Genomic DNA, 60,948 nt, shown 5'->3' on the forward strand with positions numbered 1-60,948 from the left:
TTGGGGCCAGGAGTTCAAGACCAGCTTGAGCAACAGAGGTAGACTTCTATCTCTAAAATAAAATTTTAAAAATTATTTTAAATACAGTACTGAGTGAAAAAGATAAATGAGATTTATTTATTTTTCAGAGACAAGGTCCCATTCTGTTGCCCAGGCTGGAGTGCAGTGGCTCAATCCTAGCTCACCTTAACCTCCAACTCCTGGGCTCAAGCCGTCCTTCAGCCTTAGCCTCCTGAGTAGCTGGGACTACAGGCGTGCCACTATGCCTGGCTAGTTTGTAAAATATTTTGTAGAGATGAAGTCTTGCTATGTTGCCAAGGTTTGCCTTGAACTTCTGGCCTCAAGTGATCTGCCTGCCTCCGCTTCCCAAAGTGTTGGGATTACAGCATAAGCCACTGCAACCAACATACTTAATATTTAAGAAAACTGTAGCGTCCTGTTGTGTACGTGTCCTTTTCTTCTTGTCTTCTTACTCTACTTTCCATGCTCTTCATACATAAGTAGAAAATTTTGGCCGGGTGCAGCGGCTCACACCTGTAATCCCAGCACTTTGGGAGGCCGAGGCAGGCATATTGCCTGAGGTCAGGAGTTTGAGACCAGCCTGGCCAACATGGTGAAACACCGTTTCTACTAAAAATACAAACATTAGCCAGGTGTGGTGGTGGGCGCCTGTAACCCCAGCTACTTGGGAGACTGAGGCAGAAGAATTGCTTGAACTCAGGAGGCAGAGGTTGCAGTGAGCAGAGATCTCGCCATTGCACTCCAGCCTGGGCAACAAGAGCAAAACTCTGTCTCAAAAAAAAAAAAAATTTATGTATTGTTATTTATTTTTTGAGACAGGATCTTGCGAGGTTGCCCAGGCTGGAGTGCAGTGGTGTGATTATAGCTCAGTGCAGCCTCAATGTCCTGGGCTCAGGCAATGCCTTCGCCTTGGCCTCCTGAGTAGCTGGGACTACAGATATGTACCAACACTCCTGGGCTCAAGTGATCCTCCTGCCTCTCCTCCCTATGTGCTGGGATTACAGGCATGAGCCACCTTGCCCAGTCAGAAAATTTATTTAATTAAAAAAGCCACACTATTTAAGCTATCTTGTAAATATAGCTAAGTTAAAATGTCTATGCCACAATCCAAACTGGCAGAACTCACTGAAACTGGAATAAGAGTATGGCTAAGCAGATGCTAGTATATTGATACCACACAGTGAAATCCAACAGTACCCACCCTCTAGAATTTAAACTCATGAGGGGAGGGATTTTTGTTTTTGTTTTTGTTTTTTGTTCACTGATGATCCCAAGCATCTTAGAACAGTATCTGGCACATATTAGGTGTGCAAGAAAAAAAAAGTCTGCTTAGATCTGCAAAGTCACCTTGATTTAAAAAAAAAAAAAAAAAGAAAGAAAGAAAAATACACAGGCCAGGTGCAGTGGCTCACGCCTGTAATCACAGGACTTTGGGAGGCCGAGGCGGGCGGATCACGAGGTCAGGAGTTCGAGACCAGCCTGGCCAAGAGACTAGCCTGGCCAATATGGTGAAACCCTGTCTCTACTAAAAATACAAAAATTAGCCAGGTGTGGTGGTGGGCACCTGTAATCCCAGCTACTCAGGAGGCTGAGGCAGGAGAATTGCTTGAACCTGGGAGGCAGAGGTTGCAGTGAGTCGAGATTGTGCCATTGCACTCCAGCCTGGGCGACAAAGCGAGACTCCAACTAAAAAAAACACAAAAATAAAGACATACGTTAAACCATTTTGTAAATGCTTCCAAGAAAAAAGGATACTGAACAGGTTTCCACTAATCTATACATTCATCTAATAGTGTATAAAGCTGCTACAGTTTGTCAATTGAATACTGAAATGGTACAAAGATACGGATTCTTTCCACACAAAGAAATGAGATGTAAGTTATGGGGGAAAAGATTACAAGGTAGTGTGTATACACAAAGGACAAGTATGTAAGATGTGTAGGTGTCAGTCCATGGGGATGATGGTGAAGGGCACTCAGGACCCTGAGAGTGGCAGGAGAGGTAAGATTAATCACCAGCAGCACCCATTCAGCTCCAGCTATCTCTAATGGTGTAGAGGAGAACTTGACATGATTAGGGCATTGTCTTTGATGTAATTTGGAAGGCTGCAATGTAGATAATGTTATCGGAACATATGTCCAAATACAATATTAACAGGCTATGACACAGCTTCCTGACTCCAGTTACTAGGATCAATCAATGCCCCTTTTTTGAATTCTGTGATAGTTAGATTTTCCATATCCTTTCTCATAGGAAAAAGATGTGTGATCAACTTGCAGAATAGTCTTATATACTTGCCAGATACATTTCTCATCGAAAATTGGCATGCTGGTTAATAACAACAGCTTGGAAGTTACATAAATGTCCAACAATAGGGAATCAGTTAAGAACAAAATTCATCACAGTACATATATATATAATATAAGACTTTGCAACCATTTAAAAACGATATAAAAGAAGCTGGGTGGAGTGCTGCATGTCTGTAGTCACAGCTACTCGGGAGGCTGAGATGGCAGGATCACTTGAACCCAGGAGTTCAAGACCAGCCTGGGCAGAAACATAGCAAGACCATGTCTCTAATTTTAAAAATAATAACAGTAATGTAAAAGAGCAGAACATGCCATGGGAAAATAGACATTTTAAAAATCACGATGCAAAACAGATGTGTCGAATGATCCCAGCTGTGTTTAGAAATACATATACTCAGGAAGAAAAAAAGGCCTGGAAGAACCCTTACTAAATATGGGATTATATTTCAGGGTGGAAATAGAACGTGTTTTATTTTGTAATTTTGCAAATGTATGTCTTTATTTTTCTGTACTTTCCAATTTTTCTGTAATGAACAATTACTTCTATAATCAGAAAATAAGGCCGGGCGCAGTGGCTCACGCCTGTAATCCCAGCACTTTGGGAGGCCGAGGCGGGCAGATCACGAGGTCAGGAGATCGAGACCATCCTGCCTAACACGGTGAAACCCCGTCTCTACTAAAAATACAAAAAATTAGCCAGGTGCGGTGGCGGGCGCCTGTAGTCCCAGCTACTTAGGAGGCTGATGCAGGAGAATGGCATGAACCTGGGAGGCAGAGTTTGTGGTGAGCCGAGATCGCGCCACTGCACTCCAGCCTGGGCGACAGAGCCAGACTCCATCTCAAAAAAAAAAAAAAAATCAGAAAATAAAGAGCAATTTTTTTTTTTTTGAGATGGAGTCTCGTTCTGTCACCCAGGCTGGAGTGCAGTGGCATGATCTTGGCTCACTGCAACCTTTGCCTCCTGGGTTCAAGCAATTCTCCTGCCTCAGCCTCCGGAGTAGCTAGGACTACAGGCGTGTGCCACCATGCCAAGCTAATTTTTGTATTTTTAGTAGACGGGGTTTCATCATGTTGGCGAAGATAGTCTAGATCTCTTGACCTCGTGATCTGCCTGCCTCAGCCTCCCAAAGTGTTGGGAATATAGGCGTGAGCCACCGCACCCAGCCAGCCACTTTCTTCACCTATAAAATGAGGATAATAAAAGCACATTCCCCTTAAGTTTGTCAGCAGGAAAATGCCTAGAATAGTGACTGGCAAGTAGGAGTTACTTAGTAAAGGTTAGCTAATATCACTGACATCTTTGCGAATAGGGTGGTTTGAGTCTTAGGGTCAGGCCTGTCTTACCTGTGGTGATCCCCTTGCAAAGTCAACCTGAGCGGCTGGCAGCCTTTCCTTCAAGCCTTTTCCATTCATTCCAGCGTGAACGATAGGTAACAAAGATAGGAAGGGAAATTTAGAGCTGAGTTCACAAACTCAGACTTTTTAGGCACTAGGCGGGAATGGTAAACTGAGTGAAGTAGCTGGGAAAGAAACGACGGGAGCTGTGGCTCCTGGAGAGGGAGGCCTCTCTGGAAGCACTGTCATCGCCCCATTATGACAGGGACATGTTCTGAGAAATACATTGTTGTGCAAACACCACAGGGTGTCTTTACTCACACCTAGCTGGTACAGCCTACAGCACACCTAGGCTAGATTGTCTAGCCTGTTGCTCCTAGGCTACAAACCTGTGCAGCACTGTACTGAATACTGTAGACAGTTGTAACACAATGGTATTTGTGTATCTAAACATAGAAAAGGTACAGTAAAAATATGGCATAAAGGGTTAAAAAATGGTACACCTATATAGGGCACTTAACATGAATGGAGCTTGCAGGACTGGAATTCGCTGTGGGTGAGTCATTCAGTGAGTAGTGAGGCCTGGGACATTACCGTACACTACTACAGACTTTATGAACACTGTACACTTAGGCTACACTAAATTTATAAAGAAATTAAGTGGCCGGGCACGGTGGCTCATGCCTGTAATCCCAGCACTTTGGGAGGCCGAGGTGGGTGGATCACGAGGTGAGGAGTTCGAGACCAGTCTAGCCAACATAGTCAAACCCTGTCTCTACTAAAAATACAAAAAATTAGCCGGGTGTGGTGGTGTGCACCTGTAATCCCAGCTACTCGGGAGGCTGAGGCAGGAGAATTGCGTGAACCCAGGAGGTGGAGGTTGCAGTGAGCCGAAATCAAGCCATTGCACTCCAGCCCAGGTGACAGTGTGAGACTCCATCTCAAAAAGAAAGAAAGAAAGAAATTAAGCAGTCAGGCGCCATGGCATGCACCTTGAGTCCCAGCTACTCCAGAGGCTGAGGGAGGCTGAGGCAGGAGGATTGCTTGAGCAAAGGATTTCTGGGCTGTAGTGAGCTATCCTGATCTGGTGTCAGCACTAAATTCAACATTAATATAGTGACTTCCCTGGAGCTGGGGACCATTAGGTTGCCTAAGAAGGGGTGAACTGGCCCAGGTAGGAAACAGAGCTAGTCAGGACTCCCATGCTAATCAGTAGTGGGATAGCATTTGTGAACCACTGCACTCCAGCCTGGGCAACATAGCGAGACCCCCATCTCTTAAAAAAGAATAGGCTGGGCAAAGTGGTTCACTCTTGCCATCCCAGTGCTTTGGAAGGCTGAGGTGGGAGAATTACTTGAGGCCAGGACTTCAAGATCAGCCTGGGCAACATAGGGAGACCCCCATCTCTACAAAAAAATTAAAAATAAACTGGGCACGGTGGCTCAAGCCTGTAATCGCAGAAATTTGGGTGGCCAAGGTGGGTGGATCACTTGAGGTCTGGAGTTTGAGACCAGCCTGGCCAACATGGTGAAACCCTGTCTCTACTAAAAATACAAAAATTAGGCCAGGCCTGGTGGCTTGCCTGTAATCTCAGCACTTTGGGAGGCCAAGGCAGGTGGATCACTTGAGGTCAGGAGTTTGAGACCAGCCTGGCCAACATGGTGAAACCCTGTCTCTACTAAAAATAAAAAATGTAGGCCAGTGCAGTGGCTCATGCCTATAATCTCAGCACTTTGGGAGGCCGAGGTGGGCAGAATGCCTGAGGTCAGGAGTTTGAGACCAACGTGGCCAACATGGCAAAATCCCCTCTACTTAAAATATAAAAACTAGCTGGGTGTGGTGGTGCGTGCCTGTAATCCCAGCTACTCAGGGGGCTGAGGCAGGAGAATTACTTGAACCCAGGAGGCGGAGGTTGCAGTGAGCTGAGATGGTGCCTCTGTACTCCAGCCTGGGTGATAGAGTGAGACTCTCTCCCAAAAACAACAACAAAACGGCCAGGAGCGGTGGCTCACGCCTGTAATCCCAACACTGTGAGAGGCCAAAGTGGGCAGATCACCTGAGGTCAAGAGTTCAAGACCAGCCTGGCCAACATGGCGAAATCCTGTCTCTATAAAAATACAAAAAATTAGCCAGGCATGGTGTTGGGCACCTGTAAATATCATCTACTTGGGAGGCTAAGGCAGGAGAATTGCTTGAACCTGGGAAGTGGAGGCTGCAGTGAGCCGAGATCACACCATTGCACTCCAGCTTGGGTGACAGAGCAAGACTCCATCTCAAATATAAAAAAAAAAAAAATTAGCCAGGCACAGTGGCACGTGCCTGTAGTCCTAGCTACCTCTGAGGCTGATGTGCGAGGATCACTTGAGCCCAGGAGTTCAAGGCTGCAGTGAGCTGTGATAATGCCACTGAACTCCAGCCTGGGCGACAGAGCAAGACCCCATCTCTAAAAAAAAAAATAATAAAGGACCAGGCACAGTGGCTCACGCCTGTAATCCCAAGACTTTGGGAGGCCAAGGCAGGTCGATCACTGAGGCCAGGAGTTCAAGACCAGCCTAACCAACATGGTGAAACCCCATCTGTACAAAAAAAAAAAAAAATAGCCAGGCATGGTGGTGTGCACCTATAATCCCAGCCAGTCAGGAGCCTGAGGCATGAGAATCCCTTGAACCCGGGAAGCAGAGGTTGCAGTGAGCCGAGATCATACCACTATACTCCAGCCTGGGTAACAGAGTGAGACTCTGTCTCAAAAAATAATAACAATACTAAAATAATAAAATGGGCCGGGCATGGTGGCTCACCCCTGTAATCCCAGCACTTTGGGAGGCTGAGGCGGGTGGATCACCTGAGGTCAGGAGTTTGAGGCCAGCCTGGCCAACATGGTGAAACCCCATCTCTACTAAAAATACAAAAAAGAATTAACCAGACGTGGTGGTGCGTGCCTGTAACCTCAGCTACTCTGGAGGCTGAGGCAGGAGAATCACTTGAACCCAGGAGGCAGAGGTTGCAGTGAGCCGAGATCGCGCCACTGCACTCCAGCCTGGGTGACAGAGTGAGACTGTCTCAAAATAAAACAGAAATAATTAAGTCATCATTCCATGGCATTACCACAGCCAAGACACCACTAGGCAACAGCAATTTTTTCACTCCACTATAAGCTTATGAGGCCACCATCGTATATGTGGTCTGTCATTGACCGAAACGCTGTTATTCAGCGCGTGACTGTACCTCAGTTGAACTTACTTCAAGACCCTGGGCTGGCCTAACAACCCACATTGGCCCTGAAGCTGCCCTGAGTTTTGTCTTAACGTAGTCAGAAATAAACAAGCTAAAGTGATGACAACTCTTCAGGAAGTTGCACAGGACAGCCACTCAGTGCTCCATCTTCCTTCAGGGTGTTTACAACTGGGATTCATCTATTTTTCATCATTCCTTTAGGCAGGAGGTAATTAAAGTATATGGTTTTCATCCTCACATAGCATCACAGGCCACAGTAATGACAGAAGCCAATTACACAACCAACCTGTGGTGAAAAGGGCTTCCTGGGCTGCACAGTTGAGGGGCCCTGGAGGTAAATTAGCGGGACTGGTTAAGTCAGAGAGAGAATGACTGGGGAAGGGGTTCAGGGAGTAGGAACCGAGACCAGGGCAAATGAAATCTGTCTTAGAATTCCAGTGACCACATGGCTTACGGTTCCAATGGGCTACTTCTAAGAATGAAAGGGAGTAGTATTAATAATTACACTTGGGTATGCATAGGCACAGAGAAAATAAAAATAATTATACTGGTACATCGGGTCTTAACCGGCATTGTCTCCAGACAAATTGGGACATATGGCCACCCTACTAAAATGAAAGTGTTCCCAAAGGCTAGTGTAAATTCCAGCGCTTCACCTGAAAACTATCTACTTACGTGGCAGAAATAAATCTTCAAACCACCATATGCTACTAAGTAATCCAGAAGACCTACACACAGAAGGGCTTACTACACACAGGCGCTTAGAATTTTCCTCTCCGGAATCCTGAACAGAAAGCAGGAGAGCCTCTACGGCCAGGGCAAGGGTACTGGTTCCCAGAGACAGGGAAAAGCGTTTGAGAAGGAAATGGAGTAGAAATTAGTTCATCTTTGACACACAGCACCTGGTCCCTCCCTACAGGAGTGATACCACGCCAGCCCCGAGCTCGGGGAGCTGTTGTCTGAGCAGCTCCACTTGGAATGAACTGGGCCTGGGGCTGTCCCACCAGCCAGCTTCTGCTCTCCCTTCTTCATGGGACCCCAGGGGTTACTGTTTGGCCTTTGGCCCAGGAGCCACCTGTGTGGCAGTGACAGGAGAGGCTGTGATTACAGGCCTAAGGGCCACATGAACGGCTGGGACCAGCTGAGACTCAACTTGTATTTGATGTGTGTTCTACCTAACACGCATCCTGCAGATTCTACAGGCAGAAAACATGACTCCACTGTATTCCCGTGGTCTTGGGAATTGAGAATTTGTTTGAAGTAGGATAGGTAAACCTCAACATATTATATAAAATGCACTCAGCTCAACTGCTGTGTTTAAAATACACATTTTAAATCCGTCTTTATAGACACTAATGTAAAAGTATACCTTTCTGGGTTGTAAGCATGTGGTAGTATCAGAGTATTACATAGTCAATGTTAAATAAAAGCCAAAACTGGAGTGTACAGAAAAAATAAATCTATAAATATTCCTGTGTTCTGTTTGATAATTATCCCATCCAAGGCCAGGCGTGGTGGCTCAAGCCTGTAACCCAGCACTTTGGGAGGCTGAGGCAGGCGGATCGCTTGAGGTCAGGAGTTCGAGAGCAGCCTGGACAACGTGGTGAAACCCTGTCCCTACTAAAATACAAAAAATCAGCCTGGTGTGGTGGCGTGTGCCTGGGAGGCTGAGGAAGGAGAATTGCTTGAACCCGGGTGGCAGAGGTTGCGGTGAGCCAAGATCATGCTACTGCACTCTAGCCTGGGTGACAGAGCAAGACTATGTCTCAAAAAAAAAAATAATTATCTCATCCAGACCTTTTCTCAAGTTTTGAGACTTGAGCTTGTCAGATTTGCCTCTCTTTTCCCTTTTCTGGTACTAATTAATGGAATTCCAAGCCAGGTTTTGGTAAATGCTAGTGAAAAATCTCATCAAGATTACAAGGGGAAAAATTCTCTCCTCTCCTACAATTGCAGAAAGCAAATATTCAATGTCATAAAACTGCTCTTGCTGAGGTTATTTTTAAAGAGTCTTTCAAGACTCTTAGACTTCAGAGATTGCTACTATGTCCAGGGAAAGTAACCTCTGACTTCTAAAAAGTCGGCAATGCTGATAGGTTTCTTAATGATTTGTAGTCCTGGAAATGCTATTTAAATAGATATGCTGCTTTCTGGAAGGTGTGGTTTTTCATTTAAACCAGGAGAGGCTCATTATTAGCAACCAACCTCTCTCCTCATAAGAGTATGGAGGTGAAAATGAATGGAAATAAGGATGGACTCTACTGGATTTGTTTTTTTCTTTGAGACAGGGTCTCGCTCTGTAGCCCAGGCTGGAGTGCAGTAGCGCCGTCTTGGCTCACTGCAACCTCCGTCTCCGGGGTTCAAGCGATTCTCCTGCCTCAGCCTGCTGAATAGCTGGGATTACAGGTGCCCGCCACCATGACTGGCTAATTTTTGTATTTTAGTAGAGCTGGGGTTTCACCATGTTGGCCAGGCTGGACTCCTGACCTCAAGTGATCCACCCACCTCAGCCTCCCACAGTGCTGGGATTACAGGCATGAGCCACCGCACCCAGCCTGGATTTAGTTTTTAAACAGAATTTGACTGTCTAATGTTTAAGTTAACTTCATAAGCAATAAAGCCTTAACTGTTTACACATCTGGTGGCTGAGGTTATTATGTTGCCTTTTGCAAACCCATGGAGAGAACTGACCCAAGAGGCCTGGATGGTAGGGTTCACATCAATACTGTACCGTATCAGGCCCCAACCTCGGCAACCAGGAAAGTGTAGAAGAGTCCTGGGCTCCTGGCCCCCCAAACACAGGAGCCAGGGAAGGTCTTCATCTTCAAGAGGGCAAAACAGCCCAGGCGCGGTGGCTCATGCCTGTAATCCCAGCACTTTGGGAGACCGAGGCAGGCAGATCAATTGAAGCCAGGAGTTCAAGACCAGCTTGGCCAACATGGCGAAACCCCATCTCTACTAAAAATACAAAAATTAGCCGGGTGTGGTGTTGCACGCCTGTAATCCCAGCCTCTTAGCCTCTTGGGAGGCTGAGGCATGAGAATCGCTTGAACCCAGGAGACAGAGGTTGCAGTGAGCCGAGACCATGCCACTGCATTCCAGCCTGGGCGACAAAGCAAGGCTCTGTCTCAAAAAGAAAAAGAAAAAAGAAAAAAGGGCAAAACAGCTTTTTCTGTTAGGACGACTGCCTGGATTGTCTTCCCAGTCCCTAGGAATTCACTAAAGCACAGATGAGGAAGGAGGTTTGGAGGTCCTATTGCCATCACTCTGACACCCTTTTCTTAGTCTCAATGCCAGAAGAGGGGCCACTGGATTCAGAGCAGTGCTTACTGAACATGAGAGTTTTTGAGAATTTGGAGGTTCCAGATCCAAAGTCCCATTCTCTACGCTTCTTCCATTTCCAAAAAAACAAAGACACAGATACTAAACAACAAGAACCCTGAGAACGACCCTCTGCTCACTTCAAAACCCCAAGTCCACTGAGAACTGGGATTCCACCTGATGAAGGTGGAAAGAAACTCATCCTAAACATTTTTTTTTTTTTTGAGACGGAGTCTCGCTCTGTCGCCCAGGCTGGAGTGCAATGGCGTGATCTCGGCTCACTGCAAGCTCCGCCCCCTGGGTTCACGCCATTCTCCTGCCTGTATCTGGGACTACAGGCGCCTGCCACAACGCCCGGCTAATTTTTTGTATATTTAGTAGAGACAGGTTTTCACCGTGTTAGCCAGGACATCCTAAACATTTTAATTTAATTTTATTTTTTTAGAGACAGGGTCTTGCTCTGTCGCCCAAGGCAGAGGTGCAGTGGTGCAATCATAGCTTACTGCAGCCTCAAAATCCTGGACTCAAACAATCCTCCTGCCTCCTCAGCTTCAGGAGTTGCTGGGACTACAGGCATGCACCACCACACCCAGCTAATTTTTAAAATTTTTTCTAGAAAAGGAGTTTCACCATGTTGTACAGACTAGCCTCGAGCTTTTGGTCTCAAGTGATCCTCCCACCTCAGCCTCCTAAAGTGCTGAGATTACAGGCGTAAGCTACCCTACCTGACCAAGAAACCCACGTTTTTTCTTTTTTGTTTTTTGTTTTTTTGTGTGTGATGGTGTCTCACACTGTCACCCAGGCTGGAGTGCAATGGCAAGATCTTGGCTCACTGCAAGCTCCACCTCCTGGGTTCACCCAATTCTTCTGCCTCAGCCTCCCGAGTAGCTGGGATTACTGGCACACACCACCATGCCTGGCTAACTTCTTGTATTTTTAGTAGAGATAGCGTTTCACTATTTTGGCCAGACTGGTCTCGAACTCCTGACCTCGTGATCCACCCACCTCGGCCTCCTAAAGTGCTGAGATTACAGGTGTGAGCCACTGCGCTCGGCCCAAGTAACCCATCTTAACCTTCCTTCATCGTAACCCTGAATCAGAGCACGGCCTGAAAGGATAATCACTGGTAATTGTAAAATCAATCAGGAAGATAAAACTAATTAAAATGAGCTTATACTCTTAGCAATAACTCAGAAGCCTTTACAACTATTTGTCTTGATTAGTACAAGTCGAGAGCAGAACAGACAGGGCCCCAGAGGCCTTCCTGCATTTTCCTGTCTGGCTATCTCTTGGCATCTGGTGTGGCTTTGTCAAGCCTGGATACACAAGACCTCTCCTTTCCAACTGGTTTATCACCTCAGGTTTATCAACTGAAAATCCTATTTGTGGACAAGGAAAAGGGTCTGAGTGTTAAGAACAGGCATCTCAGGCCAAATCTCTGCTGGTTAGCCCCTTCACTCCTGGCCCCACAAGAACTAGCTGTGATCTTTTCTGCTCCCACCCCTTAGCCCCTTCCCCCTGGTTCTAGATACTCCATTCGCTTCCTTAGGGGTGGAGCTACCCCAGCCAATTATTTCAGGATTCCTTCTCCCCATGATGAGCCAAAGACTCCCTACCTCTCCACTTTCTTCCAGTCTAAACTAGCCTAAAAGGACTTCTTGGATCAATGTTTTTCTAGCCTGGGCGCGGTGGCTCACGCCTGTAATCCCAGCACTTTGTGAGGCCGAGGTGGGAGAATCACTTGAGGTCAGGAGCTCCAGACCAGCCTGGCCACCATGGTGAAACCCTGTCTCTACTAAAAATACAAAACTGGGCATGGGGGCTTGTGCCTGTAACCCAGCTACTTGGGAGTCTGAGGCAGGAGAACTGTTTGAACCCAGGAGGCGGAGGTTGCAGTGAGCCGAGATTGCACCACTGCACTCCAGCCTGGGGGACAAGTGAGTGAGACTCCGTCTCAAAAAAAAAAAAAAGTTTTTCTCCTAGTGACCACAAAAATACTGACAATGGGTAGTTAAAGCTGAATCTGTTTCCTGCTTTCATTTTTAGATGATATCCTGAGAATCTCTTTTCTATCACATTCATATCAGGGGTGGAGTTAACCCCCACCCCGTCCTTTCATCCTTTCTCCAACAATAGGGAGACTTCTCTTTGAACTACAAAGTGTGAGGGGCTGGCAAACTGTAGGTAGGAGTCTTCTACCTTAATGTCCCCCCAATTTTAATCTAATTAAATCATTTCAATACAAGAGTAGAGTGACAAAAAAGAGCTAAAAAATCATTTCATCTATTTGAGGAAGTTGGAGAAATAAGCTCTCTCAGGGGTCAGGCTATACTCTGAGGTGTGGAAAACAATATAGTCCTGCTGGGCACGTCCTTCTTGTGTGTCTAGGATGACCTGAAGGACAGTGGTGGTGAGCGGCCACCCTGGAAGCCTACAGTCAGTCCCAGGGCTGGGCTCCTGCTGTGCAGACAACCCACAGAGACTCCAGGTGTGAGAAAAGCAAGCAACATAGTCATGCACCCCATTACCGTTTTGGTCAATGACAGAAGGTGGTCTCATAAGATTATAATGTGGTATTTTTACTGTACCTTTTCCATGTTTAGATACACAAATACCTACCATGGTATTATATTCAGTATTTATTTTTATTTATTTATTTTCGAGACGGAATCTCCCTCTGTCACCCAGGCTGGAGTGCAGTGGCGCGATCTCAGCTCACTGCAGCCTCTGCCTCCCGGGTGCAAGGGATTCTCCTGCCTCAAGCCTCCCAAATAGTTGGGACTAAAGATGTGCGCCACCATGCCTGGTTAATTTATGAGCCTCTATAGAGACACCTCTTCCTATGTTGTAAGTCCTTCCTGTGGTCTTGAACTCCAGGGCTCAAGCAATCCTCCCGCCTTGGCCTCCCAAAGTCTTGGGATTAGATGCGTGAGCCACTGCACCTAGTGAGAATTATGGAGTAAGGACTTTCCTGTGACTCACAGCCTCTGACTGGAGGACTTACCTGCAGTTTCTTACCAGCTGTGGGCTCTTCCCCATTCTTCCTCCCGCACGTTGTAGGATGTGTCAAACTAGACCTCTTAGCTTGTTATCTTAGTAAGCAGTCTTATTTTTGTGTCAGACAAAAGGCTTAGAATTTGCCTGTGCCAGGTCGGGCGTGATAGCTCAAGCCTGTAATCCCAGCACTTTGGGAGTCCAAGGCAGGTAGATCACTTGAGGTCAGGCATTCGAGACAAGCCTGGCCAACATGGCAAAACCTTGACTCTACTAAAAATACAAAAATTAGTTGGGTGTCATGGTACATGCCAGCTACTCAGGAGGCTGGGGCAGGAGAATTCCTGGAGCCTGGAAGGCAGAGGTTGCAGTGAGCTGAGAGTGCGCCATTGCACTCCAGCCTGGAGGCTGGAGTGACAGAGCAAGACTCCGTCTCAAAAAAAAAAAAAAAAAAAGAGAGAGAAAGAGAATTTGCCTGTGCCTCTGTGCCCCTTATTGGTATGGCAAGCCCTCTGTTGGCCAGAGCACTGGTGGTTAGAGCTGTTCCTGAACCCCCTATTACCTGGGAGAGCCTTGAGGTCCTAGTGGTAAGATATTATTTCTACTTCTATATTCATGTCTGATTCTTTTTTTTTTTTTTTCAGACAGATCTTGCTGTGTTGCCCCAGCTGGAATGCAGTGGCTCTTCTCAGGTATCCCAGGTATGATCACAGTACATTACAGCCTTGAACTCCTAGGCCCGAGCAGAGTCCTCCTGGCTCAGCCTCCTGAGCAGCTGGGACAACCTCATGACTGATTCTTATCTGTTAAAAGAGGGCAGTTCTGAGGGATCTCAGCTACAGTTGTGTGTTGCTTAATGATGGGGATACATTCTCAGAAACGCATTGTTTTATTTTATTTATTTATTTATTTTTAGACGGACTCTTGCTCTGTTGCCCAGGCTGGAGTGCAGTGTCTTGATCTTGGCTCACTGTGACCTCCGCCTCCTGGCTTCAAGCGATTCTCCTGCATCAGCCTCCCAAGTAGCTGGGATTACAGGCGTGCGCCACCACGCCTGGCTAATTTTTGTATTTTTAGTAGAAACGGGATTTTGTCATGTTGGCCAGGCTGGTCTCGAACTCCTGACCTCAGTTGATCCACCCACCTCTGCCTCCCAAAGTGCTGGGATTACAGGCGTGAGCCACTGCTCCCAGCCCCAAGAAATGCAGTGTTAAGCAAATCAGTTGTCCTACCAACATTATGGAGTACACTTATACAAACCTAGCTAGTATAGTCCACTACACACCTAGACTATTATGGTAAACCTGTTGCTCCAAGGCTACAAACCTGTATAGCATGTGACTACTAAATACTGAATATAGGCGGGGCACGGTGGCTCACGCTTGTAATCCCAGCACTTTGGGAAGCCAAGGCAGGTGGATCATCTGAGATCAGGAGTTTGAGACCAGCCTGGCCAATATGGTGAAACCCGTCTCTACTAAAAATACAAATAATAATAATAATACAAAAAATTAGCTGGGTGTGGTGGCACACACCTGGAATCCCAGCTACTGGGGAGGTTGAGGCACGATAGTCGCTTGAACTCAGCAGGTGGAGGTTGCAGTGAGTTGAGATCAAGCGACTTCCTCTAGCCTGGGCAACAGAGGGAGACTCTGTCTCAAAAAAAAAAAAAAAAAAAAGGCTGGGCGTGGTGGCTCATGCCTGTAATCCCAACACTTTGGGAGGCCGAGGCAGGTGAATCACGAGGTCGGGAGTTTGAGACCAGCCTGGCCAACATGGTGAAACCCTGTCTCTGCTAAAAATACAAACATTAGCTGGGCGTGGTGGCGGGCGCCTGTAATCCCAGCTGCTCGGAAGGCTGAGACAGGAGAATGGCTTGAACCCGGGAGGCGGAGGCAGAGGTTGCAGTGAGCCGAGATCGTGCCGCTGTACTCCAGACTCCAGCCGGGGCGACAGTGAGAAACTCTGTCTTAAAAAACAAAACAAAACAAAAAAAAAACAGAAAGAAAGAAAGCTTAGAGCTAATTTTATAGGGCAAGGAAGGATACATGATGTTAGAATGTGCATTTTTTTTTCCATTCTGTTCATCTGCCCCGTCCCACTTTGCTATCTTTGTTTTCCCCTTGCCTTATCTTTCTTGTTTTGTTTTAAAGGTATTGTAAACAGCCTAAATCCTTTTAGAGACAAATTTGCACAACCATTTCCCTAGTGTTTTTCCTTACTATCCTAATCTTTGGTTAATTGAGATTTTGCCAGGAATTAACATCTTTTAGCATAAAATACTTTTGTTTGTGTGTGTGTGGTTTTTTCTTTTTGTTTTGAGAAGAGTCTCTCTCTGCTGCCCAGGCAGGAGTGCAGTGGTGCAATCACAGCTCTCTGCAGCCTCGACTGCCAGGCTGAAACAATCCTCCTACCTCAGCCTCCCAAGTAACTGGGACCACGGGTTCATGCCACCAGCCTGGCTAATTTTTAAAAAATTCTGATAGAGACTGGGTCTCACTATATTGCTCAGGCTGATCCTGAATTCCTGGGCTCAAACAATCCACCAGCCCTTGGCCTTCCAAAGTGCTGGAATTGGCCGAATGTGGTGGCTCATGCCTGTAATACTAGCACTTTGGGAGACGGAGGTGGGAGGATTGAGTCCAGGGGTTCAAGACCAGCATGGGCAACCTGGCGAAAACCCTTCTCTACAACAACAAATTAGCCGGGCGTGGTGGTGCACACGTATAGTCCCAGCTACTCGGGAGGCTAAGATTGAGAGGTCAAGGCTGCAGTGAGCCAAGATCGCACCACTACACTGCAGCCTGGGTGACAGAGTGAGACCCTGTCTCAAAAAAAAAAAAAAGTGCTGGGATTGCAGGTGTGAGCTACTGCATCTGGCCTAAAGTATTTTTTTTATTTCGATTTTACTATTATATAAGCCAAATTTCTAAATACTGGACCAAGAGAAAGACCATTGAAAGAGTAAGCATTGAAGCTTGTGGGTGCTATGGAATATAGAGGTGATAACCAAAAAGAGCAAGACCAAAACTCCATCTCAAAAAAAAAAAAGAAGATGCATGAGCAAGCACAGTCAGCAAATTTATTTACTTTATTTCATGCCAGGTACTTGCTAAGCCCTTCATTGGATCCTACCCTCAAACTACTCTGACAAAATGTGTATGTATGTATTTGTTTATTTTAGACAGAGTCTCGCTTTGTCGCCCAGGCTGGAGTGCAGTGGCTCGATCTCAGCTCACTGCAACCTCCGCCTCCCGGGTTCAAGCGATTCTCCTGCCTCAGCCTCCTGAGTAGCTGGGACTACAGGCGTGTGCCACTATTCCTGGCTAATTTTTGTATTTTTAATAGAGATGTGGTTTCACCATGTTGCCCAGGCTGGTCTCGAACTCCTGACCTCAAGTGATCCACCCACCTTGAGCTCCCAAAGTGCTGGGATTACAGGCCTGAGCCACTGCGCCCGGCCAAAATGTGTATTCTTACAAAAGTTAAGGCCTGGAAGGTGGCTCAGCCCTATAATCTCAGCACTTTGGGGGGCGGAGGTGGGAGAATCTTTTGAGCCCAGGAGTTCAAGATCAGCCCTGGCAACAGAGTGAGACCTCATCTCCAAAAAAATTGAAAAAAATTAGCTGGGCATGATGGCGCTCGCCTGTAATCCCAGCTACCTGGAAGGCTGAGGCAGGAGAATTGCTTAAATCCGGGAGGCAGAGATGGCAGTGAGCCAAAATTGCAGCATTGCACTCCAGCCTGGGTGACACAGCCAGACTCTGTCTCAAAAAAAAAAAAAAAAAAAAAGAGAGACAGTGTCTTACTCTGTCACCCAGGCTGGAGTACAATGGCACAATCACAGCTCACTGCAGCCTCAACCTCCTGGGCTCAAGCCTTCCCCCCACCTCAACCTGAGGAGTAGTTGGTACTACAGTCGCGCACCACACATGCCTGGCTAATTTTTGTATTTTCTGTAGAGACAGAGTTTCATGATGTTACCTAGGCTGATCTCGAACTCCTGAGCTCCACTGATCCTCCCGCCTCAGCCTCCCAAAGTGCTGGGATTACAGGCTTGCACCACTGCCCCTAGCCTAAATTAATCTTCAATTAATGTTGTAAGCTTAAAAACAGATCTTCTTACGTTTTTAAGTTTAACTTCCATATCCTGATATTCTATTTAGAAATCTTGCAGGTTTTGGATAAAAGTAAGAGTAATAACTTGTTCTTTGATTAATACACAATTAGCCCATGGGCTTGACATATTTAATTTGCTTGAACATTACTCATAGCATTTACAAACTTAATTAAATTCTCTTAAATATTTAAACTACATTTACAAATTTAATATACTTGATTTTTTTCCCAACCACTTCCAATTCCTCATAGGGTAGATTTACAAGTCAAACAAGAAGAAAGTATTCAGCATGTAAATAATTCTCATAAACCTAATAATTCAGACTCTTAAATGTGGCAAGTCAAGTTATCTTGAAGATTCCAGGCCGGGGATAGTAGCTCATGCTTGTAATCCCAGCACTTTGGGAGGCCCAGGCAGGCAGATGACGAGGTCAAGAAATCGAGACCATCCTGGCCAACATGGTGAAACCCTGTCTCTACTAAAAATACAAAAATTAGCTGGGCGTGGTGGTGCTCACCTGTAGTCCCAGCTACTCGAGAGGCTGAAGCAGGAGAATCACTTGAACCCGGGAGGCAGAGATTGCAGTGAGCTGAGATCGCGCCACTGCACACCAGCCTGCGACAGAGCAAGACTCCGTCTCAAAAAAACAAAACAAACCAAACACACACACAGAATATCTCAGTCTTCCAAAATCTCTTTTCTAACCTTTACATTAAAAAAGTAACATTATGGGCCGGGCGCGGTGGCTAACGCCTGTAATCCCAACACTTTGGGAGGCCAAGGCGGGTGGATCACGAGGTCACAAGTTGAAGATCAGCCTGGCCAAGATGGTGAAACCCCATCTCTACTAAAAATAAAAAAATTAGCTGGGCGCAGTGGCAGGCGCCTGTAATCCCAGCTACTCGGGAGGCTGAGGCAGGAGAATTGCTTGAAACCAGAAAGTGGAGGTTGCAGTGAGCTCAGATTGCTGCCACTGCACTCCAGCCTGGGCAACACAAGAGAAACTCTGCCTCAAAAAAAAAAGAAAGAAAGAAAGAAAGAAAGAAAGTCTCACTTTGTCATCCAGGCTAGAGTGCAGTGGTACTGCAGTGGTGCAACCTCCGCCTCCTGGACTCAAGCAATCCTCCTACCTCAGCCTCCTGAGTAGCTAGGAATACAGGTATGTGCCACCATGCCTGGCTAATTTGTGTGTGTGTGTGTGTGTGTGTGTGTACATATATATATATATTTGTCATACATATATATTTGGTAGAGACATGGGTTTCACCATGTTGGCCAGGCTGGTCTGGAACTCCTGACCTCAAGTGACCTGCCCACCTCAGCTTCCCAAAGTGCTGGGCTTATAGGCGTGAGCCACCATGCCCGGCCCATTATTTTTATTTATTTTTTATTTTTATTAATTTTTTTTTCTGACTCTGCTCAGAAAGAATACTAGCAGGTTTGATGCCAGCAGATGATTAAACAAGTGCTTTCGTGTTTGCACTTGTTTGCACTTCCTCTCCTGCTTGCGTGCAATTGTCATGAAAACATGCTCAGTCTAACCTGAGTCATATCTGGGCCAGCTAGCTGGAGGGATGTGAGAGAGACACATGGAGGGAACCCCAGCTGTGCAGGGGAGGCCATCCTATACCAGCCAGGTCCCAGCGAGTCCTCAATCACCTGATTAAAGATGCATGAGTGCAGCCAGGCATGGTGGCTCACGCCTGTAATCCCAGCACTTTGGGAGGCCAAGGAGGGCAGATCACCTGAGGTCGGGAGTTCAAGACCAGCCGACCAACATGGGGAAACCCTGTCTCTACTAAAAATACAAAATTAGCTAGGTGTGGTGGCGCATGCCTGTAATCCCAGCTACTCGGGAGGCTGAGGCAGGAGAATCCCTTAAACCCAGGAGGTGGAGTTTGCAGTGAGCCGAGATCGCACCATTGCACTGCAGCCTGGGCAACAAGAGCAAAACTCTGTCTCAAAAAAAAAAAAAGAAAGAAAGAAAGAAAGAAAGAAAGAAAAAAGATGCATGAACAAGCCCAGTCAGCGGAACTGCTCAGTTGACATTGGCTGGGAGAAATCATAAATGGTTGTTTTAGACCACTGTAATTGCCCACCTGGGTTCTTCCTGCCTGCTGCCCAGAAAAGCCAAACACGGAGAACACCAGGAATTGCAGTAGAGAAAGTTTAATCACAGGGCCAACCAGGCTGAAGGATGGAAGATGTTTATCAAATCTGCTTCCCTGAGAATTTGGAATCCAGGGATTTTTAAGGATAGTTTGGTGGGCAGGGGGCTAGGGAATGGGAAATGCTGATTGTTTGGGTTGGGAATGAAATTGTAGGGGATTGAAGCTGTCTTCTTATGCTGAATCAATTCCTATAGGGGTCAGAAACCTGCTGTGTCAGTTTATTGGTAAAGGTTACTGGTCTGGGTAGTGTCAGCTGGTCCATCAGAATGCAGGGTCTGAAAAATACCTCAAGCACTAGTCCTAGGATTTACAATAGTAATGTTATCCATAGGAGCAATTGAGAAAGTTACAAACCTTGTAACCTCTAGCTGCATGACTCCCAAACCATAATTCTAACCTTGTGCCCATTTTTTTTTTTACAAAGGCAGTTTCAAGCCTGGGCAACATGATGAAACCTGTCTCTACAAAATATACAAAAATTAGCCAGGCATCATGGCACCTGGGACCTGTGGTCCCAGCTACTGGGGAGGCTGAGACAGGAGGACCGCTTGAGCCTCAGAGGTGGAGGTTGCAGTGAGCTGAGATAATGCCACTGAAACTCCAGCCTGGGTGACAGAACGAGACCCTGTCTCAAAAACAACATCAGTGGCTGGGCGTGGTGGCTTACACCTGTAATCCCAGCACTTCGGGAGGCCGAGGTGGGCAAATCGCCTGCGCTCAAGAGTTTAAGACCACCCTGAGCAATATGGGGAAACCCTGTCTCTACTAAAATACAAAAAATTAGTCAGGCATGGTGGAGGCACATGCCTGTAATCCCAGCTACTCGGGAGGCTGAGGTAGGAGAATCATTTGAACCCAGGTTGCGGTGAGCCAAGATCGCACCATTGCACGCTCCAGCCTGGTCAACAAGAGCAAAACTCCTGCCAGGCATGGTGGCTTATGCCTGTAATCCCAGCACTTTGGGAGGCTGAGGTGGGCAGATCACAAGGTCAGGAGATCAAGACCATCCTGGCTAACACGGTGAAACCCTGTCTCTACTAAAAATACAAAAATTAGCCGGGCATGGTGGCGGCCGCCTGTAGTCCCAGTTACTTGGAGAGACTGAGGCAAGAGAATGGCGTGAAGCCGGGAGGCGGAGTGCAGTGAGCCGAGACCATGCCACTGCACTCCAGCCTGGGTGACAGGGCGAGAGTCCGTCTCAAAAAAAAAAAGAAAGAAAGAAAGAAAATATACCAAACGAACTTGTAGATTTGAGCAAAGAAATCTCCAGTCAGAATGTTGAAAGTGTCCATTGGCTTTTACCATCTGTGTTTGATAAAGTTTTCTTTTTTTTTTTTTTTTTGACACAGAGTCTTGCTCTCTTGCCAGGGCTGGAGTGCAATGGCACGATCTCGGCTCAACCTCCGCCTCCCGGGTTCAAGTGATTCTCCTGCCTCAGCCTCCTGAGTAGCTGGGATTACAGGTGCATGTCACAACACCCAGCTAATTTTTGTATTTTTTTTAGTAAAGACGGGGTTTCCCCATGTTGGCCAGGCTGGTCTTGAACTCCTGACCTCAGGTGATCCACCTGCCTGGGCCTCCCAAAGTGTTGGGATTACAGGCGTGAGCCACCATGCCCGGCCCTTGATAACGTTTTCTAAGCTGGATCCATGGCTCATGTCTGTAATCCCAACACTTGTGGAGGCCAAGGCAGGAGGATCCTTTGAGGCTAGGAGTTCAAAACTAGTCTGGCCCACGTAGACAGATCTCATCTGTACAAAAAAAATTTTTTTAATTAGCCAGGCATGCTGGCAGGTTCCTGTGGTTACAGGTACTCCGGAGGCTGAGGTGGGAGGATTACTTGAGCCTAGGAGGTCAAGGCTGCAGTGAACCATGATCATGCCTCTGTACTCCAGCCTGGGTGACCCCGTCTCAAAAAATTTTTTTACAAGAGATGAGCTAAAGAGATGAACTAGTCAATTTGCAAGCTGAATTCAGAGGAAATGTGGAGGGTGCAGCATTTTCTGGGTTGGAAAAACAAAATTACTTCCCTGCTGGGCCTGGTCATTCACACCTGTAATCCCAGCACTTTGGGAGGCTGAGACAGGCAGATCACTTGAGGTCAGGAGTTCCAGACCAGCCTGGTCAACATGATGAAACCCCGTCTCTACTAAAAATACAAAAATTATCTGGGTGTGGTAGCATGCCCCTGTAGTCCCAGCTACTCAGAAGGCTGAGGCAGGAGAATCACTTGAACCTGGGAAGTAGAGGTTACGGTGAGCTGAGATCTCACCACCGTACTCCAGCCTGGGTGACAGAGCAAGACTGTCTCAAGAGAAAATTTATTTCTCATTTCTAGCCTCTTAGCCCAGTAAAGAAATGCGCTCTAGGGCATGGCTGAAGACTGTTAAATTCTCTGGGAATATCAAGACAGTGCCTAGTAGACCCTCTGACAAAAGGACATCTGTGAATTTTAAAGGCATGACTCCCACAGCACCCTCACACAGTTAGTTGATACCTAGTTAGTAGAGACTAAGTCAACAAAGAAACATATCTTGAGAAAATTTGGGGTGTGGTTCTTGATGCATAAGGTGGACTCTAATCATACAGATATACTTAAAACTCCAAAGTTTTTAAGGATATTGCACCCACAACCGCACTGCTAATCTAGACACAAAGGGGCTGAGACTGTTCAAACTGTACAAAGACCTCTGGGCTGCCTGCTTTCCATCAGGAGGAAGCAAGCTGAGAAAGCATCTCAGCCACCATCAAAGGCTGCCTCGGCCGGGCGAGGTGGCTCACGCCTGTAATCCCAGCACTTTGGAAGGCCGAGGGGGGTGGATCACCTGAGGTCAGGAGTTCGAGACCAGCCTGACCAACATGGTGAAAATACTAAAAATACAAAATTAGCTGGGCGTGGTGGTGGGCGCCTGTAATCTCAGCTACTCGGGAGGCTGAGGCAGGAGAATCGCTTGAACCTGGGAGATGGAGGTTGCAGTGAGCTGAGATTGTGCCGTTGCACTCCAGCCTGGGTGACAAAGCAAGACTCCATCTCAAAAACAAAAAAAAGAAAGTACCACATCTAGACCTGATATAGATCACAAGATCCTGGACTTTCACCCTAATGTCAGGATTGGATGAGTCTTTTGGGGGTCCTGCAATGGGGAATGAGCATATTTTGCATATAGAAAAAACATAAGTAATCGTGTCTAGAGAGGCCAGGTGTGGTGGCTCATGCCTGTAATCCCAGCACTTTGCAGGATGGAGGCAGAAGGATCGCTTGAGGCCAGGAGTTTGAGACCAGCCTGGGCAACATTTTGTAGAGACCTTGTCTCTACAAAAGATTTAAATAAAAAATTAGCTGGGCGTGGTGGCACGCACTTGTGCTCCCAGCTACTCAGGTGGCTAAAGTGGAAGGATCACTTGAACGCAGGAGTTCGAGGCTGCAGTAAGCTGTGATACCTTCGCGGCACTCCAGCGTCCGCAACAGAGTGAGACCCTGTCTCGGAAAAAAAAAAAAATCCTGTGGCCAGAGGGCAGACTGTGGTATATTGATTGCATTAATGGCTCCGAGTCTTCACCCCTCCCTGTCTCCACACCCTTTGCCGTGTGAATTTGCAATTTCTTCCTTTTTTTTTTTTTTTTTGAGATGGAGTCTCGCTCTGTCACCCAGGCTGGAGTGCAGTGGTGCGATCTTGGCTCACTGCAAGCTCCGCCTCCCGGGTTCACGCCATTCTCCTGCCCCAGCCTCTCCGAGTAGCTGGGACTACAGGCGCCCGCCACCACGCCCGGCTAATTTTTTGGATTTTTGGTAGAGACGGGGTTTCACCGTGGTCTAGATCTCCTGACCTTGTAATCTGCCCGCCTCGGCCTCCCAAAGTGCTGGGATTACAAGCGTGAGCCACCGCGCCCGGCAATTTCTTTCATAATAGAAGTAGAGTCTATTTCCCCACCTTCTTGAAGAATCTGAGCTTAGCCATGTGACTTGCTTTAGCCATTTCGATGTTAGCTGACTTGACACAAGTAGAGGTTTGAAAAACTGGCCGGACGCAGTGGTTCACGCCTGTAATCCCAGCACTTTGGGAGGCTGAGGCGGGCGGATTACCTGAGGTCGGGAGTTGGAGACCAGCCTGACCAACAAGGAGAAACCCCATCTCTACTAAAAATACAAAAAAAATTAGCTGGGCATGGTGGCGCATGCCTGTAATCCCAGCAACTCCGGAGGCTGAGGCAGAAGAATCATTTGAACCCTGAAGGCCGAGGTTGCGGTGAGCCGAGATCGCGCCATTGCACTCCAGCCTGGGCAACAAGAGCGAAACTCCGTCTCAAAAAAAGAAAAAAAAGAAAAAGAAAAACCTCCTGTGTGTTTCTGCTTCTTCTCTTGCTCCTCTGTGATCACCATGAGAACACACCCAGAACATTCCCAGGTTGACCTGCTGAAGGGACATGAATGACACATGGAAGAAAGCTGACTTGTTCCAGCTGAGGCTATCCTAGACAACCCTCAGCTGACTACAAAGTTTTTTTTCAGACGGTGTCTTTTTTTTTTTTTTTTTTTTTGAGATAGGGTCTCACTCCATTGCCCAGGCTGGAGTGCAGTGGCTGGATCACAACTCACTACAGCCTCAACCTCCCACGTTCACTCAAGTGAGGCTTCCACCTCAGCCTCCCAAGTAGCAGGGATTAGGAGCCACCACCCTGCACAGCTAAACTTCAATTTCTTTATCTGCTAAATGGGCATACTGCAAAAACTTGTGAAAATTAAATAAGATAAAGTAGATAAACAGTATAGTGCAGTAGCAGGCACACATAGTACAAACTCAACAAAGTCCCTAGCTATTATCTTTTTCTTTTCTTTTTTTCTGAAACAGGGTCTTACTCTGTCACCCAGGCTGGAGTGCAGTGGTGTGATTATGACTCACTTCAACCTCTGCTTCCTGGGCTCAAGCAATCCTCCCACCTCCACCTCTTGAGTAGCTGGGACCTCAGGCACGTGCCACCACACCGTGCTAATTTTATTTATTTATTTATTTATGTTTTGAGATGGAGCCTCACTCTGTCACCCAGACTGGAGTGCAGTGGTGCGATCTCAGCTCACCACAACCTCCGCCTGCCAGGTTCAAGCGATTCTCCTGCCTCAGCCTCCTGAGTAGCTGGGATTACAGGCGCATGCCACCGTGCCTGGCTAATTTTGTGTGTGTGTGTGTGTGTGTGTGTGTGTGTGTGTATTTTTAGTAGAGATGGGGTTTTGCCATGTTGACCAGGCTGGTCTTGAACTCCTGATCTCAGGTGATCCACCTGCCTCAGCCTCCCAAAGTGCTGGGATTACAGGCTTGAGCCACTGCACCCGGCTATTTTTGTATGTTTTTTAAGAGACAGGGTCTCCCTATGTTGCCCAGGCTGGTCTAGAACTCCTGGGCTCAAGCCATTCACCCACCTCAGCCTCCCAAAGTGCTGAGATTATAGGTGTGAGCCACCGCACCCAGACTTTTTTCTTTCTTTCTTTCTTTTCTTTTTTTTTCTGTAGAGACAGGGTTCCCTATGTTGCCCAGGCTGGTCTCTCAGGTGATCAGCCCACCTCAGCCTCCCAAAGTGCTGGAAATACAGGCATGAACCACCATGCCCAGTCCCTATTTTCTTTTCTTTTCTTTCTTTTTTTTTCTTTTTTGAGATGGAGTCTCACTCTGTTGCCCAGGCTAGAGTGCAATGGTGCCATCTTGGCTCACTGCAACCTCCGCTTCCCGGGTTCAAGCAATTCTCCTGCCTCAGCCTCCCAAGTAGCTGGGATTACAGGTGCACACCACCACACCCGGGTAATTTTTGTATTTTTAGTGGAGACGGGGTTTCACCTTGTTGGTCAAGCTGGTCTGGAACTCCTGACCTCAGGTGATCCACCTACCTCGGCCTCCCAAAGTGCTGGGATTACAGGTGTGAGCCACCGCACCCAGCCTATTTTCTTTATATTAAAATATTTTTGGCTGGGCATGGTGGCCTGCACTTGTTATCCCAGTACTTTGGGAGGCTGAGGTGGGAGGATTGCTTGAGTATAGGAGTTCGAGACCAGCCTGGCCAACATCAGGAGACCCCATCTCTATAAAAAATTTAACCAGCCAGGCGAGGTGGCTCAAGCCTGTAATCCCAGCACTTTGGGAGGCCGAGATGTGTGGACCACGAGGTCAGGAGTTCGAGACCAGCCTGGCCAACATGGTGAAACCCCCGTCTCTACTAAAAATACAAAAATTAGCTGGGCATGGTGGCTGGCACCTGTAATCCCAGCTACTCAGGAGACTAAGGCAGGAGAATTGCTTTAACCTGGGAGGCAGAGGTTTCGGTAAGACAAGACTGCACCATTGCACTCCAGTCTGGGTGACAGAGAGAGACTCCACCTCAAAAAAAAAAAAAAAAAATAGCACACCACCACCCATGGTTAAATATTTTTTTTCACAAAGGCGGTAAGTGGCAAAGCTTGGATTTGCACCCAAATATTTGGTGTCTTTAACCACTTGGATGTCAGATTATAGCAACTAGAAGCCATTTCTTTCTTTTCTTTTCTTTTTTTTTTTTTGAGATAGAGTTTCACTCTTGTTGCCCAGGCTGGAGTGCAATGGTGTGATGTGATCTTGGCTCACCGCAATCTCCGCCTCCCAGGTTCAAGCGATTCTCCTGCCTCAGACTCCCGAGTAGCTGGGATTACAGGCATTCACCACCATGTCCGGATAATTTTTGTATTTTTAGTAAAGACAGAGGTTTCACCATGTCGGTCAGGCTGGTCTCGAACTCCTGACCTCATGATCTACCCTCCTCGGCCTCCCAAAATTCTGGGATTACAGGCGTGAGCCACCAAGCCTGGCTGCTAATTTTTGCCCCACTAATTTTTGCCTCAGGAGGCTGAGGCAGGAGGATTGCTTAAGCCCAGGAGGTCAAGGCTGCAGTGAGCCTTGATTGCACTCCAGCCTTGGCGATAGAGAAAGACCCTGTCTCCAAAAAAATAATACTAATAATAATTGCTGGGTGCGGGGGCTCACGTGGCCTATAATCCCTGCACTTTGGGAGGCTGAGGCGGGCAGATCACCTGAGGTTGGGAGATCGAGACCAGCCTGACCAACATGGAGAAACCCTGTCTCTACTAAAAATACAAAATTAGCTGGGTGTGGTGGTGCATGCCTGTAATCCCAGCTACTCGGGAGGCTGAGGCAGGAGAATCCCTTGAACCCGGGAAGTGGAGTTTGGAGTGAGCCAAGATTGTGCCATTGCACTCCAGCCTACGCAACAAGAGCAAAACTCTGTCAAAAACAAAAACAAAAACACACACAACAGATACACTCAGAGATTGTGCCCTCAAGTCATATACTGCACATGACAAGTACAAATACCGGAGCTAAATCCTAATACTCTCCCCATTCTATTTGAGTTTGTTTATTGAGGCTTCAAGGCACTCAATAAATGTTTGCTGAATGAATGAAAGAAAGCCAGAATTCTCATTTGATTTCATATTAGAGGAATTGGCCCTAAAACTATTTAAGAGGCAGACTTAAACTTATACACAGGTCCCACAACTTAAGCCATGTCAAAGGACAACATTATAACAAATTTAGCTTAAAGATCTCAGTTGGCATTATTTTCGATTCTAGAATCAGGCAACACTTCATTCCGTAAAATAGAATAAATGTTCCATGAGCTCAGCAGAAGATGTTGGCTTTTTTTTTGAGATGGAGTCTTACTCTGTCACCCAGGCCAGAGTGCAGTGGCGTGATCTCGGTTCACTGCAACCTCTGTCTCCTGGGTTCAAGCGAAGTTCAGGCGATTCTCCTGCCTCAGCCTCCTAAGTAGTTGGAATTATAGGTGTGTGCCACCATGTCCAGCTAATTTTTGTATTTTTAGTAGAGACGGGGTTTCACCATGTTGGCCAGGCTGGTCTCGAACTCCTGACCTCAGGTGATCCACCCACCTTGGCCTCCCTAAGTGTTGGGATTACAGGCGTGAGCCACTGCACCTGGACTGAAGTTGGTTTTATAAACACAGAAGAGCTGAAGAAAGCAGAAGTAAGGAAGAATGTATTCAGTTACTTTTCAAAGTTTTTTTTTTCTTTCTTTTTTTTTTGAGATGGAGTTTCGCTCCAGGCTTTGTTGCCCAGGCTGGAGTGCAATGGCACAATCTTGGCTCACCGCAACCTCCGCCTCCCGGGTTCAAGCGATTCTCCTGCCTCAGCCTCCCGAGTAGCTGGGATTACAGGCATGCGCTACTATGCCCAGCTAATTTTGTATTTTTAGTAGAGATAGGGTTTCTCCATGTTGGTCAGGCTGGTCTTAAACTCCCAACCTCAGGTGATCCGTTCACCTTGGCTTCCCAAAGTGCTGGGATTACAGGCGTCAGCCACCACACCTGGCCTTCTTTTTCTTTTTCTTAGAGACAGGGTCTTGCTTTGTTGCCCAGTCTGGTCTCAAACTCCTGACCTCAAGCAATCCTCCTACCTCAGCCTCCCAAAGTGCTGGGATTATAGGTGTGAGCCACCACCCAGACTTCAAAGTTATTTTTTTCTTGTAAGGTGGGGAAAGGGACGCAAAACAATTGAAAAACAACTGATTAGTTAACATCGGGTTTCTTCAGGTTCTTTAATCCTTTTTTTTTGTTTAAGGATTAAAACAGAGAGAACTTCATTATCATGTGGTTAAAGATTTAAACTGATCTTTTTGAGAAATTGGCTGTTATCTCTCTCTCCTTATTTTTCAGAATGTCGGATAACAACTTAGTTTAGCATGGGTGACTCCATCTTGAGTTTTAATTCTATCTGTTTTGGCCTAGTGCAGTCCCGTCCCTCCCTCCTTCCCTCCCTCCCTCCCTCCCTTCCTTCCCTCCCTCCCTCTCTCTCTCCCTCCCTTCCTTCCCCTCTTCCTCCCTCCCTCGCTCCCTTCCACCATTTGTCTCATTCTGTCGCCCAGGCTGGAGTGCAGTGGCACAATCACGGCTCATTGCAGCCTTGAACTCCTGGGCTCAAGCCTTCCTCCCCCTCAGTCCTAGCTAGGACTATAGGCGTGCGCCACCATGTGTGACTAATGTATTTTTTTTTTTTTTTTGGTAGACAAGGGGGGTCTCACTGTGTTGCCTAGGCTGATGGCTTTCTATAATTTTTATTTAATAAATGAAATGCTGTTTCCAACTCAACAAGGCCATTAACTGGCCAATGAGTGGATCAGATCCCAAGGGCCATTGGTGGTGAGAAGGGGAGAGACTGACCCACAGGGAATTATCCTTGGATGTTAAGAAATGGGAAAGCACATTGAAACAGAAAGGAGATGAGTCAGAGGAGACATTCCAGGTGAGAAGCAGATCCTGTAAAATGTCCTGTGGGTTGAGAGGAGGGGAGAGGTGGAAGGAGCTGGGGAGAGCCCAGAGTGGTGCCTGGACCATCTGGCTGTAGCAAAGGCAGGAGTCAGAAAAAAGTCTGGAAAGCCACTGAGAAGGCCTTGAGTGCCTGCCTGAACATGATGAGTTTGTTCAAGGAAATGGTTTATGTGTCCCCTCCTGAAAAGCCTCCCTGGGTACTCCCAGACCAGGCCAACCTGGCACATTTTTTCTGGGGCACCAAATTCCCTGCGTCCCACTCAGATTACTGCTTCATGCCTCCTCCTCCATGGCTATGTAAGCTGCCTGAGGGCAAACCCTTCAACACTCCTGTGCTCCTACCAGGGATGGGCAAGGAGGAGGCGAATGTAATGAATATCATGCACCTCATGGATTTTCAGTGGGGATCAAGATGATGTTTTGTGAAACCAGTTTGGTGGTGGTGGTGGTGGTGTGCTGGGGACACTTTGAACTGGGTGGGACCTAAGGCAGGGCCATTACCAAAAAACCTAGAAGTTAAGAATATACCCCACTGCCTTGGCAGTGGCAATGGGAAGGCAGAGATGGGCAGCTAAGGAGTGACCGTCTACAGGAGCGGCCTCTGACTCAGGGTGGCCATGAGCAGAGGAAGGCACAGTGGCTTCGGAGACTGGTGAGCAGCAAGGAAGAGAAATTCATGTGAGGCACGGACCTGCCTCCTCCCTGCCCAACGCTGTATGCTCTCAGCTCTTCCTCCTCTACCCTCTACAAGTTACTTTTCCCACTGGACAGCACCCTTTGGGGTCTCTCTGTCAGGCACCTGGGTTTGAGACAAATTCCACAGCGTGACACAGCCTAAGAATAGGCTTTACTGGGGGAAGAGAAGACAGCAAATCATCAAGAGAAGCAGCAGGGGTTCCTTGACCCTCCTCTCATCACCCTCCCCACCCTGCTGGGGGTGGGGTTTTGCCGCGAGGGTGGGGAGGGCCCCGAGCCAGAGCAGCCGGGCGTTCTTCCAGTGTGCATTCCAGTGGGAGGGCCTTCCTGCCATCACGCTGCCTTTGTGTAGAGCTGGCATGAAAAAGCAGCTTTGTCAGTGGAGGTACACCAGGCTGCTTGGCACCATGCAGTCTAGATTTGGGGTGCCAGCCCATTACAGGAGCTGTCTGAGAACACCAGCATTTGAACACCCTAGTCCTGTAGACATCGCAGTGCCTCCCACTGGTGGAGGGGGCTGGGGAGATGGAAAAGCATGCATGGAATACTCAGAAGAATCCCCAGTCTCCTGGTGAACTGAGCGTGGATGTGTCCGCTCTTGCCAGGAAAAGGAAAGGCTATTCCTAGTTAGCCCATTCTGCAGGCCACCCAGAATGAAAGTCCAAGCTCACGTTAAGACACTCATCCAGCCGGGCGCGGTGGCTCACGCCTGTAATCCGAGCACTTTGGGAGGCTGAGGGGCGGATCAGTTGTCAAGGGTTCAAGACCAGCCAGGACAACATGACGAAACCCCGTCTCTACTAAAAATACAAAAATTAGCCTGGCGTGGTAGAGTAAGCCTGTAATCCCAGCTGGAGGCTGAGGCAGGAGAATCGCTTGAACCCCGGAGGCAGAGGTTGCAGTGAGCCGAGATTGTGCCACTGGACTCCAGTCTGGGCAACAGAGTGAGATTCCATCTCAAAAAAAAAAAAAAAAAGACACTCACCCATTCTACTAGGCATTACAACCAGGGGGATCCCCCATGCCCTTACCAGGACAGCACTCAGCTTTTAACCTGCCCACAGCCCCTCTCACACATAGCCTGGTAGTAGTGTTATTTAGGTTCCTGCAAATCTGTTTTTTTTTTTAGCAGACATGGTAACCAACATCTAAGTGCCTCTTGCACTCTAATTCACAGCTTCCAAATTTCAGAGACACCAGACATGCCAAATGCATCTTGCCTTTCCTCAGTATGGCCCACCTGAGACTTTAGCAAAAAAATATTCACACACTTGAGGAAGCCTAACCATCCGCTGGAAATTAACTGGATAAGCTGCCCTCAGTGGGGTCAGAGGTCAGGTTAGAGCAGGTCAGGTTAGAACATGAGAAGGTTGGTGAGCCCAGCCCCACACAGCTATCACAAAAGTCTGTGCCATGAACTTCACAAAGTAGGTTCACCTCAAGGTTCGGTGGAGCCTTCAGTGTGTCCTTAGCCAAAGCTGTTTGGAAAAAATTGTGACATTGGACACCAGGAATGATTCCAAGATTGCAAAGGAAGAGTTGAGATAAATGGAGCTAAGAGATGTATTGATTCATACTTTGATTCCAACAACCCATGCCCACTCACGTGTTACTCACCAGATGCCACATACACACTTAGCCACATGCACGTTCACACTCTCACATGCATCCATTTGGTGCCTGCCCACGTCCATTGCCAAATCCCATACTCCAGGTAAAGGGAGGTTGTATGGTTTCAGTCTCTTCAGCTACGAAGTGGCCTTTCTTAGAAAAGTCCAGTTTTTGCCTGTTAGTGCATCACCTGATCTTGGTAATGGGGGCGGGGTGCCCCTTCACTGGATCACTCATAAAATATGCCAGGGATCTCCTTCAGTAGGCCAGATCATTACTTTTTGTTCTCTTTTTTTTTTTTTTTGAGACAGAGTTTCACTCTTGTTGCCCAGGCTAGAGTGCAATGGCACTATCTCAGCTCACTGCAACCTCTGCCTCCCGAGTTCAAGCGATTCTCCTGCCTCACCCTCCACAGTAGCTGGAATTAGAGGCATGCACCACCATGCCCGGCTAATTTTTTGTATTTTTAGTAGAGACGGGGTTTCTCGATGTTGGTCAGGCCGATCTCGAACTCCTGACCTCATGATCTGCCCACCTTGGCCTCCCAAAGTGCTGGGATTCAGGCATGAGCCACTGCGCCCAGCCTGTTGCATTATTATCTAGTGAACTGAATCCCCTCTCCTCTCACGTCTTTCTTTTATATCCCAGGAGTCCAGTGTTCACCTTTAACGTGTCCAGCAACTGCTCAACACACCCCAGGAGAAGCTGGGTTTTGCTGATTCTGGTTCCTGACCTTTGGGCACCTCCAGCAACCTTCAATAACTCCCTTCTCTTTCTCTGTCTCCACACACACACACACACACACACACGAAATCATGATTATCCTTATCTGTTCAGCTCAGATAGAATTAAATCCACATTTGGGCCTCGCACTGTGGCTCACGCCTGTAATCCTAGAACTTTGGGAGGCCAAGGCGGGCGGATCATGAGGTCAGGAGTTCGAGACCAGCCTGGCCAGAATGGTGAAACGCCGTCTCTACTAAAAATACAACAACAACAAAAAAAATTAGCCGGGCATGGTGGCGCGTGCCTGTAGTCTCAGCTACTCGGGAGGCTAAGGCAGGAGAATCGCTTGAACCCGGGAGGCGGAAGTTGTAGTGAGCCGAGATTGTGCCACTGCACTCCATCCAGCCTAGGCGACAGAGCGAGACTCTGTCTCAAAAAAAAAAAAAAAATTAAATCCACATTTTACAAGCATCTTACAAAATGGGGCCTCTACATCTGAAGTGCATACAACTGGAGCAGGAGGGGTACATTTTTGTCACGGGTGAAAAAACAAAAACAAAAAAACAAAACTAGTGGATATGGTGGTTTAAGTTTAATGAATACATGTAAATTTATTTTAATGCATTCAGGTGACTATGTCGTAATAACTTGTTCAATATACTGAGTGATTTTAGGCTAAGGAAGGATTTTTTCAAATGAAAGGGTTTGGATGGACACTCGGTGACTCTCTAAAATATACTCTTCAGAGGAGGTAAAAATAAATACGTGAAGGTAAAACGGCAGGGTGGGGGTGGGGAGAATGTGAGGCTGTTGTGTGCAAGGAAGGGCGGGTATTCATACTGAAACTGCAGAACTAAGCAGGTGACAGCTGCACACCGCTCCTTTCCCTGGCCGGGCTGCCCCAGCTCAGTGACATCACAGACTGTGACGAACCCAGACGTATTTGGTGGAAACCAAGCCACAATCTCAGAAGCAGCGCACAGTTTGAGTAGAAATGAGTTTTTTTGGTTTTTCTTCCCTAATACCCGCAGAGCCCCTACACTCCCGTTATCCTCGCAGCCCCTGGCTGACTGTGTCCGACCTAACTTCTCGCCCCCTGGTTTCAGAATATCCTGGCAGCGGAATAGAGGGCGTTGGGGGGCGGTGCAGGCCAAAACTTTTTGGGCTGCCCCACCCATGCCTTTCCGGTTGGCGTTGCAGCTCCTTAGACGAGTAGGCTAACCACAGCCCACCCGCCTTTCTTCCAGCGACGCAACGATCTGTTCGCCGCTCAATGCCGCATGCTGTTCAAAGCCCAGAGGCTGGAGTGGGTGCGCCCCAAAGGCCCCGCCCAAGGAAGGGCACGCTTGCGTGCTCGCGGCGGCGGCCATCTTGGACTCGGGCAGCCGCCCACTTCTAACCTCTATGGCATCGCTCCGGGAGGGAGGCGACCCCGCACTCTGGGCCTCTTAAACCTGTGCTCGCGAGCCCCACATTGCTCTCCGGCCTCCACGTAAAACTCGAGCCAGTTTCCTGGTGGCAAGTCCTCACTCCTTGGGTGACTCTGAGAAAGCACCCGTTTCCTTATCTGTAAATAGTAGTTTGAGTACCCCCACCCCCGTCTCCTACCTATTATTTGGGCAGATGATGAACTCTCAGCATAAAGCCTGGCACACAGTATGTGTTCTATAAATGTTGTCTGTGAGCTTTTCCTGTACACTGCGGGGTGCCTTGTAGCAACCACCTTCCAGCCACCACTGCCTGCAGCGCCGCCTTTTCCCTTTTCCAAGATCGCGTCTGTACTAGACTCTGAAGACCTTGTGGAGGGAAAAGGGGCTTGGCAAGCCCACCCCAGAAGGGTGAAGGTGAAACTCACGAGTTCTCTTGGACTTGCATGTGACCGTTCTGGAAGGGCGTCAGAAACACAGACCAGGGTGCCCAGGACTGGAAAGACTGTAGATTTTGGAACATTTCAACGCCCCCATGCTTGTTATTTTTATCACCCCTGGCTGGGTACCCATAGGGACTCCCAAGCAGCATAAAACTAGAATGAAAGCCCTGCGTGTGTGCTGACTGTGGAGACATCAGGAAGGGGGAGCTGGGACATTGTGTCCCAGGCAGAGCTAAATGTGGGGGAGAAGGGCGTTTTGGACCAGCGTGGGTGGTAGCCCCAGGGTGGGAGAAGAATTCAGCCCAGGTCAGAGGTGGCCTGTGGGGGTCCTCAGATATGTGCAGCTGCTCCACCAGCTCTGTAGCTAAAGGACCTCCCAGACTTCCTAAAGGGTGGGAAACTGCATGAAACCCAACGAGATGAGAGAAGTTCATGGGGGAGGGGCGAAGGCCTTCCATCGGAGTGGGGGCTGCAGAACCATACTCAGACCTCTATGGGATTCTGGAGGCCTAGTGTGAGGTTTTATTCAATAATAAGCCAGATGCATGCCAGGCGTGCCCAGGTTCCCACAGTCTGGCCTGATGGAAAGAGGGGTAGCAGAGAATACAAAAACTACTAAGTCAGGGTGAGGGGATTGCACAGTTTATTTCCAAACACTCAGAGGATAGGGGGTGGCCTATGGGCTCCATCTGCCTCCCCTCCCTGCATTTGGCTGAATCAAGAACTTCTCCCCTCTGACCCCCAAGACCCTAGGCTGTGCCCAATAGAGAAGGCACTCTCACCCCCCACCCTGAGGAGACCTAGACAGGTGAGGAGCATGGAGGGTGGGGGAACAGAGTTCAAGTATTCACAGTTCCCCCATCTACACCCCTGGATTACACTGTGCCAGAGCCATGAGGGAGGATCCCACCTCTGGGATTCCTAGTGGTGTTGATAGTCCTTCTCCCACTTAGAACCCTCCAGATGAACTCCCTACTCCTTTTCCCTGAAATAACAAACCAAGTCCTAAGCCCTGTAGTCTGGGCAAGGAGGGGCCTTAGCAGGCCACTCACCCAAGGCCCCCAGGGATGGGGGTGAGAGCCTTCACCTGTAGTGAATGGGTTGGGAGCAAGTGTCTATAAGGAGAGAGGAAGGGAGAGAACTGAGAGGACCTTGGGAGGCAGGCTTGGAGGCTTCTGACACGTGAGTTCAGACAGCTCTGGTCTGCGACTCCACCCCACCCCACACCCCAAGCCCAGAATCCCTGAGAGTCCAACTGCAAAGGCAGTATGGCCGGAGGGAGGAATGGGAGCAGGGGTAGAGTTGAGCAGGACCTTGGCCCCCCTCTCCTAGTAGGTCCTGCTCCTGGGACACATGCTTAGGGACGGCCAGGACCAGGCTCAGGTCCTAGTCCCATCTCTTAGGGTGCTGATCTTCCAGAATAGCTGAATCCTGGGGAACATAGACCCACCAATCCCCACACCCCAGACGTCCTGGCCTCAGGTAGAATGGTGGGAATGGGCTCTCACAAGGGTATTATAAAAAGCTAAAACCATTAAACACTTTCTGGGGAGAAGTGGCTCCCAGTCTCTTGCCTCCCCAAGTTATCAGTCTCCCCAGCGCCTAGCAGACAGGGCTAAGGAGGTCCCAGAGAGCCGAGGGAGGAGACGGCCACAGCCCCTGGGCCCAGAGAGAGGGCCCACTAGCACCATGCAATGTTGAGGTGCCTCTGCAGCCTGACTGGCCCCCACGCAGGGGCCCTCCGAAGCTGGAGTGCACACTTGCTAAAGCTTCTGTACTCTTGAGGGGGGACCCCTGCAAGGGAGCAGAGAAGGCAAAGACTTCGCTTAAGTCCAGGCAGGGGTCTGAACCGGGACCCCAAAGGGCACCCTTGGGAGTCATGATTTGAAGAATCTTCGTACCACAAACTGGCCCAACAGAACCACACCCAGAACTACCAGCACGTTCAGGATGGGACCATTGCCCAAGTTCAGGGCTGCCACCTGCCGGGAGAAACAAGGTGGTCAGAGAGAAGCTGGCAGAAGATATAGGAACCCGAGGAAGGGGTGGGGCCTGGGAGAGGGGCAGCCCCAACAGCAGGGAGGACATTGCAGTCCTTGGATACTCACCCAGCCACCCCTCTGTGCAATCCACCGGGCAATGCAGTGATGCAGCATGAAGTCGACCACGAAGCGGGTCACCTGGCCCAGGAAGCCAGTCAGGCCATGCTGGTAGACGTGTAGGGCCAGACGGTAGCCGAAGCCCAGAAGAGCCACCACACGGCCCCAGTTGATGCCACTCTCAAACAGGCTGTGGGCAGAGCATCCCATAGCATTGGTGGAGAGCCCCCAGGAAGCCCTTCAGCCTGCCTGGCCTCTCCCACCCCTCTCCCAGCTGGAAGCTAAATAGCTTAGCTGTGAATTAAGGCCGCAGAGGCTGCCCCAACCTGGCCTGTATTTGGGAACAACCTGGGTCTCTGCGAAAGGAGAAAGCTCAGGGGCAGATGAGCTGGATGCCACTGCTGGGGTGTACGCTCAGGTGCAACGGGGCACCGAGAGGGCAGAGGGCAGAGCAAGTGGATGGAGTCAGCGGGGAGATTACCTGTGGGTGTTGCTGCTGGCCTGGCAGCCCGAGGGACAGCAGAGAGAAAAGTACAGAAAAGATTAGGGTAGTTCCTGTCATCACAGTGGTATGAAGGCTGGCCTCTAAGTTCACGGACTGGATATTTCAGCTCTGAGCACTAATTCTAAAATCTATCACTTACTCCTACCTTCACCTCCAGTTTCAAATCTACTCCGACACTGACTTCCCTAACTCTGGTGGTAGCAATGGCTAACACTTTGTAAGGTGGACACTGATCTAAGCATATTTTCCCTATTTTACAAACCAGGAGACTAAGGGCTAGGAAGCTTCACGAAGGCAGTAAGTGGCAAAGCTTGGATTTGCACCCAAATATTTGGTATCTTTAACCACTTGGATGCCAGATTATAGCAACTAGGAGCCATTTCTAGGACCTGGCAGAAGTTAGCACCCTCACCATCTTCAGTGTGATATGTGGTTTCAAATTGGAACTATGAAGGACAGCTATGTCCCAGCTGGGCTGGGGAGCTGTGGGGGACGTCCCCACCTCAGGCCCCCTCTAGAGTCCTGATCTAACCAGTCAAGACCTTGGAGTCAGAGCTCAAAAGAGCTGTGAGCTAATGCCCAAAATACAAGTCTGGGACCCCGAAAGAGAAAAATAGGGGGCCGAGACCACATGTGAGTTCACAGCAGACGTTGGACACTGACAGAAGGCTTCTTCCCATGCCGGGAGTGCATCATGCAGGCAGGGTATGGTATGGTTGTGACACGACAGAGGAGTAACTGGAGCTGGCAGGGAGGTGGCTGGGGTACCTGGTGGCAATCTTGGTGAAGTACTCATAGGCATTCTCTGCCGTGGGCTGCAGGTGCTGCAACATGGTCTGGAACTCTGAGTCATAGCGTCGGTTGATGTCGTCCCCGATGATGGCGAGCTGCCGTCCCACCTGCCCCATGGTGCTGTAGGAGCAGGAGGCATGCAGGTGAGCCAGTAACCAGGCAGTCGGGACCAGGCCCTGGCTCATGGCAGAGGGGTTCTGCCTGAGCTGTCCATGGCCCTGTGCATCCCTTCTTGGAGGTCCCTGACAGTGTTCTAAGACATGAGTGCTGGGCTCCAGGAGAAGGGGCAGGCATGGGCTAAAAAGGATACAAGGTCCTGGATGGGGGTGGGAGCCCAACATAAAAGAGGAGCAACCATGAGAGAAGGGCAAGACCCCCCAGGCCTCCCCAGCTCCCAGGACCTGCACAGAGACCCATGCGAGCTACTGCCTCCCTGAAGATGTCCTTGTGGGCCCAGCGGTTGTAGCTCACCTGCTAGGTTGCAGAGGTAAGGTGACCATCTCTGGGTCGGCAGGGGCAGCCGCCCCTTCAGCCTCCTGTTCCTGCTGATGGCGGTAAAAAACGTAGCTGCGGAAAACCTCCTCTGTGTCCTGGGCTACCTGCTCCTCTGAGGATCAAAGCTGGGAGTCAGGGAGAGAGGGCCGAACCCTGGCAGCCCCATGCCTTATAGGGGATTCACTCTTCCTAAGGCCATAGCTGTCCTCACCCATGGAAAGAAATATCCCAACCAGGTGTGGTGGCTCACGCCTATAATCCCAGCACTTTGGGAGGCCGAGGTGGGCAGATCACCTGAGGTCGGGAGTTCAAGACCAGCCTGACCAACATGGAGAAACTCTGTCTCTACTAAAAATACAAAATTAGCCGGGTGTGGTGGCACATGCCTGTAATCCCAGCTACTCAAGAAGAGGCTGAGGCAGGAGAATTACTTGACCCCGGGAGGCGGAGGTTGCAGTGAGCCGAGATCGCGCCACTGCACTCCAGCCTAGGCAACAAGAGCGAAACTCTGTCTCAAAAAAAAAAAAAAAAATGGCCAGGTGTGGTGGCTCATGCCTGTAATCCCAGCACTTTGGGAGGCCAAGGCGGGCGGATCACGAGGTCAGGAGATCAAGACCATCCTGGCTAACATGGTGAAACCCCGTCTCTACTAAACAAAATACAAAAAATTAGCCAGGCGTGGTGGGAGGCGCCTGTAGTCCCAGCTACTTGGGAGGCTGAGGCAGGAGAATGGCGTGAACCCGGGAGTTGGAGCTTGCAGTGAGCCTAGATCACGCCACTGCACTCCAGCCTGGGCAACAGAGCGAGACTCCATCTCAAAAAAAAAAAAAACAAAACAAAACAACAACAACAAAAAAAACAAAAAAAAAAAGAAAAGAAATATCCCTACTTCAGCACCTTAGCCGCCCCTAGAGCTTATGCTGTGTGGAGAGTTGTTCCGGCACTTTCATTGAGTCCTCACAGTAGCCCTGGGAGCAGGCAATCCCCAGCTGGCAGGGGGAAAATGGCACAGGGTGTCTGAGTAACGTGTGCAAGGTCATACAGCCAGAACAAGCCGGGGAACCGGGACAGTCCCGGGCATTTGGGGTCCTGAGTCTACGTTAGTACATCTCAGCTCCGCAGCCCTTTGCGTGCAGGGAAATGTGGGAAACAAAATCTGAAATTGTAGCTGCGGCCCAGAAAAGTCACACAGGGAGATAGTGACAGACCTGGGACCTGATTCCCAAGTCCAGGGAACAGCCCGCCGTGAGGTGTGAGCTGGGGCTTCCCTGGCTATCCCCTGGGAAGAGGGAAGGAGGGCAGCCATCTTACTTCCTCCCCAAGTCACAATAATTGCGTTCCCTGTTGAGCAGACCTGACTGGGTGATTGGCCAGCTTACTTCCTTATTTCTCCCGCTGGAGGGATACAGCAGCCAGGCCCCACTCTACTTCCTGCCTCCCTCGCCCGTGACCCCGCCCTCTGCCCCGGTGGCACTGTGCCCACCTTACACTCACTTCCTGGCCTCTCCCAACCTCCAGGCCCTCCCCAGTCCAGACTCCTCCCCCTCCCAGGCTTAACCTTGACAGCAGCTCCAGCCTCTGAGCCCGTGGGTGGGGAAGAGTATTCCCCACCCACAGTGGGTGAACCGAGGCGAAGGAGCCTGCCTGAGTCCTGCTCCTTCCATCCTCACGACAGCACTCATGGTTATGGGATGGGTGAGGGGGCAGGAAGACCCTTACCAGAAGCAGAGGGCAGGGCAGGCTCTCCGCACTCCTGCCTGGGAGGACCTGGGCCTTGCCCCGAAGCCATTTTTCAGGTCTCAGTGGAGGACGGGATCAGCCTGCGGGGAAGGGCGAGAAAAAGCAGAGATGGGGGTGAGCACAGACCTGTGACTGGGGACCCCATACAGGTTGCCATGTCCACATAGGAGAGAGGATCCCCCATTCCCAGAAAGGCCCTTAGTCCTCTGGGACTTGGGCCAGGCCGGTCTCAAACTCCTGACCTCGTGAGTCTGCCTCGGCCATCCACAGTGCTGGGATTACAGGTGTGAGCCACCGTGCCTGGCCTCCTCTGGGACTTTTTATTCTTACTCCAGCATGGGTCCCAGTGAAGTCTGCTGGGAGGAAACAACTTACTGAACACTCCCTCTTCAAGGGAGACAGGGTAAGAAGGTGAGGCAGCCAAGGGCAGACTGAGGTATCTGCACCATCGAGGAGGGTGTGGCTGCAGCAGTGCCCGCTGGCTCTCAAGTTCATGCCACTCCTGGGGCAAGAGCCTGGGGGGTTTTTAGCTTTTAGCTGTTCCTGGGGCCTCCTGCAGCCCACCCAGCACATGCTTATTGCAAGCGAGCCACTGCCCAGCCAATGGCCCATGAAGGCTGCCCTCAGAGGCCCTACTTCCCTCTGGCTGGCCAGAACACACCTGTTTTTTAACTCTGGGCTGTTAGCCGCAAACATTTCCTGAGAGCCTAAGATATACTCTCCCACTTAGGAGCACTCTGTGGGTGGTGAACACTGGAAACTCACATGAACCCAGCAGGGTGAGCGCCATCATACCCACTTTACAGGCAGGAAAAGTGAGGCACAAAGAGTTGAGTGCCCGAGGTCACATCGTTAGTCACGGAAAGTCAGGTTGTTTGTCTGAATCTCTGTGAGTCCATGTACTCAACACGCATGCAAGATTTCTTTTCCAGTTTGTGGACCTCAGAGTGTGTTCTTTCTCAGGGCAACTTTCCCTATTTACCTCCTGTCTGTGCCTTCCCCACTCCTGCCTTGCAGTGACTGGAGGGAGCCCTCAGGATCAGGGCCTTCTTTGAAGCCCCATAACCTGCCTCGTACTCCCACCACACACCTGGTCTTCTGTCCCCAGCCCCAATTTTCCTCTTTGCCTGGGCCTGACCGCAGCCCCAACCTGCTGTGACCCCTCATCAGGGCGAGTGTTTCCTGGATGTCAGCTGTTTCACTTTCAGTTTGCACCCCTCCCAGAGCCCCATTTCCCCAGGCAGCCTCCAGCCCTCAGAAGGAGAGCGCCCTCCTCCTATCCCAGAGGGAGGGGGTGTGCAGCCCCACCCTGGGCCAAGCACACAGCCCCACCCCCACTGCCCAGGGCCTGGGGACCTTCGCCCACCCTCCTTCCGCTAGGCCTGGGAGTGTTTTCGAAAGTGCCCCAAGAGCTCTCAAGAAGGGGTGGAGGAGGGCTGGACCACCTGTGCCCTCACCCAGCTCCCCACTCCTCCTCGCTCTGCCGGACAGGGACACGGCGAAGGCAGACCCTCCTCTCCTCCACCTCTAGGGGCAAGGCCTTGTTAAAACAGAACTTTGCAGCCGGGCATAGTGGCCCACGAGGTCAGGAGTTCAAGACCAGCCTGGCCAACATAATGAAACCCCATCTCTACTAAAACTACAAAAATTAGCTGGGCATGGTGGCATGCGCCTGTAGTCCCAGCTACTTGGGAGGCTGAGGCAGGAGAATCGCTTGAACCTTGGAGGCGGAGGTTGCGGTCAGCCGAGATCGCGCCACTGCACTCCAGCCTGGGCAACAGAGCGAGACTCCATTTCAAAAAACAAAAAAAAAGAGCTTTGCTTGCCTCCCACCCCCCGTAGCTCCTTAAATAAGATGGCCTTCCTTCTTCCCCAGTCTCCAGGACCCGGCACCCCCAGGACAGTAGGGCTGGAGGATGCTGACTGCACCTCCATCTCCCTCTACCAACACCCCAGGCTTCCGAGGGGAGCAGGTAGAGCCTCAGAACACCCCCCAAGGCCAGCAACCTATGCTGACTCAGGCCTAGCTCTGCCTCCCCCATCCAAGTGGCCTAAATTCCCGGTGAGGGGAGCCACCCTCAACTTCCTGGGCTTGCTGGGCCCCGATGAATGTTCCCCAGGGATACATGCCTGGCCAGGCCCTGGACCCAGTCTAGGGATGTTGGGCAGCAGCAAGCTCTGAGAAAGTTCTCTCTCTGCCCTTGACCTTGGCTCTGACCTCCACTCCCATCTCCCAGACTGTTAAAGGACCCAGTTCTTACAGTTCTCCGACATCCAGGGCTGGGCCAAGAGGGGAAGCTGTGAGGGGCAGCCAGAGGCAGGCATGGCAGGATCAGGTCCCCAGCCGGGGCGGCAGACCTGCCCAGGGAAGCCTTGAGCTTCCCCTTCCCCACCCGGCTCCCGGCAGGCTCCCTGCCCCACCCTGGGGCTGGGGCTGCTGAGATCTGGGAGGATGGACAGGACCCTTCCAGCTTACCTGCCGGGATCCTGGCCCAACCCAGGTGGCTCAGCAGGGTGGAGATGGAGGTCCCGAGGGGCTGGCGGCTGCTGCTCCCAGGGGCTGAGTGGGAGCCCAGTTTCCAGGAATGGGCGTCAGTGCATTCCCGGCATCTGGATGTAGCCTTTACTTGTCCCTGTGCAGCCCGAGGGACCCGCGAGACTCCAGTGATCATAGAGGTGCCAGCGGCACCCGGCTCCAATCAGCTCCCTCTAGAGGAAGTTGCTCTGTGGCCACCGGATGCAGACGCACAGGCCGACAGCCTGTAGGGGTGATCTGGGTGGGCCAGGCCCAGGAGCATGTCCCGCCCACTTTCCCCACCCCACCTCCCAGGCAGGCAGAGCGGCTGTCAGTGGCCCACTGCTTTTCCCATCCCTGATTCTCAATCCTTGTCTTTGATCTTCTCCCCCACCTCTACATCAATCAATACCAATAAAAAACCCAGGGTGAGAAGTTTCTTAAGCACTGCTGCATGCCTGGCACTTTAGCAACTATTTGTCTCATTGGATCTTCTCAACAACTCTTGTAAGTGAGTGCTGTTGACAATACCCATTCAGATGAACAGAGGCTCAGCTGGGTTAATCATCAGTTCTGGGCCAGGCGCGGTGGCTCACGCCTATAATCCCAGCACCTTGGGAGGCTGAGGCGGGCAGATCATGAGGTCAAGAGATCAAGACCATTCTGGCTAACATGGTGAAACCCCGTCTTTACTAAAAATACAAAAAATTAGCTGGGTGTGGTGGCGGGCGCCTGTAATCCCAGCTAGCTGGAAGGCTGAGGCAGGAGAATCCCTTAAACCTGGGAGGTGGAGGTTGCAGTAAGCCAGGATTGTGCCATTGCACTCCAGCCCGGGTGACAATGCAAGACTCCATCTCAAAAAAAATAAATAGTAATAATCAGTTCTGTAGTCGCATTGGGGAATACTAATACTAAATTGAGATTCAACCTGCAATTCAGACCTGTGCACCATGCACCTTGGTGGTCTCTAGATGTTTGAAATCCTGAAGGTGATTGTCAAGTAAACGGAGATTAAAACTCAATAGAGGCTGGGCCCAGTGGCTCACGCCTGTAATCCCAACACTTTGGAAGGCTGAGGTGGGAGGATTGCTTGAGCCCAGGAGTTCAAGACCAGCCTGGGCAACAAAGTGAGACCATGTCTCTACAAAAAAAAATTAGAAATTAGCTGGGTATGGTAGTGCACACCTGTGCATTTGGTGGTCCCAGCTACCTAGGAGGCTGAGGCAGGAGGATCACCTGAGCACAGGAAGTCGAGGCCGCAGTGAGCCATGTTTGCACCGCTGCATTCCGCCCTGGGCAACAGAGCAAGACCTTGTCTCAACAACAACAAAAAAGGCAGCCAGCTGCAGTGTGTCACGCCTAGAATCCCATCCCAGCCATTTGGGAGGCCAAGGCAAGAGGATAGCTTGAGGCCAGGTGCAGGAGTTCCAGGCCAGCCTGGGCAACAGCAATACCCTGCTTATACGAAAAAAAAAAAAAAAAAAAAAAAATTAGCAAGGCATGGTGTTGTATGCCTGTGGTCTTAGCTACTGGGGAGGCTGAGGTGGGAGGATTGCTTGAGCCCAGGAGGTCGAGGCTGCAGTAAGCTATGATTGCACCAGGGCAACAGAGGGAGAGTCTGTCTCTAAAAAAAAAAAGGCCGGGCACGGTGGCTCACGCCTGTAATCCCATCCCAGCACTTTGGGAGCCTGAGGCAGGCAGATCACCTGAGGTCAGGAGTTCAAGACCAGCTTGCCTAAGATGGCAAAACCCCGTCTCTTTTAAAAATACAAAAAAGGGAGGCCGAGGCAGGTGGATCACCTGAGGTCAGGAGATTGAGACCATCCTGGCTAACATGGTGAAACCCCGTCTCTACTAAAAATACAAAAAAATTAGCCGGGCATCGTGGCGGGCGCCTGTAGTCCCAGCTACATGGGAGGCTGAGGCAGGAGAATGGCATGAACTCAGGAGGTGGAGCTTGCAGTGAGCTGAGATCACGCCACTGCACTCCAGCCTGGGTGACAGAATGAGACTCCGTCTCAAAAAAAAAAAAAATTGGTCGGGCACGGTGGCTCATGCCTGTAATCCCAGCACTTTGGGAGGCCGAGACTGGCTGATCACCTGAGGTTGGAAGTTCGAGACCAGCCTGACCAACGTGGAGAAACTCCACCCCTATTAAAAATACAAAATTAGCCAGGCGTGGTGGCGCATGCCTGTAATCCCAGCTACTCTGGAGGCTGAGGCAGGAGAATCGCTTGAACCCAGAAGGCGAAGTTGTGGTAAGCTGCGATTGCGCCATTGCACTCCAGCCTGGTCAACAAGAGCGAAACTCCATCTCAAAAACTAATAATAATAATAATAAATAAATAAAATAAAGCCGGTTGTGGTGGCGTGCGCCTATAATCCCAGCTACTCGGGAGGTTGAGGCAGGAGAATTGCTTGAACCCGGGAGGCGGAGGTTGCAGTGAGCTGAGATTGTACCACTGCACTCCAGCCTGGGTGACAAGAGTGAAACCCCATCTCAAAAAAATAAAATAAAAATAGGGCCGGGCGCAGTGGCTCATGCCTGTAATCCCAGCACTTTGGGAAGCCAAGGTAGGTGGATCACAAGGTCAAGAAGTCGGGACCATCCTGGCCAACATGGTGAAACCCTGTCTCTACTAAAAATACAAAAATTAGCCAGGCATGGTGGCGGGTACCCGTAGTCCCAGCTACTCAGGAGGCTGAGGCAGGAGAATCGCTTGAAGCCGGGAGGCGGAGGTTGCAGTGAGCCGAGATTGTGCCACTGCACTCCTGCCTGGCGACAGAGCTAGACTCCGTCTCAAGAAATTAAAAATAAAAATAAAAACAAGGCCAGGCCCGGTGGCTCTCGCCTGTAATCCCAGCACTTTGGGAGGCCGAGGCGGGTGGATCACGAGGTCAGGAGATCGAGACCATCCTGGCTAACACGGTGAAACCCCGTCTCTACTAAAAACACAAAAAATTAGCTGGGCGCCGTGGCAAGCGCCTATAGTCCCAGCTGCTTGGGAGGCTGAGGCGGGAGAATGGCGTGAACCCAGGAGGCAGAACTTGCAGTGAGCCGAGATAGCCCACTGCACTCCAGCCTGGGCGACAGAGTGAGACTCCGTCTCAAAAAAATAAATAAATAAAAATAAAAACAAATAAATAAATAGACTTAGTGGGGTCTGTGCTACCACCTGGACACAAAACCTGGATGCTAAGAGGGAAGACAGATACTGTCTGGCTGCTGGGAGTGTTCTTGAGGACAGAACAAACCCAGGAAGGACAGAGGTGTGTGCAGTCCTCAATAGCCCCTGCCCTCAGGGTTCAGTTCCCTCCCTGCCTCTCCCTGTTTGCTCCCTGCCAAGCTTCCTGGGGCTCTCACATCTTTTCCTCCAAGTCTCCACCCCCTTTCCCCCAAAACTCCTGCCTGCCCCCCACACCTCCTTCCCTGCTTCATCAAACCCCTGCCCCCTCTACCTCCAACTAATCTTCCCCAACCTCCCGTCCTCCCCAGTCTTTGCTTCCCAGAATTCTGGGAAGTTTCCAACTGGAGGTTTTAATTTGAAAACTCCTCCTTTTCTTAAGCAGTTGGTACTGGGGTGGCTGCTACAGGATCTGAATTGGGGACCTTCTCAGGATGGAGGCCCCAGCTCCGAAGCCCTGATCATGAATTTCGGGCTGCTCCTCCATGTTCCGCCACCAGGGTGCCATTTCCCTGATGATGAGCCGAGAGGGACATGTGGGGAGGAGGGGGCCGGGACCATCTGCCTTGCTGCCCCACCCCTTCTCTGTGGCCGTACCCAGGGGCTTCTCAAAACGGTCACAGCAGCCTCCCTTAAAGCTGGGCATGGGGCGTATGGTGACCTACACCTGCAAGAGCAAGAAGGCCTGGCGGAGAGGTGAAGTCAGTTCTGCCCATAGCAAGCCAGGAGGTGTCGGGCAACCTGCCTGAGAAGGAGGGGAAGGAGCCAGCAGGGGCGCCTCCGGAAAAACAGGGGCCTCAGACAGGTGAGGGGCTGGAATTGGGGGGTACCCAGGTGGGCAAGGCCTGGGACAGAGGTACTGAGAAGAGGCCTGGACGTGAGATGGGGGAAGGGCATGGGCCTGAGATGGGGGACCCATGCTGGGGAGGGTCTGGGGAGGGAGGCCTTGGGTGGGTAAAGGTCTGGGACAGGGCACCTGGTGGGGAAGGACAGGGAGATGTGGGTGGGGCCAATGGACAGAAGCATCTGGTGGGGAGGAGGCTGGAGATGGGGATTTGGTTTGGGGAGGAGGGAGAGATGGGGTCCTCCCACAAGTGAGGGGTTGTGGATGGGGGATACCAGATATGAAAGAGGACGGGCTAGGGAGTAGAAAGGGAATGTGCCAGGGCCAGAGGGACGGGGGCGTCCTGTTGCTCCCAGCTCCTTCTACAGGCCTGGCAGCCATCCCCTGTGAGGACAGGGACCCACCTCTCTCTCTGTTCCCCACCCCCTCATCACCCTACTTTTGAGAGCGATAATCCCCCTCTATGATGAGGACCCCAGATGCAGAGCAGGGGGCTGATGGGAGAGGAAGGCTGCAGAGGGCCAGCAGACCTGTGGGTGAGCCTTGGGGGAGGTTTAGGGGGTCTCTGTCACATCTCTGAGCCCCACCTGCCTCCCTCACCTGACTGTGCTTTGGGATTAGCAGCCACTTTATCCAGATCCTGCAGTTGAAGGAAGAATACCTGCAGAGAGCCACAGGACCCCGTGAGGTCAGCCCTGAGCCCTCCACCAGGGAGAAGGAGTGTCTGCTTGAAGGTGAGTGTGGTGGCCATAGGCATAGGGGAAGCGCCAGAAACGGACCCTCTTCCTGTAGAACTTCTTAGGGGTGTGGGGCCTGGCAGGACACGGGACACATTTTGAGGGACTGCTGGAGTCAGACTGCCTGGGTTCAAATGCCAGTTCTAACATGCTGAGCCGTGCGATGGGTGGCAGCTTGCTCAACCTCTCTGTGTCTGTTTCCTCGTCTTTAAAGTGGGAATATAATAGTAGCTATCCTTGAAGGAAGTTGCAAGGATGAACTGAGATACTCTTTGTAAAATGCCCAGAACGGTGTGTGGCACACAGTAGGCATTTGCTAAAGAAAACAGGGCAACCCCACCCACAACTCAGCCCCCTGTGTGCTTGCCCTCCAAGGCCTGGACCACCCCACTTGCTGCCAGCCTGTCAGTGATCACCACCCATTCACAGGAGACTGCGTGTTGGCCTCTTCCAGGGTGGAGGCAACTCCTTGGAACCACTTCCACAGTTTGGACAAGGAGCTTCAAAACTCGGCCATGGCCAAGGTCTGTAGGTGATGGGGTCATGAGGCATGGGTTGGGGCCTTTCCCACATCAGGCTGGGCCCCAGAATATGTGGCCTGGGCCCGGAAGGAGCAGTCCCCTTTCTTAGCTTTTTGGGACATGTTGCCTCCTGCTTCCTGTCTTGCCTAGGGGTGGGGTGGGGCTGCAGGCCTGGGGTCCTGGGCCTCCTCACCTGCTCAGAGATTGGCTGGACTCCTCTCCAAGATTTGCCCAGCGAGGAGAAAAGTGAGGAAGAGAAAATGAAGGAAGAGGACAGCTCATTCAAGCTCTGTGTCCCAGGCATTGTTGCCCTCCAGTGGCCACTGAACAAGGCTTTCAGATCCACAGACACAGTGGGGGCTTCCGCCCTTCCCCTCCCACGTGCCCCCAGGCCCAGGAAGCCTCGCTTTGGCTGGCGGCTCAGGGGTGCAATACCAGCAGGTACCACCAGATGGTACCAGAGGACCTAAGATGACCACCCGAGACCGGGGAGCAGCGTGTGGCTGGGCTGGAGGCCACACTAGGTGTAACGGGTCTTCCTCTGGGTTTGGGAAGTGGTGACTGCGGGGGTGGTACTACTCAAGCACCACCCTTTCTCCCAGCCCAGAGGCTTCTAACGCCTTCAGTGGCTGCCTCCATCCCTGGTTTTCCCATCATGCACTGCTGTGACAGAGCCCCGGAGGGTCCTCTCTGCCAGTAGAGCCCCGGGCAGCCCAGACATGGACAGCAGTTGGGTTAGTGGTGATAGCATACATAATATGATGAAAATCGTGGTTCACATTTACATAGCCATTAATGGGGCAGACCCTCTTTAAGCACTTTTCATAAAATCCTGCATTTTATGACTCTGAGGTGGGTCCTATTGCCATCTCCAGTTCACAGTGAGAACTTGCCCGATGTCACACGGCTAGTGATGGGCAGAGCTGGGACTTGAGTGCAGGCAGTTTGGGTTCCAGATCCAGGCTCTTGAGTTGGTTGGTGGTGGGGGTAAATACCTGCCCCTTGCATGCTGTCCCCAGTGGGTGAAGACGCAGGCTCTCATGCTGCCGCTGCCAGAGAAGGCCCTCAAAGAGTGAGCTTCCTGGGGAAGGCAGGGCGAAGGAGGGGTGGTGGCTGGCTGACTCTACGTCCTGGAAGAAGAGAGGGCTGTGGCTGAGGGTGAGCAGGAACCACAAAGAGCTGGGATGAGGCTCAGGGAGCGGTTGCACCTCTGGGTCCTTGGGTTCCCAGCGGGCTGCTCCACCCTACTCCTGCCTGTTCCCTGCCATCTCCCTGTCCCTTGCCATCTCTCTGGCTCTCAGGTTTCCTGGAGTCGGAGTTGAAGAAGCTTCTGGGAATGCAGCAAGAGTCCCGCCTCTGGAAGCTAGGCAGCCAAGAGGGCCGAGAGCTGCTTACCCGGCCAGAGATCACCCTGGTGGAGGTGAGCACTGTGGATGGCCAGGTACGCTTGGCCCGTGCCAGACCACCAGCCCCTTCCTGGAGAAGGTGGGGCTGGAGGCTTACCATCCCCTCCAGGCCCTGGGCCCTGGTTCCAGCCCCTGGGCCCTGGTTCCAGCCCCCGGGCCCTGGCTCCAGCCCCCACTGCCTGGGTAGGGTAGGCATAATGCCTTCTTGGTGGTAGTTTTTCTGAATTCAGGACCCTGGCCCCCTGAGTGAGTGCACACTGCATGCACATACACACACACACACACACACACACACACACACACTTCTCCATCAGTCTCTCTGTTTCTCACTTGACTCAGAGTCACAATGTCCATTATTTTTGTCTCAACTTTGCTATTCCTTTGCTATGTGGCCTTGGGCAAGTCCCTTCCTCTTTCTGAGCCTCAGTTTCCTCATCTGTAACATAAGTGAATTTGTCTAGACAGGCTGTAAGCTTTCCTGTGCATCTGTAATTCACATGATGCTGCTGTTTTTCTAATCTCTCTCCCATTCTCGTCCACTCCAAACACACATAGGCTCAGGGGAGCGACCCCGCTGGGTCAGACCGAGTACCATCCTGCTGCTCCCCTTCCTTGACATCAGCCTTTAAAGGTTAAGCCTGTCTCAGCTTCTTTGAGTGCACATTGATGGATCTGTTGAAAATGTGTTGATGACCTTTTTGGTTAATTTCCATCCATTCATCATCTCATGCTTTTATTCAGTGGACATTTGCCCTGACAGTCTGTGTAGCTTACAAAAGGAAAGGGCATGGGGTTTGGAGGCCAGAGGTTTTAGTCTGGCATTAGCTTGCTCTGTGATGTTGAGTAGAGGCCTCAGTTTCTTTACCCGTGAAAGGGGACTGTTGCAAGGACCTCCTGAGATGACGAGTGTGCAGCTGTAAGCTGCAAAGGCACTCCCTTGCGGGGGCTTAGCACAGTGTGATTCACTTTGGAGCAGTGCCTATCAGAAAGACTTGCCACCTGGGGCTGGGTGCAGTGGCTCACGCCTATAATCCTAGCACTTTCGGAGGCTGAGGTGGGCGGATTGCTTGAGCTCAGGAGTTTGAGAAAAGCCTGGGCAACATGGTGAAACCTTGTCTCTACAAAAAATACAAAAATTAACCAGGCATGGTGGCGTGCACGTGTGGTCCCAGCTACTTGGGAGACTGAGGTGGGAGGATCACTTGAGCCCCGGCAGTTGAGGCTGCAGTGAGCTATGAGAGTGTCACTGCACTCCAGCCTGGGCAATAGAGCGAGACCCTGTCTCAAACAAACAAAAAAAAAAACATGCCTGCTGGGCACTGAGGGGCATCCTTCTAATTGCCCCAAGCCCGCATGCATGCCCATGTCACAGGAAGCCCCTGTGTTACCTCATCCACAGCCACGTAGGTTGTCAGCACCTGGCAGAGCCCCTCACTTTTGTCTTTTCACATCGAAGGGTTTGAATCTTGGTATCTGCCCTTTCTGGTCCCTCCTCCTTCTTCCCATCCCCTCCCCAGCCAGCCTGCCCTGTCCCAGGAGTCACAGTCCTGGGGTTGCCTGAGTAGCGCTGAGAGGCCTGGGTCATTTCTGGGTGGTGGCAAGTAAGGGCTCAGCCCAGTCCTCACTTTGGGGACAGAGCTGCCTTAAGAATACCTTTCCCCAGTGGGTGTTTTGTTTTTTTCTATTAGGTTTATTATCTTATTACTATTACCTTTATTATTATTTAGGTTCATTACCTTCTTTTTTTTTCTCATTATTATACTTTAAGTTCTAGGGTACATGTGCACAACGTTTCAAAGGTCCTGTCCTCATCACCATTCCCATCTCCCCTTACTGCCCTCAGGGACACTGTGCTGAGGGGGAAGGAGGCTGCCCCCCAGCCTTTGGAGAATGCTGGAGACCTAGGGAGGGGCACGGAGGAAGCAGCAGCACCACCTTGGGCTTGAGGGAAGGGCACAGACCCCCCTTGGGGTCGTGTCCAGAAGTGAGGGAGGGGAGGGACTGGCTGCGGTGCTGACTCCTGGGGCTCCCAAGGAACCCCCCAGGTTGGAAGGAGAAGGGATTCTCCATTTTGTGGCAGGGAGGTGGCTCAGGGTTGGTGGAGCTGTGCCAGCCGAGGGGAGGTGGCGGAAAGGTGTCCTCGGGTGCTTGTCTCTGGGGGGCAGGGAGAAGGTTATGAGGTGCAGAGAAGACTGAGGCATCTTCCTTCACCCATTTCTGTCGCCCAGTGCCTGCTTCTTGAGGAGAAGGGTGAGATGGGAAACTGGCCTCCGGAGTGAAGCCGGTGCTGGCCCCGAGTCTGCCCTGCCCAGATCCCCGGAGCTAGTACATGGAGTATGTCTTTTCTTAGGGTACATCTAAGGATCCCCTGTGGCCAGCGGGTCTTGAGACACAGTGTCCATGTGTCTGTAGGATGGGCCTGCCCCAAATTCTATCCCACCCAGCCAACTCAGGCCTGTGATGTTATTAATAAAAATGTGCTTTGACTTTGGCCTCATTGTTGGCTGTCTTTGGACCCCACCCCCCAATCTTCAACCCTGGAGCAAGCCCAGTCTATCTGAAGTCTTGATCTAGTCCCCAGTCTGTGCCCATGGGGCTGCTAGGGCTGCCCTGCTGCAGAGTGGAGGGGTTGCAGCAGGGCATCTGTGCAGAGAGGGCAGGAGGTCTAGTTGGCCTGACCTAGGGCTGGGGAAGGACCCAGGGCCCAGAGTGCCAGGGGACCCTGCTGCCCACAAGCCCTGCCCCTGTTAGGAGGGGTGTCCCTGACTTCCCTCCCTCCTTAAGTTCCCAGGCTGTGCTGCAGCCTCCTAGGGAGGATCCGGGAATTCTCCAGCAGGAAGTTCCTGCCCAGCCAGCCCAAGGACAAAGCCAGGAAAGAGGCCCTGGGATGGGGGATCTGCCTCGGGAGGGCGGGCCTGGGTAAGCCAGGGGTCTCTGGTGTCCAATGTTGCCTAATCTCAAAAGTAAGGGTGGGCTTGGGATGGAGTGCATAATGATGGGCCTTACTGGCCAGGGAAGGAGACCGACACACCTGGCTTCCCAGAGATGAGATGGGCAGCAGGGCCAGGCCTAGTTTGGACACCAGGAGGTGCTGTTCACCAGAAGGTCCTGCTGGCTTCCCTGTGGGGTCCCCCGTTCCTTCCTTTCTTTCTGCCTGGGTCCAGGCTCTGAGACCCCTCAGCAGATGTATGAGAAAAAGAGCTCACTGTCCCCAGCTCTTTTCAACATGACTGCTATCCATGGACGCTTGTCTGATGGTCCCCATGGGTCCTCACTGTGTCTAGCCCGAGGCCTGTTGCAGAGCTGAAGTTCAGTATCAGAACATGATGGCTATTCTTAGTAATCACGGTGATTGATAACAACAGCTGTTGGTTGGATGGCCGGCCCTGTGGCCACAGACTTGGCGTGGGGAGACAGAAACTGTAGCAGCCTGGTCCCCTGCCCTGGCCCAGGCCAGCCCAGTGAAGGTGGGAGTCCCTGCCTCTGTCCCCCAGCCTGCAGGGTGTGGGTGGAGCCTGGAGAGGGCTGAGGGCTTTCTCCTGGACTTCCTGGCCAGAGCCCGTGTGGTGTCCTTGACTCAGACCCCGAGCTGGGGCCGGGTGGAAGGGCCCATCTGGACTGCCCCCCTGAGTCAGCCAGGAGGCGGCCTTGTGACCAGATGACTCACCTGTGCCCTAATTGCCCTGTTAATCATTTCCTCCCAGAGTGTTCTCTGTTGGGAAGGGTGGGGCCTTGCAGGGCTTCCCTGGGAGCACTTGGATGAGTGGGGAGGGGCAGAGGGGGGCAGAAACCTTGGTTCAGGGTGTGGGACCCTGGGCTGGTCACCCTTCCTCTCTGTTCCTCATTTTCCCTGTCTCTCCAGTGAGGCCCATGGCACCTTCTTGTCCACTCCTGGGATTCCTCTGAACTGCGGGGGTCTGTGAGGCTGGGAAGTGTGGTGTGCTGGCGCTGTCCCTGGGGCAGGAGGGGGTCTGTGTGCTGGAGCAGGCCTGAGGGCCTCTTCCCAGACACACAGTGTCCTGGGCTGGTTTCTGCGGAAGGGCCTGGCTTGACATTTCTGGGTGGTGAAGGCAGAGGTGACCCAAGGACCTGCTGTGGGGGAAGGCCCCGTGGGTGAGGGCAGAGGGCTGGGCTCAGGTCAAGGCTAGAATGGTGAGAGCCCAAGCGTTCCTGAAAGGCCTCAGAACACTGCAGGCGCAGGCGCAGGCCTGCAGGGCGGGGCTGAGGACTGGGGATCCTGAAACGCCTCAGAGAACACTACAAGGGCAGGCCTGTGGGGTGGGCCCGAGGACTGGGGACCATTGCAGCATTGCCTTCTCCCCCTTGCATAGAGACATCTGGGGACGGCTTCCACGGCCCCTCCTGCACCAGCACACTCACTCGGCCGAAGGGCCAGCGGGACTGAAGCCCAGCCCATCACACTCACTCACCAGGCCCTGGGAGGGGTAGCATCCCCCCGGAGGGTGCCTTTCCTAACTTGTTCAAAAGGGACAATGGGCTGGCAGTGGCCCTGATGGGGTCCATGAGGTTTGGAGCATTGCGAAGGGACTTGCCAAATCTCTGTCACTCTCCTGGTCTCTCCCTGTTGGTATATAAATGTGTCTCTGTGTGTGTGTTTCTTTCTCTGCCCTGTCTCCCCATGTCTCCCAGTGTCTCTGTCTCTCTCACTGTATCTCAGGTGGGATGAAGGCAAAAGCAAAGAGGCACCCAGGTCCATTCTGAGAGAGTTTAGGGACTCAGTGGTGGCTGAAAGGAAGGCAGTGGGTTGGGTCATTTAGGAGCTGGGGGTCAGGGTGGGTGGTCCCAGGAAAATGTGGGCAGGGCCAAAGGTGGGCCTATCCACCTCAGGAGACTGTATGATCCCCCTCCTGTGGCCCCCTGGCCAAGACCTCCCAGGGAGATGGTGCCTCAGGCCCTGTCTGGGGTCACTGGGGGTCAGCCTGGCCTACACTAGGGTGAAGGGAGGGCAAAACTGGAGATTTTGCTCCCCTTCTCAACTGGGAGATGAGCTGGAAAGCAGAGAGGCAGAGGGGAGAGACTCAGCTGGGTTGAAACCTGGCTCCCACTGCAGCAAGCTCATATGACGGCAGACAAGTCTCGTATCTCTCTGAATCTCAGTCTCCACGTCTGTGCAATGGGTGAATGAAGAGCTGCTTGGCTCGTAGAAGATTCTCAAAGAATCCGTGGGGCCGGGCACAGTGGCTCACGCCTGCAATCCCAGCACTTTGGGGGCCATGGCTGGTGGATCACCTGAGGTCAGGAGTTCGAGACCTGCCTGGTCAAAATGATGAAACCCTATCTCTACTAAAAATACAAATAAATTAACTGGGCATGGTGGTGGGCACCTGTAATCCCAGCTACTCGGGAGGCTGAGGCAGGAGAATCACTTGAACCTGGGAGGTGGAGGTTGCAGTGAGCCGAGATCACGCCATTGCACTCCAACGTGGGCGACAAGAGTGAAACTCCGTCTAAAAAATAAGCATCCATGGAACCATTTTTATGAAGCATCTACTACATCCTAGTCCTGTTCTAGGCACTGGGGAATAGAGCAATGAGCAAGACATACACAACCTCCACTTTGGGGGGCTTACATTATTGCTAGTGAGATAAATAACAGATACGCCAGGGTGAGAGGTGCTATGAAGAAAGCTGAGACTGGATAGTTGGGGGGATATCACAGAGGGATTAGGAGGCCTTGCTGAGGAGGTCGTGTGCCGGAAGCCAGGGAGGGAGCCATCTGGGGGAAGGGCAGCCATGGGCACAGCAAGTGCGTCGCCCTGAGGCAGGAGCAGGCCTGGTGGGTTTGAGGAAAGGGATCCGTGGAGCTGGAAAGGCATACGTGGGAGGGGGTGGGACAGGAGGTGAGGTCAGAAAGGAAATGTGGAGATGCGCTTTGCTGATCATGGGTTTGGGGGTTTGTTTCTTTCTCTTTTTATCTCTGTCGCTCGGGCTGGAGTGCAGTGACGCGATGACAGCTCATTGCAACCTCCACTCCTGGGCTCAGGCGATCCTCCCGCCTCAGCGAGGACTGCAGGCGCGCGCCACCGCACCAGGCTTGGGTTTCTCGGATCCAGTGTGGAGTGATGCGATGTGGTTTGCATATTTAAGGCTCCCTGGGCTGCCGAGGAGGAAAGGCTGTAGGGGGCGGGGTCTGAAACAGGGAGGCAGGTTCCGAGGCTGCCGCAGGCGTGGGGCGGGGTCGTCTGGCTGTGACTTACTGCAGAGAGTATGAGGGGGAACCAAGAGGGTACTTACCACTAAGGGGAGCGCCTTGGCCAGCACCTCTGCTCAGTGGGGAGCCAGGCCCCGCCCCAGGTGGTACCTTCCCCCTTGCCCCATATGAGGGGCTTGTGGGGGACTTTGTCTCCATCATCCGCAGGGTGGAGCGGGGCGGCCTGGGACCTGGAGTCCGGGAAGAGTCGAAGGCCTGTGGGCGGCCGAGGTCACGCGTGGGCGCCTGCGGGGGGAGGGCGAAACCAAGAGGTTGGCACCGCAGTGCCTGTGCGCACCGAAGTGCAGCAAACACGTCTCGGCCACGACTGCCCGGTCACCCCAGGCTCCAGCGGAGCGTGCGTACCTGGGCAGGCGCTCGCATCTGAGAACTGCCGAACCGTGCCACATTTCCGTTCCTTCTGGCCTCGCCCTCAGGGGTCGACCGGCGGCGGAGCGCGGGGCCTCCTGTGCTGAAGGCAGCTCCCTGGCCTCCAGAAACTCACAGTCAGTGGTGGGAGGGCCGTAACAGACCCGCGCAGTTAAGAACCAGATGATGATGTTGCTGTAGTATAGTTTGGAGAGTGCAGAGAAGGAAGCAAGCAATGCCAGCAGGGAGGAATCCAGAAGGCTTCCAGGAGAAGGCACCATTTATGATTTGGGCTTGTATCAGGAGGAGGAAGTTGACAGGTGAAATAAGGGGAGGGCATGCCTGCCAGGCGAACAGTCTGTGATTGGGAAGTGTCCAGTCTGCACCATGACCCCACTGTCCACCTTCCTGACCAAGTAGGAACCATTTGGACTCCTCTATTGTCCTGGGCCTCCTTGTTTAGTCCACCCTTTTATTTTATTTTATTTTATTTATTTCATTTCATTTTATGAGATGGAGTCCTGCTCTGTCGCCCAGGCTGGAGTGCAGTGGCACGATCTCTGCTCACTGCAACCTCTGCCTCTGGGTTCAAGCGATTCTCCTGCCTCAGCCTCCTGCGTAGCTGGGATTACAGGCACCTGCCACCACACCTGTCTAATTAATTTTTTTATTATTATTATTTTTTGAGACAGAGTCTCACTCTGTTGCCAGGCTGGAGCAGGCTGGAATGCAGTGGAGCTTTTTCGGCTCACTGCAACCTCTGCCTCTCGGGTTCGAGCAATTCTCCTGCCTCAGACTCCTGAGTAGCTGGGACTACAGGCACGCATCGCGACACCGGGCTAATTTTTTGTATTTTTTTTAGTAGAGAAGGGGTTTCACCATGTTGGCCAGGATGGTCTCGATCTCTTGACCTCGTGATCTGCCCATCTCGGCCTCCCAAAGTGCTGGGATAACAGGTGGAAGCCACCGCACCCTGCCTTTTTTTTTTTTTTTTTTGACGGAGTCTTGCTCTGTCACCCAGGCTGGAGTGCAGTGGCGCGATCTCGGCTCACTGCAAGCTCCGCCTCCCAGGTTCACGCCATTCTCCTGCCTCAGCCTCCCAAGTAGCTGGGACTACAGGCGCCCGCCACCATGCCTGGCTAATTTTTTGTATTTTCAGTAGAGACAGGGTTTCACCGTGTTAGTGTGCCTGGCTAATTTTTGTACTTTTAGTAGAGATGGAGTTTCACCATGTTGGCCAGGCTGGTCTCGAACTCCTGACCTCAGGTGATCTGCCCTCCTTGGCCTCCCACAGTGTTGGGATTAAGGGCGTGAGCCACCACACCCAGCCCACCCATTTATGTTTAGCTTATTTTCTCTCTGCCATCTATCCCGCTCAACACCCCCACTCTCACTGCCTTTACTGGAGCCCTAAATCACCGCCCTAGCCTTCCATCCTCTCACTGCATCTGCCTCACCACTGCCAGGGTGCCGTTGGCTCTCTTCCTCTCTCCCCCTCTATAACCCCTACCCATCCTGTACAGCTCAGCCATGGCACCTACTCCAGCCCTGGTTTCCTCACAGCTCCCTGGTTTTAGGGCTAATAGGATTCACTGCATGTGTTTACTTGCTCTCCCCATGGGAGACAAACACAGCATGAAGGCAGGCCCTGGGGGTGCGGGCGGGGGTTTCGGGGGAGCTTTGTTTCCATTGTCTGCAGTGTCCAGCATGGTGTCAGGTTCAATATATGGCACTAGACTGAATGAGCAGAGAGTGGCTTGCAGAAGGACGCTTGCGAATAGGGGTGGGTGAGAGCTGGAGAAGCAGGCAGGGGCTGGATTACATAGGGCCTTACAAGCCAACTTAAGCAGCTTGGCGTTCATCCTCAGGGCAATGGGAGCGAGGGCCGGAGACCTGGGAGAGTGGCCTGGTAAGATGTACAGCGAGGGGGCAGGGGCTAATGTGGAGGCCTTCACAATGGTCACAGTGAGAGAGGGGTGGACCTGAGCTGGGACAGTGGCAGGTGGAGTGGACAGGAAAACAGAGGAGAAATGGTTCTCAACTGGGGGCAATTTTACCCCCGCCCCTCGAAACATTTAGCATTGCCTGGAGACATCTTGGTGTCGCAGCTGGGGGAGTGCTACTGGCATCAAATGGGTAGAGGCCAGAGATGCTGCTAAATATCCTACAATGTACGGGACAGCCCCCCATGACAAGGAATGATCTGGCCTAAAGTGTCAACAGTGCTGAGGGTGAGAAACCCTGCCCTAGAGGAAAGCCCAGAGAATCGCCTGCTGGTTGGAGGGAAATGGAGCGCATCTCAGCCTGAACTCTCGGAGCCACGCTGAGGCCTGACTCTTCTGTATTTTAGCCATGTAATAACCCTGAGCGAGTCACTCAACCTCTTTGCACATCGGTTTCCTCATCTTTTTTTGTTTTGTTTTTTGTTTGGTTGGGTGTTTTTTTGTTTTTTTGAGATGAAGTTTTGCTCTTGTTGCCCAGGCTGGAGTGCAATGGTGTGATCTCGGCTCACCACAACCTCTGCCTCCCAGGTTCAAGCGATTCTCCTGCCTCAGCCTCTCAAGTAGCTGGGATTACAGGCATGCACCGCCACACCCAGCTAGTTTTGTATTTTTAGTAGAGATGGGGTTTCTCCATTTGGTCAGGCTGGTCTCCAACTCCTGACCTCAGGTGATCTGCCTGCCTCGGCTTCCCAAAGTGCTGGGATTATAGGTGTGAGCCACTGCGCCCAGCCGGTTTCCTGACCTTTTTATATATTTATTTATTTATTTATTTATTTATTTATTTATTTATTTATTTATTTATTTTTGAGACAGAGTTTTGCTATTGTTGCCCAGGCTGGAGTGCAATGGTGCAATCTCAGCTCACTGCAACCTCTGCCTCCTGAGTTCAAGCGATTCTCCTGCCTCAGCCTCCCAAGTAGCTGGGACTACAGGCATGTGCCACCATGCCTGGCTAATTTTGTATTTTTTTTTAGCAGAGACGGGGTTTCTTCATGTTGGTCAGGCTAGTCTCGAACTTCCAACATCAGGTGGTCTGCCCGCCTCAGCCTTCCAAAGTGTTGGGATTACAGGCGTGAGCCACCGCACCAGGCTTTCCTCATCTTTAATAAAGAATTGGGAGGATTAAGTGGTTGAATGCATGTTCAGTGCCTAGGAAGGAGACTGACACATAGTAAGCACTATGTCCCTGAACTACTGTGATTTTAAAGCATCAGGCCTCTGTCCAGACTCCTGCGCTGACTCCACATCACCCCAGTCCTTCAACGGCTGACAAGGCCCCTGGCATCTGGCTCTCCCTACGTCTATGACCCCATCTCCTATTGCTCTCCTTCTTGTTCTACGTGCTCTGTCCACCCTGGGTTCTTTTTTTTTTTTTTTTTTTTTTTTTGAGATGGAGTCTCACTTGCTCTGTTGCCCAGGCTGGAGTGCAGTGACACAATCTTGGCTCCTGGGTTCCGCCTCCGCCTCCCGAGTTCAAGCAATTCTCCTGCCTCAGCCTCCCAAGTAGCTGGGATTACAGGCATGTGCCAACATGCTTGGCTAATTTTTGTATTTTTAGTAGAGATGGGATTTCACCATATTGGCCAGGCTGGTCTCGAACTCCTAACCTCAAATGATCCACCCGCCTCAGCCTCCCCAAGTGCTGGAATTACAGGTGTGAGCCACTGTGCCCAGTCGCACCCTGGGTTCTTTGCTGTTCCTTGCCCACACCCAGCTTATCCTGTCTCAGGGCCTTTGCCCTTGCTGTTCCCTCTGCCTTGGAGGCCCTGCCTCTGGGAGTCTATGTGATTCACTACCTCACTTCCTGAGGCCTCTGCTCAGCTGTCACTTTCTAAAGGGGTATTTCTAAACCACATAATGTTTAAAAAAAAAAGGCAGTGGGTGCCGTGGCTCACACTTGCAATCAGTCCCAGCACTTTGGGAGGCCAAGGTGAGTGGATCACTTGAGCCCAGGAGTTTGAGACCAGCCTGGGCAACGAGGTGATTTTTTTATGCTTCAACAGCTAATTTCTGTATTTTTAGTAGAGACAGCGTTTCGCCACGTTGGTCAGGCTGGTCTCCATGCTGCCAGACTGGTCTTGAACTCCTGGCCTCAAGTGATCTGCCCGCCTCAGTCCCCCAAAGTGCTGGGATTACAGCGTGAGCCACCGTGTCCAGCCTATTTTGCCCTGCTTTATCTTTCCTCAGATCACTTTCATCATCTAACATATTATATATTTAATTTATTTATATGCTTATTGTCTGTCTCTCCTAACTGGAATGTAAGTTTCATGAGGGCAGGCATTGTTGCCTGTTTTGTTTGCTGCTGTAAGCCCAGCTGCCTAGCATATATAAAGTTTTCCTTAAATAGAGCCAGACATGGTAGCTTGCATATGTAGTCCCAGCTATTTGGGAGGCTGAGGCCAGAGGATCACTTGAGCAAGACCAGCCTGGGCAACATACCAAGACCCTGTCTCAAACAAAAATCAAACATAAAATATTCCTTAAATAGTGCTTGAATGAATGGAGTGAGTGAAAAACCTTACTGGGAGTCAGAGAAGTAGGAAGGGAATGGAGAGAAGATAGGATGGTAGAAAGGAGTGCAGGGGCTGAGTGGACCCTGAGAGAGGCTAGGGTCCTGGCCTGGCCTGGGGCACAGAGCCTCAATTGTCTGCTTTCCCCAGGCCCTTCCACCCAGGTCTGCTCTGCTTACCAGCTCCTAGACATGGCTCTTCCAGCCCAGGCAGATGGCCAGGCCTGAACAGAGTGTCCTTTCCCCTCTGATAAGCTGCCTCCTTTCATGGGCACGAAGGGCAGGACGTGTCCTGCTACTCAGGAAGTGCCCAAGGGCCTGGGTGGGCCCCTGGAGTGGGCAAGGGGCTGGGCATTTGCCACCTTGGCAGCTACCCTGTGCGGAGGCAAGGCAGAGAGGAGCAAGGGCCAGGGGCCAGGACAGATCCCTACTCCTCCCCAACATGCTCCCCGAACTTCTCATTCAGTCAACAAATCTCTATTTTAATTTTTTTTTTTTTTTTTTTTGGGACAGAGTTTCACTCTTGTTGCCCAGGCTGGCGTGCAATGGAGCGACCTTGGCTGACTGCAACCTCTGCCTCCTGAGTTCAAGCTATTCTCCTGCCTCAGCCTCCTGGGTAGCTGGGATTATAGGCGCCCCCCACCATGCTGGGCTAATTTTTTGTATTTTTATTGATTGATTGATTGATTGAGACGGAGTTTTGCTCTTGTTGCCCAGGATGGAGTTCAACGGTGCAATCTCGCCTCACCGCAACCTCTCCCTCCTGGGTTCAAGCAATTCTCCTGCCTCAGCCTCCTGAGTAGCTGGGATTACAGGCATGCACCGCCATGCCTGGCTGATTTTGTATTTTTAGTAGAGATGGGTTTTCTCCATGTTGGTCAGGCTGGTCTCGAACTCCCAACCTCAGGTGGTCCGCCTGCCTCTGCCTCCCAAAGTGCTGGGATTACAGGCGTGAGCCACTGCACCTGGCCAACGAATCTCTATTGAGAGGCTGTTGGGAGTACAGCTGTGAACAGTCCCTGCCCTGGCTGGGTTTCTAGCTGATACTACAGGCGCCCACCACCACGCCTGGCTAATTTTTTTGTATTTTTAGTAGAGACAGGGTTTCACTGTGTTAGCCAGGATGGTCTCGATCTCCTGACCTCGTGATCTGCCCACGTTGGCCTCCCAAAGTGCTAGGATTACAGGCATAAGCCACCGCGCCCAGCCTGTCTGCCTTTTGGTTGTTGTTGTTTTTTGAGACGAAGTCTTTCTGTGTTGCCAGGCAGGAGTGCAGTGGCACGAT

At 51.0% G+C, this 60,948-nt stretch overlaps 3 protein-coding genes across 5 annotated transcripts; 1 reads left to right on the plus strand and 2 right to left on the minus strand.

Annotated features, from left to right (window-relative positions):
* Positions 1-34,355: 34,355 nt before the first annotated feature.
* On the minus strand, positions 34,356-42,297 carry BAK1 (BCL2 antagonist/killer 1). Of its 2 annotated transcripts, none has more exons than XM_003808559.5 (6): positions 41,837-42,297; positions 39,340-39,440; positions 37,597-37,732; positions 37,102-37,245; positions 35,838-36,018; positions 34,356-35,711 (listed from the first exon to the last, which is right to left on the minus strand). In XM_003808559.5, the coding sequence occupies exons 2-6, from the start codon at positions 39,407-39,409 to the stop codon at positions 35,607-35,609; spliced, it is 636 nt and encodes a 211-aa protein (XP_003808607.1). In that variant the 5' UTR covers positions 39,410-39,440; positions 41,837-42,297; the 3' UTR covers positions 34,356-35,606. The 2 variants fall into 2 exon arrangements, with proteins under 2 accessions (XP_003808607.1, XP_034817754.1); XM_034961863.3 differs by having other exon boundaries at positions 37,597-37,670; positions 41,837-42,059.
* A 127-nt stretch (positions 42,298-42,424) lies between these two features.
* On the plus strand, positions 42,425-51,023 carry LOC100983824 (putative gametogenetin-binding protein 1). 2 transcript variants are annotated; one of them, XR_004671949.3, is made up of 5 exons: positions 42,425-45,865; positions 46,526-46,638; positions 47,017-47,165; positions 48,464-48,582; positions 50,797-50,812. XR_004671949.3 is itself a non-coding variant. In XM_003808562.4 (4 exons), the coding sequence occupies exons 1-4, from the start codon at positions 47,423-47,425 to the stop codon at positions 50,845-50,847; spliced, it is 267 nt and encodes an 88-aa protein (XP_003808610.2). In that variant the 3' UTR covers positions 50,848-51,023. The 2 variants fall into 2 exon arrangements, 1 of the variants encoding a protein (XP_003808610.2); XM_003808562.4 differs by lacking the exons at positions 42,425-45,865; positions 46,526-46,638; positions 47,017-47,165 and adding exons at positions 47,423-47,515; positions 48,015-48,018 and having other exon boundaries at positions 50,797-51,023.
* On the minus strand, positions 48,911-58,944 carry LOC100984373 (putative uncharacterized protein encoded by LINC00336). Its single transcript, XM_003808563.6, is given in 2 exon segments — positions 48,911-49,686; positions 54,824-58,944. Coding segments are annotated over 2 exon segments (597 nt in total). The 5' UTR covers positions 55,164-58,944; the 3' UTR covers positions 48,911-49,429.
* Between the last annotated feature and the right edge of the window lie 2,004 nt (positions 58,945-60,948).

Source organism: Pan paniscus, chromosome 5 (assembly GCF_029289425.2).
Source record: "Pan paniscus chromosome 5, NHGRI_mPanPan1-v2.0_pri, whole genome shotgun sequence".
Classification (NCBI taxonomy): domain Eukaryota; kingdom Metazoa; phylum Chordata; class Mammalia; order Primates; family Hominidae; genus Pan; species Pan paniscus.

Excerpts from the sequence above, each read along its gene's own strand:
- BAK1 (XM_003808559.5), bottom strand. The coding sequence starts at position 39,409 with ATGGCTTCGGGGCAAGGCCCAGGTCCTCCCAGGCAGGAGTGCGGAGAG. Across the intron at positions 37,733-39,339 it reads TGCCCTGCCCTCTGCTTCTG|AGGAGCAGGTAGCCCAGGAC; the intron begins GTAAGGGTCTTC and ends TTTGATCCTCAG. Across the intron at positions 37,246-37,596 it reads TTACCTCTGCAACCTAGCAG|CACCATGGGGCAGGTGGGAC; the intron begins GTGAGCTACAAC and ends CTGCTCCTACAG.
- LOC100983824 (XM_003808562.4), top strand. The coding sequence starts at position 47,423 with ATGAAGGAAGAGGACAGCTCATTCAAGCTCTGTGTCCCAGGCATTGTT. Across the intron at positions 48,583-50,796 it reads CAGAGATCACCCTGGTGGAG|TGCCTGCTTCTTGAGGAGAA; the intron begins GTGAGCACTGTG and ends TCTGTCGCCCAG.